The sequence below is a fragment of the Henckelia pumila genome, chromosome 3, assembly GCF_033568475.1.
Source record: "Henckelia pumila isolate YLH828 chromosome 3, ASM3356847v2, whole genome shotgun sequence".
NCBI classification, from domain to species: domain Eukaryota; kingdom Viridiplantae; phylum Streptophyta; class Magnoliopsida; order Lamiales; family Gesneriaceae; genus Henckelia; species Henckelia pumila.
Window position 1 is genome coordinate 44366214 of NC_133122.1, and position 66242 is coordinate 44432455.

General features: G+C 35.1%; 3 protein-coding genes across 7 annotated transcripts; all 3 read left to right on the forward strand.

Annotated features, from left to right (window-relative positions):
• The first annotated feature begins 5131 nt into the window (after positions 1 to 5131).
• On the forward strand, positions 5132 to 7140 carry LOC140888610 (uncharacterized). Its single transcript, XM_073296304.1, has 3 exons — positions 5132 to 5167; positions 5311 to 5501; positions 5769 to 7140. Exons 1-3 carry the CDS (start codon positions 5132 to 5134, stop codon positions 7138 to 7140), a joined length of 1599 nt encoding a protein of 532 aa, XP_073152405.1.
• Positions 7141 to 13703: 6563 nt separating this feature from the next.
• On the forward strand, positions 13704 to 16175 carry LOC140892011 (F-box protein At1g55000). The gene is made up of 2 exons (XM_073300734.1): positions 13704 to 14220; positions 15607 to 16175. Exons 1-2 carry the CDS (start codon positions 13798 to 13800, stop codon positions 15979 to 15981), a joined length of 798 nt encoding a protein of 265 aa, XP_073156835.1. The 5' UTR covers positions 13704 to 13797; the 3' UTR covers positions 15982 to 16175.
• Positions 16176 to 28310: 12135 nt separating this feature from the next.
• On the forward strand, positions 28311 to 41894 carry LOC140893332 (DNA polymerase zeta catalytic subunit). 5 transcript variants are annotated; one of them, XM_073302384.1, is made up of 16 exons: positions 28311 to 28625; positions 28758 to 28840; positions 29059 to 29116; positions 30623 to 30672; positions 30782 to 30894; positions 31460 to 31502; positions 31827 to 31895; positions 32770 to 32925; positions 33022 to 33193; positions 33279 to 33370; positions 33460 to 33550; positions 33638 to 33843; positions 34554 to 38062; positions 38501 to 38804; positions 40782 to 41396; positions 41580 to 41894. In XM_073302384.1, exons 1-16 carry the CDS (start codon positions 28526 to 28528, stop codon positions 41751 to 41753), a joined length of 5835 nt encoding a protein of 1944 aa, XP_073158485.1. In that variant the 5' UTR covers positions 28311 to 28525; the 3' UTR covers positions 41754 to 41894. The 5 variants fall into 5 exon arrangements, with proteins under 5 accessions (XP_073158485.1, XP_073158484.1, XP_073158487.1 ...); XM_073302383.1 differs by having other exon boundaries at positions 33460 to 33843; XM_073302386.1 differs by lacking the exon at positions 41580 to 41894 and having other exon boundaries at positions 33460 to 33843; positions 38501 to 38817; positions 40782 to 41060.
• Positions 41895 to 66242: the final 24348 nt, after the last annotated feature.

A 66242-nucleotide genomic window follows, 5' to 3' on the forward strand; every position in this document is an offset into this window, starting at 1 on the left:
TTTGTAAGTATGCTCAAGTATATCAGATGAGGACTTCTGATATTACTCAAGTGATTGAAATTTTTCTGAGTTGCTTGTCTCTCTTCGTTGTCTCGTATCACTTGTTGTACCCCCTTTTTTTTTGAGCAAACTTCCCTTTATATAGGTCAATCATCAACGTCTTTATTTTGAACGTTCTGATGCTGCATTGAATGCACATTTAATGCTCATAAATGCATTGATGATTCTGCATGAGGATCGTACACTGCAGACAACTTCCAGGGTCCAAAACTGGAATAAACGGTCGAATGCTTTATCTGCAGTCATTCTGTGTTTTTGCCATTTTGGTACAACCTGTTGTCTTGATTTGCAGGAGTCAACAAATCTTCTGAAACGCCGGCTCTGCTTTTAATAAAAGATCCTGCAAAGAACATCTTGTCACAGGTACTTGTCTCGAGATATCTAGATAGGCAGTTGGCATTCTACCGGTAGAGATATTTGTCCTCTGCTGGTTTGAATAACCAGTCGATAAGCTTGTGACTTCAACCGGTCGAGAGACAAAGGCGGTTGACAAGCTTCCGGTAGATAGATTTATCCTCTGCTGGTTTGAATAACCAGTCGATAAGCTTGTGACTTCAACCGGTCGAGAGACAAAGGCGGTTGACAAGCTTCCGGTAGAAGTTGTAGTAGATTCCTGAAATACAATGGTTGGCAGCACATTCCTATACAATGAGTTGTTGTTTGTTATCACCAAAATATCGGATTCAACAAGGGGCGAGTAAGGAAATGGGCTCATTGACCATTGTACATGTTTTTATTGGTCATGTTTACGATTACTTATTATGAACGAGTTGATTTTTTTCATTATGGTCTACGTATTTCGATCAATCATATTTTTTGCACACGTCAAATATGAAATTCAATTTTAAAAAATAGATGAAAAATTTAAAATTAGTTGTACAATTATGTTTTATTTTTACGAAAGTAAAATTTGAGTTACTATTTTTTTCTTAAAATTTAAATTTAATTTAATAAATATATATATATATATATATATATATATGTTCGTATATTTTTCGAGTTGTTACAATCATCTAGTTATACACACGAACTCCAAATCCATCGTTGTATCAGTATGAGTATTCCTGCGGGCTAGTTAAAAAAGTAGGAGTAAGTGATAATATATTTTAAAAAAAAGGACTTTGACTTTTTATTTTAAGAAAAAAGAAGTTGACTCTTCTTAAGTAAATTAATTAATTCTCACCTTCTACCTCTTTTCTGTCTCTGGGTCGACCAAATAGATTGTCAGATCCAAATTTTGGGTTGACCAAAAACTTGGTAGACCATGGATATGGGCAACCCATGGTCTACCTATGGTCTACCCAAAAATCTCTTGGTCAGAACTTGGTAGAAGATGGATATGAGCAGCTCATGGTCTACCTATGGTCTATCCAAAACTGGGTAAACCATAGGTAGACCACCCATAGACTACCAAAAATCTATTGGTCGACCATGAGATTTTTGGGTAGATCATATTTATGGTCTACCCAGGACTGGGTAGACCATACCATGGTTTACCTATGGTCTACCCAAAACTAGGTAGACCATGGGCTGCCCATTTCCATGCTCTACCCAGAAATCTCATGGTCTATCAAGAGATTTTTGGATAAAACATGCTCATTAGACCATAGGTAGACCATGGGCATGGTCTACCCAAAACTGAGATTTTTGGGTAGACCATACTCATGGTCTACCTGGAACGTAGATCATGGTCTATCAAAGATTGGGTCGACCATAAACCTTAAGTGCTTGGGTCGACCATAGCATATCTATATGTTTGGGTCGACCATAAACCTTGAGTGTTTGGGTCAACCCAAGCATATATCGATTTTTGGATAAAACATGCTCATTAGACCATAGGTAGACCATGGGCATGGTCTACCCAGAACTGAGATTTTTGGGTAGACCATACTCATGGTCTACATGGAACGTAGATCATGGTCTATCAAAAGATTGGGTCGACCATAAACCTTAAGTGCTTGGGTCGACCATAAACCTTGAGTGTTTGGGTCAACCCAAGCATATCCATATGCTTGGGTTGACCCAAACACTCAAGGTTTATGGTCGACCCAACTCAAGCATTTTGGGTTGACCCAAGAACATACTTGTTATATTAGCAAATTAATATATTAAAACATGTACGATTATATAACATATTTGTGAAATTAACGGATTCATATGTTAAAAGTACGATTATATAACATATTTGTGAAATTAACGGATTCATATGTTAAAATATATACGATTCTAGGTCAATATATGCTACAACTTAAATTGTAATTCACCCAAGTGTATGTTGTCTGCAAGTAATATACTCGTAAGTACGAGATCAATCCACGGAAAGGTTTATTTAAGATTGTTTAAGAAAATAAATAAAAAGAAACTAAAATAAGAATAAACTATAAGAATAAACATATTATAAAACATTTAAATATAAACACATAACACTTAAAACAATATAAATTTATAATTTAATAAAACTTAAATCTTAAAACACATTTTTTAACATATAAATAATTACTAATTTTAAGTTTCATCAACATACTTGTGGTATTAGTGGATTCATATATTAAAATATTTACGATTATAGAACATACTTGTTAAATTATTGGATTCATATATTAAAACTTGTATCATTGTAGAACATAGTCGTGAAATTAACAGATTCGTATCTTAAAGCATATATCATTATAGAATATATTTGTGACATTAGCAGATTCATATGCTAAAACATGCATCATTATATAACATACTTGTGACATTAACAGATTAATATGTTAAAACTTGTACGATTACATAACATATTTGTCAAATTAACGGATTCGTATGTTAAAATATATACGATTACAGGTCAACATATTTGTGACATTAGCGGATTCATAAGTTAAAAAATGTACGTTTTTAGAACATGCTTGTGAAAAAAGCGAATTCATGTATTAAAACATATACGATTATAGAACATACTCGTGAAATCAGTGGATAAATTGTTAAAACATGTACAATTATCAATGAACATTGAAAAAAATGGTGTTATAGTGGATAAATTGTTATAGTGGATAAAACAATGAACAATTATCAATTATCAATGAACATTGATCGATTAATATGTTACAATATTTATAATCATACAACATAATCTTGAAAAATAATTGATATATATATATATATATATATATATATTATACTAACTAATGTTATAGTTTGTGAAATAATTGGATTCATATATTAAAACATGTATGATTATATAATATATTTGTGACATTAGCGGATTCATATGTTAAAACATGTACGATGATACATATTTGTGAAATTAGTGAATTCATATGTTAAAACATGTACGATTATAGGTCAAAATATTTGTGAAATTATCGGATTCATGTGCTAAAACATGTACGATTATAGAACATACGTGTAAAATTAGTGGGTTCATATGTTAAAACATGTACGATTATAGGTCAAAATACTTGTGAAATTATCGGATTCATGTGCTAAAACATGTACGATTATAGAACATACATGTAAAATTAGTGGGTTCATATGTTAAAACATGTACGATTATCGGTCAACATTAGTGGATAAAAACATGCATGTCAAATTTGCGGTTTCATACGTTAATATGTACGAATATAAAACATACTCGTGAAATTAGTGGATAAATTGTTAAAAAATGTACAATTGTCAATAAACATTAAACACAATTGTGTAATTACATGTCAAAATTATGTAATTATCGGTCAAACTTGTGAAATTAATTAATTCATATGTTAAAATATGTACGATTATAGAACAAACTTGTGAAATTAGTGGATCAATATGTTGCAACATATACGATTATATGTCAAAATTATGTAAATTTTGATCAAAATTGTAAAATTACTAACGGAAAATTATTTAACTGCCTAATTTTTTTTACAAATAGAAATGTTAAAAATACAATAAATGTGTTACAAAAAAAATGTATTATGAAATTGATAATCAACATCGTCCATTATGTATGACATCCTAAATTTAATGAAATATGTTTTTTTCGCGGCACGCAATGTATGCGCGCTGCGGAAACATCTTTCTGCAGCACAAATTGGGTCGACCCAAGCATGAGCAATCTTGGGTCGACCCCAAGCAGGTCGACCTAAGATTGCTTTGGGTCGACCCAAAATCTTACTTAGGTCGACCCCAACATTAAAAAAATTTGATTTTTAAATTTATTAAATTTTTTTTTAATAAAATCTTTGGGTAGACCCAAAATCTTACTTAGGTCGACCCCAACATTAAAAAAATTTGATTTTTAAATTTATTAATTTTTTTTTAATGTTTTATTGATATAAACACAAAGACATACTAGTAAATTACATATCCAGTCCTTTTTTTTAAATTAGACAGATTTCACTCCCTTCTACCTAAATATCCAGTATCCGTGCCTAGTTTTTGGGCTGGTTAAAAAAGTATGATTACTTTGTGAAGTATTTAAAATAAAGGGATGTTGACTATTTATTTTAAAAAATAGGGAGTTGACTCATTTGAATTAAAATTAAACCTAATAAATAAATAAATTAAAATAATTAACAATGTCAGGAGGTTTATTATTTGTTTCTTACCCCCCCAATTTGCCAAATTCTTCGGAAAAAGAAACGGGAAACCTATAAAAACCTGCAATCTTCTTCATTTTTCTCTTCATCTTGATGCTAGTCCTTGAGCTGTGAAAAAAACCTAATCTATTTCAAACATCTTCTATTGCTCATTCATCTGTATTTGAAACAAAATTTTATCAAAGTACAAGCGCAAGTAAGGTTTATTCATTCTTGTTTTTTAAGAGAGTTTTGTCCATTATTGTTGAATGTAAGCATTTATCTGATTTAAGTCGTTATTCTTTTCATTTAGCAAGTGCAAATAAAAAAAATGATGTGTTGGAATCTGGGTCGATTCAAGGAACCCAAGGTTTGGGTAGCTTGGGTCGACCCAAAGCTTGGGTTGACCCAAGCTCTGGGTCGACCCATAGCTTGGGTCAACCCAAGCTACCCAAACCTTGGGGGTTCCTTGGGTCGACCCAGGGTGATCCAAGCCTTGGGTCAACCCAATGAGTTTTGGGTCGACCATGGTTGACCCAGAATTCATGGTCAAAACTCTTTTGGTTAACCATAGGTAGTTCTTGTTATTTTGTACCCAGAACTCTTTTGGTTGACCATGGGTAGATCATAGACAGAGCATGTAGTGTTCTTGTTATTTTTTGTGATTAAAATAGTTTTATTCTTATAATTTATGTGAATTTTGTAGGTTATGCCTACGGTAATCGTTGTTCATTTCGATGGTAGATGGGAAGCGAGTGAAGAAAACGTATATAAATGGAATCCCGGATCGAATTCAAAGTTTGCTGCTATTCCAGTATATGATGATTTTTTTCTTCTTGAAAATTTAAATCGTGAACTATATAGAGCTGGGAAAATAGAAGAGTCTGCCAACCTAAGGTTGAGTTACCTTCTAGAGTTGTCGTGCAACATTCAACCGATTTATATAGAGAATGATCAAGATTTGAAAGCATATCTGTATTTTGGTTGTCCGAAAACGAGGCCAGTGCTTAAAGTTGAAATTGAACATGTTGTTGGTTTTTTGGATGTTTTTGATAATGCGCATGAAGTTGGTATTGATGAAGGCAATAATAATTATAATGATCAAAACTCTTATGATGATTATTTTGATTTGAATATTGTTTCTTTGGATCGTAATAATATTAGTGAGGCTTTTGATGAGACAAATGTGGTTGCAAATAATGAGGCCGTTGTGGTTGCAACTGTGGATATTGATAGCGAGCCAATTGTGGTTGCAAGTAATGAGACAGTTGTGATTGCAAGAAATGAGTCAGATATGGTTGCAAATGTGGATATTGTTAATGACACATTTTCATTCACAGATGGTTCAAACTTGTTTGTTGGTCAAGAATTTCCAAACAGAGATGCGGTGAAAAATTTGTTAAAAAGAATCAGTTTGGAAGCATGTTTTGAATTTGAGAAAGTAAAAAGTAGTCAGGTGGTGTATGCTGTGAAATGTACCGTGGCTAATTGTAAGTGGAGAATCTGGACCTCAAAGATGAAAGATTCACATGTATTCTCCATTCGAACATATTGCAATACACATACTTGTGATTTGACGGGGAGGCGTAAGAGAATTCGTGGAGCTAGTTCGGTTGTTGTTCATGATATGTTGGTGAATAATTTTCAAGGTAATCCAGTACAAATAACACCGAAAGCGGTCATGGCGATGATGCACAATAATATGAATGCTGATATATCATATTACAAGGCTTGGAGAGGAAAAGAACTAGCAGACAATATTTTGAAAGGTGATCATACCAAGAGTTTTACTCTACTGTCTTGTTATTTGCACATGGTTGAGAAGATGAACCGAGGAAGCATAACAGACATATGTGTTGACGAGAAAAATCGATTCAAGTATATGTTTCTTGCTTTTGGTGCGTGTGTCAGAGGATATCGAAGCATGCGAAAATGTGTGTCAATTGATGGTACATGGTTGAAAGGCAAGTACAATGGTGTTTTACTTGTGGCATCCGCACAGGATGAAAATTATCATCAATATCCTTTGGCGTGGGGAATTGTCGATGGTGAGTCTACTTCTTCGTGGAGTTGGTTTTTGACGAAGTTGTTAGAAGTAGTACCAGACTCGACTGATCTGGTGATAATTTCAGATAGACATCAGGGAATAATTAATGTTGTTTCTAGTGTTTATAAAATTGCACATCATGGTCATTGTGTGTGGCATTTATCCCAGAATTTGAAAACCAGGTGCAAAAAAAAGGGCGCAACGGAAATGTTTTTGCAGATTGCAAAAATTTATAAGCAAAACGAGTTTGATGTTGCATACAGTGATTTTAGGAAGAGATATCCTGAGGCTGCACAGTTTTTGGATGAAAGAGATACACTTGATCGATGGACTCGAGCATATTGCCCAAATACTCGTTACAATATTTTGACGACAAACGGGGTTGAATCAATCAATGCTAGACTACTTGAAGAGAGAAAGCTTCCTATAATATCACTTTGTAGATTTTTTGCAGAGACTGACATCATCTTGGTTTGTCCGATATCGTAACGCATCAGTTGCAGCTAACAATAATCTGACCCCTACCATTGAGGGAATTCTTCGCATCCGGTTCACTGATGCCCAAGGAATGCAAGTTTTTGAATTGGGCCGTCTTGAGTTTGATGTTCGGAGTGGTCGACACTCGGCCATTGTGTACCTGGAATCTAAAAGATGCACTTGCCGAGTTTTTGATATTGATAGATTCCCATGTGCTCATGCCATTGCAGCCAGTTGGTTGGCGAATATTGACTTGTATCAATTGTGTTCAGAGTATTATTCTATGATGACATGGTGTATGGCTTACTCAGAGACTGTCTATCCAGTTCCGGAAGAAAGTGAATGGCCACCTAACATTAATTTTCCAGTTGTATTACCTCCTTGTCTACAAAAAAAAGTGGGTAGAAAAAAACAAAATAGAATTCCTTCGATTGGAGAATTTAGTAAAAGATAGAAGTAGCTTTTGTGTTTTGTAATAATTAGTTAAAAAAACATAGAAGCAACCTTTGTGTTTTGTAATAATAAGTCAAAAAAATATCTTGTCCAAAAAAAATTGGGTCGACCCAAGAAGTTTCTTGATCAACCCAAGAGTTTTTGGGTCAACCCAAGAGTTTTTGGGTCGACCCAAGAAGTTTCTTGTTCAACCCAAGAGTTTTTGGGTCGACCCAAGCCTTGGGTTGACCCAAGCTCTGTTACCCAGGGCTTGGGTCAACCCAAGCTACCCAAACCTTGGGGGTTCCTTGGGTCGACCCAGGGTGATCCAAGCCTTGGGTCAACCCAATGAGTTTTGGGTCGACCATGATTGTAAATCGTTAAACCAGTGGATTCAACTATTAAAACATGTATCATTATATAACATACTCGTAAAAATAACGGATACATATGTTATAACTTGAAAGATTATATATTAAAATCGTTAAACCAGTGGATTCAACTATTAAAATATGTATCATTATATAAAATACTCGTGAAAATAGGATATACATATGTTATAACTTGAAAGATTATATATTAAAATCGTTCAATCAGTGGATTCAACTATTAAAACATGTATCATTATATAACATACTCGTGAAAATAACGGATACATATGTTATAACTTGCAAGATTATATATCAAAATCGTTAAACTAGTAGCTTCAGCGGTTAAAACATGTATCATTATATAAAATACTCGTGAAAATATGATATACATATTTTATAACTCGAAAGATTATATATTAAAATCGTTAAACCAGTGGATTCAACTATTAAAACATGTATCATTATATAACATACTCGTAAAAATAACGGATATATATGTTATAACTTGAAAGATTATATATTAAAATCGTTAAACCAGTGGATTTAACTATTAAAACATGTATCATTATATAAAATACTCGTGAAAATAGGATATACATATGTTATAACTTGAAATATTATATATTAAAATCGTTCAATCAGTGGATTCAACTATTAAAACATGTATCATTATATAACATACTCGTGAAAACAACGGATACATATGTTATAACTTGCAAGATTATATATCAAAATCGTTAAACTAGTAGCTTCAGCGGTTAACACATGTATCATTATATAAAATACTCGTGAAAATAGGATATACATATGTTATAACTTGAAAGATTATATATTAAAATCGTTAAACCAGTGGATTCAACTATTAAAACATGTATCATTATATAACATACTCGTAAAAATAACGGATACATATGTTATAATTTGAAAGATTATATATTAAAATCATTAAACCAGTGGATTCAACTATTAAAACATGTATCATTATATAAAATACTCGTGAAAATAGGATATACATATGTTATAACTTGAAAGATTATATATTAAAATCGTTCAATCAGTGGATTCAACTATTAAAACATGTATCATTATATAACATACTCGTGAAAATAACGGATACATATGTTATAACTTGCAAGATTATATATCAAAATCGTTAAACTAGTAGCTTCAGCGGTTAAAACATGTATCATTATATAAAATACTTGTGAAAATAGGATATACATATGTTATAACTTGAAAGATTATATATTAAAATCGTTAAACCAGTGGATTCAACTATTAAAACATGTATCATTATATAACATACTCATAAAAATAACGGATACATATGTTATAACTTGAAAGATTATATATTAAAATCGTTAAACCAGTGGATTCAACTATTAAAACATGTATCATTATATAAAATACTCGTGAAAATAGGATATACATATGTTATAACTTGAAAGATTATATATTAAAATCGTTCAATCAGTGGATTCAACTATTAAAACATGTATCATTATATAACATACTCGTGAAAATAACGGATACATATGTTATAACTTGCAAGATTATATATCAAAATCGTTAAACTAGTAGCTTCAGCGGTTAAAACATGTATCATTATATAAAATACTCGTGAAAATAGGATATACATATGTTATAACTTGAAAGATTATATATTAAAATCGTTAAACCAGTGGATTCAACTATTAAAACATGTATCATTATATAACATACTCGTAAAAATAACGGATACATATGTTATAACTTGAAATATTATATATTAAAATCGTTAAACCAGTGGATTCAACTATTAAAACATGTATCATTATATAAAATACTCGTGAAAATAGGATATACATATGTTATAACTTGAAAGATCATATATTAAAATCGTTCAATCAGTGGATTCAACTATTAAAACATGTATCATTATATAACATACTCGTGAAAATAACGGTTACATATGTTATAACTTGCAAGATTATATATCAAAATCGTTAAACTAGTAGCTTCAGCGGTTAAAACATGTATCATTATATAAAATACTCGTGAAAATAGGATATACATATGTTATAACTTGAAAGATTATATATTAAAATCGTTAAACCAGTGGATTCTACTATTAAAACATGTATCATTATATAACATACTCGTGAAAATAACGGATACATATGTTATAACTTGAAAGATTATATATCAAAATCGTTAAACCAATGGATTCAACTACTAAAACATATATCATTATATAACATAATTGTGAAAATAAAACCTTAAATTCATCAATTCAAAAGAAATAAAGATCAATGAATAGTCCATTGATTATCAAACATATTATAGAGTAAAAAAAATCTAAACTCTGTTACAAGTTTGTCATCTAACTTTAATACTAGGTGATCACTTTTCTTGGATAAAGCATAGACCATGACCTCTCAGGGTGTGGGTTGTTCCCAACAAAAGATAGCAGACGAGAAACGTTGATAAGTATAGGCCCTATGTCCTCATCCAGATCTTTTCACTTAGGATCGTGCTTTTGCTGCAAATCATATATAGTGCACTTATTGACTCCTGCAACGAGTTTTAGTAAAAACCATCGTCCATCTCTGTGGACTGGGATAAGGATTATTCGCGCCTTTGCCCAGGAGACACAAGGCCATTTTGGATCCATCCCTTTAACCACCCCTACCACATTTGTTTTGAAAATTCGGTTTTCAACTTTATCCACCACGGACATCGACACATAGAAATGCCTATCCATCAGGGACACGTTTGGTGACATCACTTCAGGATGTTTTAGCTGAATCTCGAGTAATCCACGGAGAGCTTCACCCATGAGCTAAATTCGACAGAAGAATATTTTTCAAAGATAAAAAATAATTGATCTACAAATGTTCAAGAATTTTAAATGCTTACACAAATCGTGACGGGCGAATTTGCGATTCATGGGCTTGTAGAACGACTTGCCATAATTGTCATAAAATCCTTTTATTCTGCTAGGAGAAATTACGAGCATCGATGCTCTAACTCGAGCCAACGAGTTGTTTACGTTGAAAGTCAAGTACTCCACAAATGGCCTCACACCGTCACAACCTCTCGACGTGGTTGCCTCAGAACCTGACATAACCGCATTAGGAGTCATCTGAATATCTAAAAACATAAAGTTGATCATTTATTATGTTATGCTATACATAAATATATACGTAAAAAAATGCATTAACTCACCTTCAAAGGATTCCTCTGGTATAGTTGGCAGCTCAACTCGGCTATTTTTGGGAAACAATTCCCTGATCATATTATCATCAACACCTAACAGCATACATCAAACAACTTAAAATTAAAATGACAATTTTAATACATAATTCTCTTATGTGCACTTAATTAAAAATTACTCACCAACGTCTGCCTCAAGTACATATGATTTTCTCTTTTGCCTTCTGCTATAGACCATGCTATAATCTCTCTGAACATGTACCGCCGTCTGAGACCTGATCTCAGCCAAACCTGCTCTAATTTGTTCAATCAAACTCGATCTCAACTCATCAAAACCAGCTTTCATTTGCCTTATACACGCTCTGGTGTTGATAAATTGTGCTCTCATCTCAAGATGCAATGAGTTAACGGTATCATCCAATTCACTCAAATGCCGCCCAAAACGATGCTCAAGGGATGATGTGCGGTGGGTAGGATTGGCTCCAACGTAGACTCTAGGCCCCGTACGAATGGGACGAAGAGTGCTAGAGCTGGATCTAATGGCATCAGCAGAAGGGGTGCTGGAGCTGGATCTAGTGGCTTCAATAGAAGGGTTGCTAGAGCTAGATCTAGTGACATCATGCTCGAGAGGGTGCTGGCTGCATAGAACAGCCTTACCCTGACTCCACAACTCTAGTACCTGAGTGGTGACGACATCTGGTGCAGAATCAACAAAAACACTGGTGGTATAATACGATGACACGAGCTCCTCATAAGTAGGAGTCAAATATCCAACACAATCCTATATTTATTTAAAATCGTATCAGATAAATAAAAAAAATTATGTCCACAGCTACAATATCAAATTAATTAATATTACTTACATCTATATCACAGGCACCAAATGCTGCACTAACATCAACATCAGACGGGGCACGATTTGCAGGCCATATGTTCGTCACCCACTGAAACATCCTGGGCAAAATCAAACCGTCTACCATATCTTTTCTCTTGGCAAACTTTTGTGTCACACTAGGATAATATTCATAAGCCAAGATCTGCGAAAATTATTTCAAACAATGTTATTATTATAAATAAAAATAACAAAGTCACTTTTAATATTCAAAAAATGATATACCTGCAGAGGCAGCACAAAACCACATAGAAGAAAATTGCCATGAACTTCTTTACAACCATGTCCCTGGGAAGTATATTTCTTTAAAAGGTCCTTCTTCAAAGATTTGACGGCATCATGATAGGCTATTCTACCCCAGGGATACTTATTAAACCTATCCAAATCATCTATAAGCCTTAGACATGTACGGTCGACCTTCATATTTTTTTTCCTACTCCCCGCACAGAATACAACAGAATAAAAGTAAAGATTAGCCATCTTCAACTTCTCCACATCTATCCCCACAGTCTCATTTTGTCCTATGGCAGTAATCTTTGTCTCCAAATCACTAAGAAAAATTTGAGACTTACAAACAAAGTGTCTCGAGACAAAGATACTTTCTACATCTGGTAGATCTGTCGGCTCTATACTGCATCTGAAACCTGTTATTAAACAATACTCTAACATAGAAAATCTAACTGGCCTTTTACGCACGACCATCCAAAAATCATCACTACCGTTATCAACTATCTGGCTACTCATTAGATACCACATAATTTGACTTGAAACATTAAAATCTCGGTGATACCTAACGAGGTTACCAAATGGTGACTGATCAAAAAACGTTGCTATTTTCTCGTTGTTCAGATAGTTATGAATCTTCTGGGCAGTCTCTTTATATCTCGACTCAATTGTCAATTTCACACGAAAAATTGCATTTCTGCCCAGTTTTGTTGGCAAATATACCTATGAAAAAATAAAAATAAAACAAATACATTAGAACAATAAAAAACAAACACTGAATCATGGATCAAACAAATCTATGTATCTAGCCAAGCTCAAATGAAACCCAAGCGTGGGTCAATCCAAGGCTTGGGTTTACCCAAGGAAGGCTTGGGTTGACCCAAGCTCTGGGTTTAACCTTGGGTCGACCCAGAACCGAAGAGCTTGGCTCGACCCAAGCTTTGGGTCAACTCAGGGCTTGGGTCGACCCAAGCTACCCAAACCTTGGGTTCCTTGGGTCGACCCAAGCCCTTGGATAAACCTAGAGTTTGGGTTGACCCAGGGCTTGGGTCAACCCAAGCTACCCAAACCTTGGGTTCTTTGGGTCGACTAGGGTGACCCAAGCCTTGGGTCAACTCAAGACACTTAAAACCCAAGTTTTTAATTGTAGTAAATATAAATTTTTTAAATATTACCAGATCCTTGTTAGCCATTTGATTCATGGAATTTGATATGCGTTGGATGAGAATGGATTTAGTGAGAAAAAAAGTGACGTGCGAAATGGAGGAAGGGAGAATGGAGATGAGAGAAGAAAGATGGGTGGAAAACTGGAAATGTTGGGTTAAAAATTTTTTGAGAGAAACAAATAGATTTAAGTTTTTTAAAAAAATTAAATAAAAAGATATATTAGTAATTTAAACAATGAATCTTTTTAAATACATAGAATGCACTCCCTTTATCTAAATTTCCCCTAGTTTTTCCGGCTGATCATTATTTATTTATCTCCTGCCTGCTAAGGTAACACCAGTGGCGCAAGTTAGCCCACGCCTCACCCTGTCATCCGCTAGCAGAGAGATGGGTTGTTGCGGCGGCGAAGACGACGAGGAAGCGCCGCCGCCGTTGCCACAGGACCTCCTCGAACCCCTCAATTCCTCGTCCTCCCATCAACCAACTCTATTATCAGACTTCATAATCTCCCCGATCAATTCCAATTTCTATGCTCTCTCATGCAAGGACACCCTCCGCGCGATCCTAGAACGGCTACCTCTGGCAGACCTCTCACGCGCCGCCTGCGTTTGCCGCCTCTGGCGCTCGGTGGCTTCCGATAGGGACTTGCAGGTCTGCGTTTTCAAGTCTCCTTGGAATCTTCGAGATGTGATTGGAAACCCTAGCTCTGGGAGCTTCTGGAGGGACAATTCCCTCTCCAAATTCGCTGTGTCCCATCGCCTCTCTCGCAGCGACTCCATCGCCAGCCTCGCCGTCAAATACTCAGTTCAGGTATTTTCAAGGGTTTTTTTTCTTCCCATGTACTCGTTGAATACCTCTATGAAACTAATTTCGCGAACTTATTATGTGGCTCATTTGGGAGAAATGTTCAATGTTTAGATGGAAGGACAATGCAAACAACCCTCCATTTAACTATTTCTTCAACTGCACCTCTGGAATCTTCCTTGTTGCACCATTGAACTAGGAAATTACCTGAATCATTCATAGTGATCAAAATTTCGGTTGTTTTAGTAATTATGAAGATTGAACAATTGAGAAACATTCTAGCTATATCATTTAATTCTTCTGAAACCATTATTTAATTCACAGTGACCTGAATTATTGCTCATACATTATGCGCATAAGTCTTTACATCATTTTCATCCTTTTTTTAAGTTTCCTATTACCAACTTTAATGTTTCATTTGCCTGTTTCTTTATCCAGTTGCTTGTTTCTGTGTTTAGTTTCCTTTTCATGTGATTTGTTAATTTACAGACCTACATTACTTATTTTGTGTAACAATTACGATGATTAGATATTAACCCTCTGTGATTGAGAGTAAAAGGTTAATGAGAAAGACATTTACACATGTTACTAGGGATTTGCTGAATGAACAACTCATTCAATTGATAGGATGATCTGACCGTGGAAGTTGTGATGAATTAAAATTTATAAGATACTTGGTTTGGATAAATTAGAAATTGAATTAAGGTTGAGCGATATGTCAGAAGCGGAGTATGCAAACCATGCCCAATTTATCTGCACTGTTTATACTTCATAGTTTACAAGAAATCACTCTTGGACCTATTTCATGTTATTTTCGTACGAGCTGAAAGGATGGGCCTTGGATTTGGTTGAGGCGCGAGGATTGAGTTGACTCAGCCTCGAGCTTAAGCGCCATTCTGTTAATATTTATGGGTGGGAAAATTTTTCTATACATTTTGTTGCGAACTTTTTTGGGAATAAATTATCCGGTTGTCTATCGCTCCTATATTTTTCTTTATATATATATTTGCTATCAAAATCGAGTTCAAGTTACTCGTGTTAATCGGAAACAGGCGGAACTGCCTTCAGATACAATCTTTTCAGTTCTTGTTTTGATGCTAATTGCTACGTCTTGGCTTTGATTTGGTGGTATTGTATCTTTAGTGCTTTGAAATGGAAAGATATAGCTCAAATCAACCTGCTAGTGTAAACTTTTTATCCTATATAAAGTATTGGGAGCATATCACCATGTAAAGTAAGGACCTCGGTGGTCATTGTTCAACAGTAGGAAGTTATAAATAAACGATGTTCCGAGGAAGTAATTCTATTATTCCTTCCATATCCCCTTTTCAGTCATTTTTGTTTTAAAATGGTTACAAGCAATACATAATGGTGATTTATCATTTTCTTCAGGTTATGGACATAAAACGCTTGAACAATATGATGAGTGATCACGGGATATACTCAAGGGATAGGCTGCTAATCCCTGTGTGTAAACGTGAAATTCTCATAAATTCTACCTGCTATATAGAACTAGATATCCATGCAAAAAGGGAAGTTGCAGTATTGTATCTTGACGGTGGTCCGGACAAAAATTTGCACATTTTGTTCAATAGACCCACCACAGAAAGAGGGAAAAAAAGGGTGCTTGATTCGATAAAGAGGAGCATGCATGTTGATGATGACACTGCACAATACTACTTGTCCATCTCAAATGGAGACCCTCGAGCTGCACTAACACAATTCTCTGAAGATTTGACGTGGGAGAGGCAGGTTCGATCAACATGATATTCGATCTGTTTGTATAAAGCTCGAGAAACTCTTCAAAAACATAATTTGTATTGCTTCTGTTTGTGGTCTGCAAACAATCATCTTAAATCTGTACAGTGTAATGTCATGGATTTGCATTTTGCTCTTGTCTGTAATGTTTGAAAATGCATTTTGGAACTTAATATGTTGAAATATATTAAACCATTTGCATACTTAGTGCTGGTTTCTTTCTTTGCAGTTAAAGACCTGTACGCCATCAAATAATTATCTTCGTGCTTTATAATCTTATTTTTGGCGCTTTCATGTTAGTTTATCAATATATTGTATTTCATTTCATTTTCCTCTCATGCGTGTCTCCAACAATTAATGTGAATGTGAAAATATTATGAAGTCATTAAATCTTAGATTTGTTCTGAAAAAGTAAAAATTTATGGTAAAAAATAAAAACTCCAAAACTCAAAATATATCAAACTCTACACTTTACAAATTTTTCTCTCTCAATTAAATTGTATTTTTCATCACAAATGAAGACCTATTTATAGATCCACATTTGAGATTAGTCCAAAAATTAATACATCATCATCTACATCATCACACACTAATTTTTAACATTTTACAACTCAATATTCAACATTCAACTATAATAATAATAATAATATATTTTCAACACTCCCCCTTGTGATGATGACCGTGATATGATGTCTGTCTTTATTGCGTGTTTTATACTGGCTCGTTAAAAACCTTACCAGAAAAAATCTAGTGGGATAAAAACCATAGTAAGAAAAAAAGAGTGCAGCCACGTAAACTCCCCCTCATGTTAACATGAGTGATTCTTCACATATTCCGCAGATTGCGCATCCCAATGTTGTATATATGCTTTCTGAATATCATCGTGGGAAGTGCCTTTGTGAAGAGATCTGATCAGTTCTCACTTGATTGAATGTAACAGATATCAATATCTTTATTCTTCTCAAGCTCTTGAGTGTAGGCAAAGAACTTTGGGGGTATATGTTTTGTTCTGTCAGTTTTGATGTATCCTTCTTTCATTTGAGCAATATATGCAGCATTGTCTTCATACAACGTCACAAGCTTCTTGTCTCTTCTCAAGCTCTTGAGTGTAGGCAAAGAACTTTGGGGGTATATGTTTTGTTCTGTCAGTTTTGATGTATCCTTCTTTCATTTGAGCAATACATGCAGCATTGTCTTCATACAACGTCACAGGCTTCTTGTCTACTGATAATCCACAAGAAGTTTGGATATGTTGTGTCATTGATTTTAGCCAAACACATTCACGGCTTGCTTCATGTAGCGCAACAATCTCAGCGTGATTTGATGAAGTTGTTACGAGTGTTTCTTTCTGTGAACGCCAAGAAATTGCGGTGCCTCCACGAGTAAATACATATCCGATTTGGGAACGTGTCTTATGTGGATCAGATAAATATCCAGCATAACCAATAAATTTATGTTTTGATTGGTGTCTTTTGAGTACAAAAGTCCTAAATCTGTCGTTTCTCGTAGATAACGGAATATATGTTTAATTCCGTTCCAGTGCCTCTTTTTTGGATATGAACTGAATCTTGCCAATAAATTTACAGCAAAAGATATATCTGGTCTAGTGCAATTTTCAAGATACATAAGGGCATCAATGACACTTAGATATGGTACTTCTGGACCAAGAATAACTTCATAATCTTCACATGGACGGAATGGATCCTTTTCTATGTTTAATGATCTTACAACCATTGGTGTACTTAATGGATTTGATTTATCCATATTAAAACGTTTAAGAATCTTTTCTGTATAATTTGCCTGGTGAACAAAAAATCCACATTCTTTTTGTTCTATTTGCAAACCCAGACAATGCTTGGTTTTTTCAAGATCCTTCATTTCGAATTCTTCCTTCAAGTACATCATAAACTCTTGAATTTCTTTATTCGTTCCAATGATGTTTAAATCATCAACATATACAGCAATAATTACACATCCGGATGTTGTTTTCTTGATGAAAACACAAAGGCATATTGGATCATTTACATATCCCTTTTTTATCAAGTGCTCACTTAGCCGATTATACCACATTCGACCGGATTGCTTCAACCCATATAATGATCTTTGCAATTTTACAGAATAAAATTCTCTGGGTTTTGAACTTTGTGCCTCAGACATCTTAAATCCTTCAGGGATTTTCATGTATATATCACTATCAAATGATCCGTATAAGTAAGCCGTAACAACATCCATCAGACACATTTCCAAATTTTCAGACACTGTCAAATTAATCAAATATCGAAACGTAATTGCATCCATAACAGGAGAATACGTTTCTTCATAATCAATTCCACGCCTTTGAGAAAAACCTTGTGCAACAAGTCTAGCTTTATATCTGACTATTTCATTTTTCTCATTTCGCTTTCGAATAAAAACCCATTTGTATCCAACAGGTTTTGCACCTTCAGGTGTGAGGACTATAGGTCCAAAAACATTACGTTTATTCAGCGAATCCAATTCAACCTGGATGACATCTTTCCATTTTGCCCAATCATGACGAGTTTTACATTCACCAAAGGTTTTTGGTTCATGATCCTCGTTTTCATTTATGACACATGCCACATTATAACAAAATTTCTCATCAATATCTTCTATATCTTTTCGGTTCCATATTTTTCCAGTATTAATATAATTGATAGAGATTTCACGATTCTCGTCAGTTTGTGGTTCTGACAAAACATTTTCATCATCAGATGTTTCTTCTGGAACACCATTTTCTATTTTATGATCATCGTGTTTTTCTATGCCTCTTTTTTTCCGAGGATTTTTATCCTTGGAACCGACTGGCCTTCCACGCTTCAAGCGTTTTATGACATCATGAGTGTCTTCAATTTGTTTCTTTGGAATTTCAATTCGAGCAGGGGCATTTACAGCATGTAAATATGATTTTGTTACCCCTTTTGTGTCTACAAATGCATCTGGCATTTGATTTGCAATTCTTTGCAAGTGCACAATTTGCTGTACATCTTTCTCGCAATGTTTGGTCCTTGGATCCAAATGTAACAATGATGGTACATACCATGTGATTTTTTTTTCGATGTGTTTCTTTTCTCCCCCTAACATTGGGAAGATTTCTTCATAAAAATGACAATCAGCAAAACGTGCTGTAAACACATCGCCTGTCTGAGGCTCAAGATATCGAATGATTGATGGGCTATCATAACCGATATAAATATCGATTTTTCTTTGAGGACCCATTTTTTATCGTTGAGGTGGTGCAATAGGCACATACACCATACATCCAAAAATTCTCAGATGAGAAATATTTGGTTCTTTACCAAATGCAAGCTGCAATGGGGAGAATTTATGATATGCACTTGGTCTGATGCGAATTAATGCCGCAGCATGTAAAATTGCATGTCCCCATATAGAAATAGGGAGTTTTGTTCTCATAATCATTGGTCTAGCTGTGTCGACCCGAGTTCTAATCTCTCATGAATCAAATCATAATTAATAGACAAAGAATCAAAGTCTAAACAAAGTTAAAAAAAAAAAAAAAAAATTTTAGAAAGTGAGCACCTCGCTCGATCGGGAAAAACACCCGATCGAGCGAGCCCTCAGCTCAGCTTCTCGGGTTTGCAAAGTTTTGGCCTCGCTCGATCGGTCATATTTAACCGATCGAGCGAACCAAATGTGCTAAAGATTCTGCCTTCAAAATTAAGGCCTCGCTCGATCGGCAGGAATCGCCCGATCGAGCGAGCTCATTTTCCAGAAAATCCATCTGGTGCAATTTTGCTGTCAAAATGTGTTTCTTATTCCTTCATCAACTACTATCAACTCATACAAAGCCTAATCATCCAAATCCTAAGCTATCATGCATTCTAACATGATCAAGTTGATAGAAATAAATCATAACAAAACCTCAAAATCAATTCAAGATAGGCTAACATATCAAACAAGAATCATTGTATACAATAACAATTCAAGTCCTAAGAAGTAATATACATCATCTAAAGTCTTGAGCATATAAGTAATACATCAAACTCATAGCCAACAAGTCTTAGTACATGTAACTACAACAAGATCATGTTCTTGAACTCAACACTAACACTGACAGCTTACACAAACCATCTAAACTCGGATCATCACGTTATTCTCCTCATCCCTTGTTCTTCAAGTTCGCTTTTGCCCTGTTCCACTCCCGCCTATTGCCATGACACATACAACACAACAATAGCCGGATAACTACGGTGAGAAATATATTTCCCAGTAAAAGAAACTAAACATGCATATAAAACATATATCAAACTCATGATATACATAAAAACAATGCATGTTTTAAAACAAGGTTCACTAATCGAACTCTATCGTTTCATCGGTTGGGATCCCGAGAAGAAGATATCATAACTAACCACCGACTCTCCCGATCGAGGTAGGGCTACTTATCTTGCTTCTCTAGACTTTGAAGTCATTATATATGTAAATCAGATGCTAGGCTAAAACAACCACCCAGGCCATACATATACAATCCCTCAAATCGTCTAATCGAATGTTTCCGTTCATTTCAAAATCAAGGAATTGGTTTCTCAAGATGAATGCACATATAGAGTCAATATAGCATTCCTTAACACAATAGACTCATTCAATAAATCATAGAAAACATATAAAATCAAAGAAGTATGTGATTTAGGGAACTCGATACAAACCATCTCGAGTTATAATCCCAATCGAATCCTAGTTCACTTTTACCTTTTGATTGTGAGGTTTCAAGGTGTCTTCAAAGCTATCCAAATCTGAACAACAACATAACCAAATCTCTATCAAAATCTGCCCTCAAATTCAATCCAATTCTATTGTCAAATAAGCTTCAAACCTTGCTTCAATTCTCTATCGGTTCGAAGGCGATGTTCTCAAGCTCGATATCCCTTGATTACAAGCTGAAACCATAACATAATTACCAAAAAACATCAGCTTAAACTTATCTCAATAGCAGCTCTCACATAAGATAGTAAAACAGCCTCAAATCAAAAATTCGACGGCATAACGGTTAAAGTCGGCAATCCCGAAACTCAAGTATAACCCTTCTATAATGATGCCAGCTGAATTTCAATCAAAACCAGCAGAATATAGATTAGAAACGTTGCAATACTTGTTGAGAATTCATACGAAATGGATACAACAACCATCTTCAACCCAACTTCAACAAAACACAACATAGAAGTTCAATAACAACAATTCATACACAATTCTGATCTCTCTCATTTTCGAATTCCCAATTCATAATGAACTAAGAGAAAACTTACATCAAATCGAAGGTCTTCTTGCAAGGAGTCCAGAACCTTTTTCGGAATCGAATTCGGACACCCGAAACTCAAGATATAGCAATTTGAAGATGAAGAAATGAGCTTGAGGTTTCTTGCTCTTCTCTCTCGGTTTTGCCTTCAAAAGTTTCTTATGGAATTTGGTCATACACACGTGAATACATATACAAATCACAAGCGTCCAACAATTTTCAACTATTTGCACTTTGGCCCCTCAAGTCTTCAATAATTGCAATTCAGTTCTCAACTTCTCATTTCATTCAATTTCAATCCTAAATAATTTAAGAATATTAGAATTTAAATCAAAACTCCAAATATTCCCAAATTAAATATTCTCGTATTAAAATTAAATAATTCCAGGCGTTACACTAGCAATCAGTTGTAGACGTTTAATCAATGATTCAGCTAATCCATTCTGTGTATGAACATGAGCAATATGATGTTTAACAGTAATTCTCATTGACATACAATAGTCATTGAAAGTTTGGGAAGTAAATTCTCCAGCATTATCAAATCTTGTTTTCTTGATTGTATAATCGGGAAATTGATTCTGCAATTTTATTATTTGAGCCATTAGTTTTGCAAATGCCACATTTTGAGTTGACAATAAGCATACATGTGACCATCTGCTGAAGGCATCGATCAATACCATAAAATATCGAAATGGTCCACATGGTGGATGAATTGGCCCACAAATATCACCCTGAATACGTTCAAGAAATATGGGTGATTCTGTTTGGATTTTAGCTGGCGATGGTCTTATAATAAGTTTTTCAAGAGAACATGATTTACATTAAAACTTATTATTCTGAAAGATCTTCTGGTCTTTCAATGGATGACCATGCGTATTTTCAATAATTCTTCGCATCATTGTTGAACCAGGATGTCCCAATCGATCATGCCAATTGATTAATATTGAAAAACTATTAACCACCATATTTGATTCGATTGGCTTTATATGTGTATAATGCAATCCAGTAGGGAGCATTGATAATTTTTCAACAACATATTTCTTTCCTGATTTATATGTGGTAAGACACATATATTTCTGATTTTCATCAGTTATCGTCTCAGTATCATATCCATGAGAATATATGTCATTAAAACTCAACAAATTTCTTTTCGATTGTGGTGAATATAAAGCATCATTTATCAGAAATTTTGTACCATTTGGTAACAAAAATTGTGCTTTACCACAACCTTCAATCAAGTCTACAGGACCTGATATTGTATTCACCATTGTTTTTGTTGGTTTTATTTTCAAGAAATATCTTTCATCTCGCAGAATAGTGTGCGTTGTACCACTATTCGGTATGCAAATTTTCATAATATTATTTCCATGTTTGCTCATAGCATTTTCCATATCAAACTTCATAAAAATGAAATAAAGAAAAATTAAGTTCAATACAAATGCAAAATATAACATGCTTTATAATACAAGAATGCATGAAAAATACGAATTTGTTACAATCTAGTTCCACCAATCTTTAATCAATATCTTCGAAATCATTTAAAAAATCTGCAGCATTGAAACTAGTTGAACCAATTAAATGGTCACTATTTTCAACAAAATTGGTCTCTTTTTCTTTTCCTTTTGTTGATTCTTTATAGAGCTTACATAGGTGCTCAGGGGTTCGACAAATATGTGACCAATGTCCTGGAGTGCCACATCTATAACAAACACTCTCAGTTTTTTTTGAGTGATTTTTATTTTCACTCGTATTTTCATGCTGCCTTTTTGGTGGGTGGTTCGTGACGTTCTTTTGAGATGAGTTATTGAAGTAACTATCTCGATTATTTTTATATCCACGGCCGCGACCACGACCGCGATCATTTTTACGTCCAAGCCCATGTTCTCTGTAACACCTGGTATTTTTAAATACGTAAATCCGCATGCATAATTAGGATATTTAATTATTTAAATTTTAGATTTATGGGTTAAATAATTATGTGAATTATTTGTGCATGATTTAATTTATTTTTAAGCATTTAACCCATAATTAGTGATTTTTATGATTTTTAGTATTTTAATTAATTGTTTTGATCGCGTAGACGGGAACGTGAACGGACGAGATACCAAAATATTTTTAGCCAAAAATATTTTATGAGTTTTATGAGCCTCAAAATAATATTTTAAGGTGTTTTGTCAAGAAAATTATAGTATTTAATTATATAATTATTTAGGAGTTTATTTTTAGCCAAAATAAGTCATTTTAATGACTTTTATTAATGTTTAAAAATCCCTTAAATTTATATTTCGGGATTTATCTTTTATATCAGATTATTTTGTATTTTTAAAAGTTTAAAATCTTATATTTATGTTATATTATCTACCTAATTATTTTATGTTAGTTATTATCCTAGATTATTCCTAATTATCAAAATTTAAAACAAAAACCTATCCTACTCTAACTCCATCAGCCGACACCTTCTCCTTCCACCACATTCTCACGTTTTCAGCAGAAACCTTCAAGCCTCCATAGCCAACTTTCGAACGTTTTGTCAAGTTTTCGTCCAATCGTCGTCCCGGAAACGTCCTACGCACTTAGCTCTTTATTTGCATCGGTGAAAGGCATGTTTCCTTCCACTTTTTAAGACCATATCAGTGGGTATATGTGTGAGTGTGTATGCATCAGATTATGTACTGTCCTGTTCGATTTTTGTAAGAAACTTTGGATTTTGAATGAACTATTCACGTTTTTTTGCATGTGTTGGCTTGTTCATGATGCATACTCATGTTTTTAAGGAAGGGGCCGATCCAGGGCTGCTGGCCACATCTAGGGTGATGTCTTAGGGTCCCTAGGATTGAATGGCTTGCCTGGTTCGAGCCATGCATGGCCAGGAGAGGAGCTGGTTCAGAACAGGTCCTAGGGTGCGCAGGTTGAGCGATGTTGGGAGATTGGGTCGTTCTCGGTCCATAAGGCGTGTTTTAGACTGATTCCAGTTGGGTTAGAACCACAAGACATAGGGGAAGGTAATCCAAGTTGTGCTCCGGCCAGTGGTGGCCGGAGCTGGGCGGCCGAACGGTCGGAACTCTGCTGTCGCGCGCAGGAGGCGAGCAGAATAAGGGCTAGTTTGTTTTGGTTCGTTCTCCTTCGTTAGGGCTCGGATGGGGCTGGTTTTTAGCTTGTTGGAAACGTCTTGAAGAGGGCTAGGGGTAGGTGGTGGTGCTCTGGCCAGGGGATGGCCGGAGTATGGCGGCAGCAGCCCCGGAAAGCTGCTGCTCGCGGCCGAGGAGAAGGATAAGAGAGGGGTTCGGGTTCTAGGGTTTCTAGCTGGTCCGGGTCGGGCTGTGGGTTTCGGGTCGGGTCAGTGGGTCATGGGTTATGTTAGTTGGTTCCGGGTCCGGGTTAAGTGCGTCGGGCTCGGGTATTTTTATTTTTAAGTTTTAAGTTTAATTAAGTATTTAATGGGCCTAATTAAATCCCAAAATTTAATTGGGCTCCATTTAATTATTTTGAGTCAAATTTATTTATTTTGGGCTTAATTAATTGAGTCCATTAATTTTTATGGGCCTTGGAGGCCCATGGAAATTATTGGGCCAGTCTTTAGGCTTTTGGGCCCATTGGGCCAGAATAGAGTGTTAATGGGCTTAAATTAATTATTTGGGCTTAGAATTGTATTTTTGGGCTTAAGTATGTTATTGGGCCATTCTCAGTGTTAATGGGCCAGATTTAAGAAAAATGGGCTTGAGTGTTAGGGCCAGCAGTTCAGGACAACCCATGAGAAATTGCATGTGTCCTGAATATATATTTAATTATTATTATTTATTTTTTTTATGCATGAAAGTTATTTTTATATTTATATGATAGTATGAAATTTAAATTAAATATATATAAAGGACACACATTTTATTCAAGTACATGCATTCATGAAATAATATTTTATGCATGATTTAATGTTTAAGGTTGAGCAAGAAAATATTTTATGTTGGAAGTTGAAGTAGTGTGACAATTTAAGGGGGATTCGTCCCCATATGATTGAAGGGCAGTTTACTGCCAATTTAAGAGGTGATTCGTCACCGGCCACGTACGTTGGTTTCCACGCTGATCAGTATTTAATGTATGATTTAAGGTTACACTATGGATACAACCATGCTATGTTAGAAAATTAATTTGCTCAACAATGTTATGTATTATGTTATTTAAGTTTATTTAAGTTAAGTTATGTTATGTAATTTTTAAGCATGCTCATTCATGTATATGTATGTATTAGTATTTAATTGTTTTAAATTATTTTAAACCCTTGTTATGTTAGCATGTTGGGCCTCTAGGCTCACTACACTGGTATGGTGCAGGTGAGGACGTTGAGGATGATGTTGTCCCCACCGGAGGCGAGGATGTATGAGCAGACATGCAGTAACCCCGTGACCGTGATAGATGTCTGAGTCACCTTGCATGTTTTTGAATATTTTAGCATGATACATTTTTATTATTTTTCAGTGGTTGTGAGTTTAGAATATTTTATTAAATATTTTCAGTGCATGCAGAATTTACTCATTTTTATTTTGCAGTATTTTTAATTAAATGTTTGACTCAGATGTTTATTTTATTTTAAAGAATGCATTTTATTTAAGTATTTATTTGTTTATTTATTTATTTATTTATTTTAAATCTTTTTATTCTGTGCATATATGTATGGGCGTATATGTACATATTTTATTTAGTAAGTATAAAAAAAAAAAAAATTTCCGCTTATTTATTTATTAATTATAGAGTTAGGGTCGTTTCATCCTCGACCTCGTCCACGACCAAAATCTGGTCTATGCCTTTGATTTTGATTTTCATTTTTCATTACGACATTTGCTTCAGGAAATGCCGTTGATCCAGTGGGTCGGGATTGATGATTTCTTATTAACAATTCGTTGTTCTTTTTCGCCACAAGAAGACATGCAATGAGTTCAGAATATCTCGTAAAACCACGCACTCTATACTGTTGCTGTAGAGTTATATTTGATGCGTGAAAAGTGGAAAATGTTTTCTCAAGCATTTCCATCTCTGTGACTTCAAGTCCACATAATTTTAATTGCGAGACTATTCGATACATCGCAGAATTATAAACACTGACTTTTTTAAAGTCTTGGAATCTCAACGTATTCCATTCATCACGGGCGGTCGAGAGTATCACTTCCCTTATATGCTCAAATCTTTCTTTCAACCTTTTTCATAAAATCATTGGGTCTTTTTCTGTGAGATACTCACATTTCAACCCTTCATCAAGATGTCGGCGTAAGAAAATCATTGCCTTTGATTTATCTTGTGAGGTTGATATATTAATTTCTTTGATGGTATCACTTAGACCCAATAACTCAAGATGCATCTCAACATCAAGAGTCCATGACATATAATTTTTTCCAGTGATATCGAGTGCAACGAATTCAAGCTTTGCCAAGTTTGACATGGTGGTACTAGAAAAATAACAATGCATTTTATTAGTTAATTTCCATTAATATGACAATACAAAATAATGAAAAAATAAAAATTACAAGTGCGTATACAAATAGATAAAAAGTATGTGGTGGAAAATCGCTGGTGAGTACAAGACTCGTGAGCATGATGATCATAATCGTTATGAAAAATAGCCTTATAAATGCCATCATCTTCATCTTCGAAAAATCGAGTAAAAATATTTTGAGAAAAAGAGTGAATTTTGGTGTGATTGAAAATAAGTTTGAGTGAACATATTTATAGGCCAAAAACTAGCCGTGTTTGACCGTTGAGGGTAAAGAAAAAATCGAGTATATGTTGAATAAAAATTCGTGATAATGATGCAATGCATATAATGATAATCATAATTAAATAATTATGTATATCATATCACATTATTATAAGGTCGGTGTCGTAGACAACCTTTTATATAATATTATGAAATTATACTAATATAGTTAGTATAAAGTCAGATATATTATAAGATCGGTGTCATAGACAGCCTTTTATATAATAACATGAAATTATACAAATATGATTATAATGTTTAAAAACCTTAGAGGCTTTTATACTTGTCGTATCCCTTACCGAGAGTGTGGGATGTCGTCTTGACATCCTCCCAGGATTTATAACAAGTTTTTAAAAAACTAATTTTTTTTTTCATTTCTGATAATAACATGATATTATATATATTAATATATACACAATAAAAATATATAAACAGTAAAATAAAAATTCTTACTTGTTGAATATTTTTGACTTCTTCTTGTATTTTGGAGCGTCGGAAATTATAGAGAACCTTCGAGCGATCGTGCTGATAACGTGCTGTGAAAAAGTAAAAATTTATGGTAAAAAGTAAAAACTCCAAAACTCAAAATATATTAAACTCTACACTTCACAAATTTTTCTCTCTCAATTCAATTGTATTTTTTTTTATCACAAATGAAGACCTATTTATAGATCCACATTTGAGATTAGTCCAAAAATTAATATATCATCATCTACATCATCACACACTAATTTTCAACATTTTACAACACAATATTCAACATTCAACTATAATAATAATAATATATTTTCAACAAGATTGAATATATCCCGCTTAATTATTTAAGTTGTTGCCATTGCCAACCTTTCACAGTATTCTTTATAGTAAAATACATTTCCATCACCCTAAATTTATTTTTTATTTCATTTATTATGGTTTATCATGAAAATAACAAGATCGTTGAGAAGTGGGACCAGTGAAATAAAAGATAAGTTGCCCTTGAATGAAAAAATTTTAAATGTATTTTTTATTCACACTAGTAAGATTTCATAAGTTTCAAATATTTTATATTATATTTTATATTAATTATGATGAATTTCAAATGTGATGAATTTCAAGTTCAAGGTAACATTTGAAATTCATTTAAGTGAAAAATGTATAAATTTATGATTTGATCTATTGTTTATTTTATGATTTTAAAATCTTTATATCCAAGCACACCAAAGAATTAATCTATATTTTAAAATTAAAATTTGAATGAGTTAATTTAGGCCGGGGTTCAATCCGGGATTATAATAAATAAAATAAAACAAGGTCAATGACCATATGGGATGACGACTAAAATTGATCGAGGGAACAAACTGAAAAATAATCTTCATGTTAATGGTTCAAAGCTTCCAGTAGAAGCAGTTTCCCTCCGCTTTAAATACATAATATATATATGGCCTGGCCTATTCCCATCGTTCGGCGCCAATTAGAATCGTGAAATCCGTTCAGGCTTTCAGCGATCCTCCCAATTCACTGAATTCGCACGAAAAAGAATGAATTAATAGCCGAAAATGGAGGATTCAAAAGTTTTCAGTGTTCGAATAGTCTCGATAGACTATTACATGGCTGCGCCAATTCCAGGATTTGACATTTCTCAAAGCACTTTCCATGGTTAGCTCTTTACTCGGACTGCCGGTTCCACGTCTCCATCTTGGGTTTTGATTTTTCTTTCTGGTTGATTACTAGAAACTTGTGGGTTTTATTTGATTTTATAATTTTTTTTCCCAAAATGGGTATCCTCAGGTGGGAAGGTGAAGGAGGTCCCGGTGATAAGGATATTCGGTCCGACCCCAGCTGGTCAGAAGACTTGCTTACATATCCATCGTGTATGACGTTTTTCACTGCATAATTTCTCTCAATTCATGCATATGTAAGTTTTGTTTGTCCATGGATGTTCACCAGCTTCCCACAAGCCTGAAGTTCAAGCCTTTTTGGTTTTACACTGAGAAAAATCAAAACATGTTAGCTACATAGAGTTGATTGTTTCTACTGTAGAAAGTTTCCCCTGATTGATGTTTAGCTTAAACTATCTTGTTTTATGCAGGCTTTGCCTTATCTTTACATTCCATGGTCAGATCTTGGCCATATACCCGATGATGAAGGTACCTTATGGTCGGAATTGTCATTATATGCGTGAAATACCATTCTAGTGTTTCACATCATTAAGACGAATTTAAAATGAGTTACAGGGGATTGGAATTAGAAATGGTTTCTTTATCTGTTACCCTCTGCATCCTTCAGTTAGCCCAATAGAGCAGGCGTACTAGTTGAATGGATTTAACTTGTTAAATTGTGGGAGAGGTAATAACAAGGAAAGGCTTTTTTGCGTTTCTCAATGGTTGATACCTGCTTAAGATAGTAATTGTCGGAAAATATATCATTCTAGTTTGGAGGGTAGACTATATCAATCATGCTTAGTTAGAAATTTTCCAGTCATGTTGGAATTTGTATTCGATTTATTTCCAACCGTGTCAGTGCCACAGGTCCATTACCTTTGAGTCGTGTGTTGGCAGCCTCATAAAAACACATTAGACTTTCTCATTCAACCTAAAAAAAGAAAGGCTTTATGCTGAGAATAGAGAAGGAGAAATCAAGGCAGCCAATAATCAGCCATTAATAATGAACAAATAAAAATTGACCTAATTGAGAAGGAAGAGAAGTTATGAAGTCAATTAGAAATTCATGGAGAAGAAATGTGGGGAAGCCAAAGAAAGGGCATCAGGGAACAATTGAATTGACATGCATTGTTAAAATTTCGGTTTCATTCCTCCATGACCATATACCTCCACGTCACCCAATTTTTGCCCCTCCAATAGGTTTTACCATACGAGTTGAGTAGCATGAGGTTCTAATCATTTGTGGTAGAGTAAATTAAGAACTAAAAATCGAACATGTTTTGCAAACCACTAGTTGAGGTTGATGCCCTTGTGGAGTATAAACGTAGGATTTCATTTTTGACAATATTATCATTATTTAAGTTGTTTTTTTAATGAGAATGTGAATCATTCTTAGATGGAAGAGATGCTATTCTGATTTAGATATATGTAAATAGGAGTTTTTCAGAACAAAATCCATACTTCGATAGGCTATCACACTTTCCACCGTAACTTGTCAGCTATTAAAGCTATTTGCTGCTTTCTCTACTCTGGTGGAAAATTTGTAGAATGTTGTTTATTGAATGTGTGAGACACTTCATCTTAGCTAAGTAATATGAGGATGGTTAAATTTCCAAACTTGTTAACGATTTTGCTTTCGGTTAAAAACTATCTTCTCCTTGTGATCAGAAAGCTGTGCCTGTGTATCTGATGGACAAGAAGCTCATCTTTGACTATCCTTTTATGCATGACAGCTTTTAATATTTTGAATCGTTTTTGCATGTGAATGTATCAATATAAATAAGAGAAATATCAACCTCTAGATCGTAACCAAATTTATGACTCGAGTAATTGCTATGTATCTCTCAGTAGTTTATATTCTTGAGTACTTGTAATTAGGTCTTGCTACTGGTTCAAATTTTTCGCTATGCATGGCAAATTTATAAAAGGACTGGTTTTAGACTAAGATTTTGAACCTGATCTATTTTTCTTCCTTTATCGAAAATTGAACAGTTGATTCATGCATACATGCTCTGTCTCTGGGTCTTGATAAGGCTTTAAAGGTATCTCAGATTCAAATAGTTGTTACTTATATGCCGTTTTTCATTAGTAGTACTTTTCCATTTGATGGCAGAATTCCTTGAACATGCTTTGTACATTGACTTTTGTTAGCTCAAAGGTAATACTGGCTCAAAACGTCAGCATGTGCATGGTTGCAATCTTGTTCGAGCGAGGAAGTTTTATGGCTATCATCCTACCGAGGAGCTATTTGTAAAGATTTATCTGTATCCTAACATCATATTTGTGTTTTTAGGCTGGCTTAGATGCTGCATATCGCTATTATTTGACGAGTTTAGGAGGGGGGCTGGGTTTATAGCCCAATGGAGAGGGAGCAATCTACACTTCGTCTCCTCTCCCAATTCCAAATATGTCAATTTATCTTTCTTATGGAAATATTAATCTCTCTTAATTTTCGAAATAAATTTTCAATTTTTGAGAATTGTGTCGTAATATTATTATATCCTATGTCCCATTTCTTTTTTCATTATTATTATTATTATTATTATTATTATTATTATTATTTTTATTATTATTATTATTATTTTGTATTCACAGTCAAATGATCTTCTTTGCTACCGTATGGCTTCCACTACTACTCCCTGTATAATATATTTGTGTTCCATTAGTTCTTGTATTGACCAAATTTGTGCTGTTAATTGTCATTACAACATTTGCTAAGATATACGTGCAGCAGTTTTCACACTAGAGTTACTGTATTTTTGCTCTCTTTCTCTTTGTTTTTGGTTCACTTCCCATTTATTCTACTGAGAACCTTGACAAATATTTAAGCTACTATCCACAGGATGTTTCGCGGGCTGCAAAGCTTCTTTTGGTAATATCTTAAGCTTTAGAATGTGATGCTTCATATTGTTATATAATTTTATTGTTTCTGAGATTTTCTTTTCTTAGGCCATCCAATTTCACGTTGCGTAGAGCAGAAATCCTCAAATTTCTTCAATGGTTGTGTAATCTTGGATTTTGAATTGCCAGTTGCTATCCATTGTCTCCATGGATGGCTTTTAGCTTTTTACCGCGTAACAAGTTACCATGTTTTCTTAAAACCTATCAGTGGCTATCTGTGAATGGATTTGTTTCAGCTATTGTGGAGCCTCACAAATTCATAATCGGTAGGTGGATGCCGTTTTTTTATGTGTAGGCAGGTGGAGTAATGGAAAAGGTTTTACAACCTCATGAGTCACATATACCGTTTCTTCTCCAATTTTTGGTATGCATATGTTTATTTCTGTATATCCATCCCAGCATATTTATCAATATTTCTAATCATACTGTCAAAATTCTCATTTCTTTCTGTGATCCTCATTGCAATTTAGTCGAAACATTTCCCTTGTCTCTCTCAACTTGGATGTGGTGGTTACCACTTCCCTTTTGTATCCATATTCTGTTAGTCCATATGTACTCAAATGTACTTTGGGATGCTTATTCACTTGCAAAGTTTCAGAATTCAATAGAAAGATATGCTGAAATCCAAGTTTTTGGTGTTTCAGAGACATGCTAGTATATGTGAACCGTGTATAATTCACCTTTCTTGCTTATTGTGAAATCCAAGCACTCACAACTCAAGTTGCATCATGCATTTCATAGGGTAGGACACTATTCGAATTATAGTGGCTTTTCTTTGCAATTTTCCATACAATAAGATTTTCCGAAATTGATGAGAAAAATAAATTTATTTAATCTATACCATATGTTAGGTGAGAGCACCTAATATCACCTGTATTTGGTGAAGCCTTTTTGCGATTTTCCAAAATTGTCCTTAATTTGCTTCTTCATCTTCTTTTCACTTAATTTATTATTATTTGCTTCTTCATCTTCTTTTCACTTAATTTATTATTATTTGTTTTGCAAACCCTTTTCCAACTTTTGTTTTGCCATGATTTATTTAGCATTCAACTCGATAACAGTCAATCACCTTCTTCTCATACAAAATCATCCAAAACAGAAAAACCTACTCCCCAAAAACACAATCGATCATAAAATTTTATTGAATTTATTTTTATATTGTGGACACGCATCGTGTGTGTGTCACGGTTACTAGTGTAGTTTATGAAACTAGACTCATGATTTTCAGATTTTTTCAGATTGACAACAATTTGTACGGAATGGGTCATTTGCATGTTTCAAAGATCAAGTTTCGTCGTCCTGTGCCAGATGTTTTCTCGCAACCGAAATCTAATTGCAAGAGTGAGCTGAATTCATTGTCTGAGGACTCCACGTTTATGGCTGGGAATTCCCAGGTTGTACTTATGGTGTTATTTATTTTGGAATTTTTAGATGAATTTCGTATGCATAGGACTTATATGGTAGCAATTCTATTTAAATTTCTTATTTAGGCAGATATAGGTGATGGCATGTGTTCGAATTTTCCTTTGTGGACATCTTCTACAGTTCCAGATCGTCAGATCATGAAAAATGGCAGTCAGACTGATTCTTTAGCAAATGAAGATATTCCATTGTTCAGGCGGCAGAGTACCTCTGAGCTGGAAGGAGATGCTGTAATTGATGGTTTGTTGGGTTTTACAATTTCTGATGTTTGATGTTGTGATTCCTTGGTTTTGTCCACACAGTCTAACCATGCATTTTCTCCCAGAGATAGTAAATCAGCAGCTTTTGTCGTATGCACGTCTTTCTCAAACTCATTCTGATGTGAAAATGGTTCAGTCACTAATACCAATTTGGGAGGTTATCTTCTAATTCACCCGTTCTGCTAGCAATGCATATCTTAAATAATTGATCTTACTTATGACTAGCTATATCATTCATTGTTTTAGGAAGAATTTGAGAGGACTGGAGTACCTGAGGCCGTGCCTCCCAATTCTGAAAAACCACTTCCACGAGATGTATTGAAGACTCTGTCCTATGGTATTGATTCTGAAATGTTGATGGAAGTGAACGACGATGAAGGAAGCAAGCCACCTTTGACTCTAACATCAATAAATTGTTCAACAGATTGCAGAAATTTGGTTGATTATGGACTAGACCACTTTGAGGGTTGCATCAATCTATCTTCCAAGCATTTGAAACAAAGTGACAACATTGGATCTTCATCATTGTTAGAATCATTATCTGAAGCTGTTTATGAAGACAAAACTAGTGCATCCGAAGCAATTGATAAACTGCGGATGTCTTGCTCTGCGGGGCAATTGAGTGAAAAGGTAATGCTCTAATTCTTACGGTTTCACTTTCATTATCCAAATCTACCCCTGCCAAATCCCAACAGAGATAAAGGAACGTAGGTGGAGTCTTTGTTGTATGTGAATGTGAGTGAGAGATGGAGGAAGGAGATTATTAGGTATAATGTGCAACTTTTTTGTTTGTTTTGGGGAAATACGTTGGGGCCTGGGGGGTATGATTTTGAGGAAATAAGATGTATGTTTGGTATTATGGTAAAGAAAAAGAACTGTTAGCTTAAATCTCAAATTATGTCAGAAATTCTGTGAATGGTATCACATTATTGTTTGTGTTAGAATATCATAATGTATTTGAGTTTTTCTGGAAAGTGATGAAAAATCGGATTGACACAATTTGGCAGTACTAATTTTAATAGAGATAAAAATGATCTAGGGGAGTTGTAAAAATGAGGAACAAAATATTTTGAGAAAGAGAATGTAAATGAGATTTCAACTCTTGGTTTTATTTTTGGTGATGGGAAAATGAAATCAGACAAAGGGATCATATTTCCATGTGGTTTTACCAAATTAAACCAGTTGTCACGTCACGTGGTTCTATCTCATTACTTTTGCCCATGCTTATGAGATGCAGTTGCACAAAATCTTATTGTTACTATATGGTTTTTATTTTTATTTTATCATACTTCATTGGGCTTCTGTAGTTTAAATTGTAATATTTGTGAACATCGCATCAGACCTCAGATGAAGATGCCTTGAGGCTTTTAAAGTGGTTTGCATCTTCTCAAGCTGCTGAAGATATAAACTCTGATGACGAACTTGCTCGTGAGACAATATTGAGTCCCTTGATACCCGTGAAAACCATTGACGAGGTGTTAGAGAAAGCCAATGTGGAGTACGAGAATGAATCCCAGCAAGAGTGTCAGGACATTCTTGATTCTGTTGAAATGCTTAATTTTGAAGAATCGAACGGCAGAGCTTCTGAGCTTATCAACAATAATCATTCTAGCCAATCATTGTCAAATAAAACTATACCTCAAGTCGATGGATCTAGTGATGATCTACAGTCAAGTCCACAGTTCAATGAATCGCACAATTTAGACACTAATGAACAAAATCCATCACAGAAAGCGAAACCATGGGCTGAGAGAGTTTCAAGAAGCTGCGAGCACCATAAGAAAAGGCCTCGTTGGGGCTCTTTGCCCGTTTCTAGTCAGAATGCAAGTAATGTTTCATTTCCTAAAACATTCAACACATTGAGTGGATGTGATGACGAGAATGTAGAAGGTTTTGGTACTGCCGGGTGTGGTATTGAACCAGAGAGATCTCCTTTTGTAGTAAAGGTTGATGAGATGAAGGATGTTGGCTACACGGGGCAAGCTAGCTGGATAACTCCATGCTCTACACGTGAGTTGATGAGGAAAAAGCGTTCACGTCGAACTGAAGGATCCGATTCCAGAAGTCCTATTCAAGATCAAAACAATTTTTTTCGGCCGGTGCATAGATCCCCAGTTGCCATTGAAGGTTCAACATTCCATGGTATGATCTTACCATCTACTGATAAGGTTTCTAGTGAAATAAAACCCATTAAACGTTCAACTTTTGGGAATTTGCCTCTTTTCTGTGGCACTAGCATAGAGCCAGGAAATACACCAATCATTTGGGATCAAAAGTCTGTTATTCAACTTGAAACTGGCAATAACATTTGTTGTGAACATATGAAAAGCTCTCAGAATTGTGTTGGGAGCGTTCATATTAGTTCTTGTATGCTTGAGCAACCTCGGTTTAAAAACAGTAATATCGATGGCCAAGATTCTAGTGGTCTGGATTTGCTTCAAACAGATACTATTTGTTCAGGTGCAGTGGCTGGTTCAGCTGCAAGTGACTCTATATCCAAAGATGACTGCCCAATTGAAAGTGATTACCTGATTGCTAAGCATAAGGTACCTGAGAGTCCAGTTGAGGATTTGGAAGACATGACAAATAAAACAACAATTACGCATTGTAAAAATTATCTGTGTCAAGAAATTAAACCTGGTTTCTCTATGCCTTACTATTCGATATCAGATGATTTAAATAAGGAAATGGAATCTGTAAAACTCGTTAGCATGGTTTTCTCCAAGAAACCTCCAAAAATGGAGTGTACGGAAGGGCCAGGTGGAGAATCCCCAGGGCCTAGGGATGGGCACTGTAATGAAGTATCCACTGTTTTAGGTAGATCTATAGAGGATTGTCTTCCTTTTTTTGTAAGGAATTTCCCAGAAGAAAAAGAACTACCCCCAAGAAATCATGATTATGTTAATCCCCATGAATCAGTAATTGGTGTTCCCATTCTTTATCAAAATGATGGATCACATTTGTTCATTCTTACCTCTGCCATCTCACCCCCATCTACAGAATCCGTCGATAAATGGTTATCATCATGTGGCTCTGATGCTATGGGACAAAAGTCAGATGCACCATCACTATTTCCCCTATTTTCTGATGGATCATCTGGTGATGTGATTGGCTCACTTGGTTCTCAGGCTGATATTAGTAATTCACCTACACGGCCGGAAAAGCCTAATTTGGATCGACTACATGAGCATAATCAAGAATCCTGCAGCACGGAAGTTAAAGAGTTTCAGAAAACGCCATTACCTGGCTCCAAGCAAGATCCCTCTCAGATATCAGGCCCTGATAGAAAAACGAAGCTAACCCCACTTAGTCAAATTGGTTTTCGTGATCCAGCAAGTGTTGGTGGAGGGCAGCAGCTAACGTTGCTGAGTGTAGAAATCCAGGCTGAATCTAGAGGGGATTTAAGACCTGATCCTCGTTTTGATGCTATAAATATCATTGCTCTTGTCTTTCAAGAGGACGATGAGTCCACTCTTGATGTTCACGTGCTTCTGCGTTGTAATCATGCATCTGTTGTAAAAGACCTGAATGCAATTCTTGGGTGCAAGGTACTTGTGTTTTCTGAAGAATTACAGTTATTCAGCCATTTTACAAAGTTAATTCATTCTGCCGATCCCGATGTAATAATGGGCTGGGATGTTCAAAGTGGTTCCCTGGGATTTTTGGCTGAAAGGGCTGGATATCTTGGCCTTGGTTTATTGAATAACATATCTCGGGCTCGATCTGAAACAAATGAAGCTTTGATAGAGTTCGAAATTTCTGAAAAAAATATGGTGAAGGAGATGTTATCTGAATCTGAAGCTGGGGAGGCTGCCCATCTTAGGAATATTTTGATTGAGGACGAGTGGGGCAGAACACATGCCAGTGGTGTTCATGTAGGTGGCAGGATTGTTCTGAATATCTGGAGACTGATGCGGAATGAAATTAAACTTAACATTTACACAGTTGAAGCCGTAGCTGAAACAGTATTGAGGCGAAGAGTCCCATCTATTCATTGGAAGGTACTTAACAAATGGTTTTCAAGTGGTCCTGGACGTGCTAGATATCAATCTGTCGATTATATCTTAGAGAGAGCAAAGTTGAATTTGCAGATTATGAATCAGCTTGATGTGATAAACCGAACATCAGAACTAGCTCGAGTATTTGGCATTGACTTCTTCTCAGTTCTGTCGAGAGGTTCACAGTATCGTGTTGAATCTATGTTTCTGCGACTGGCACATACACAGAACTATCTTGCAATTTCACCAGGAAATCAGCAGGTTGCCAATCAACCTGCAATGGAATGCTTACCCCTTGTTATGGAACCAGAATCTAGTTTCTATGCAGATCCAGTTATCGTTTTGGATTTTCAGTCCCTTTATCCATCCATGGTTATTGCTTATAACCTTTGCTTCTGTACTTGTCTTGGAAAAATTTCACCTTCAAAGGAAAATTGTCTAGGAGTCAGTTCATATTCAGCAGATAAACATACTTTGCACAATTTGAGACGGGAGTTGCTAGTTACTCCCAACGGAGTTCTCTATGTGTCTTCCAAAGTTCGGAAAGGAATTCTACCTCGCCTATTGGAAGAGATATTATCAACTAGAATTATGGTGAAACAAGCGATGAAAAAATTGGCTCCATCACAGAAAGTTCTTGGCCGGATATTTAATGCCCGACAGCTTGCTTTGAAGTTGATAGCAAATGTTACTTACGGTTATACTGCTGCTGGATTTAGTGGGCGCATGCCATGCTCTGAGCTTGCTGACAGTATTGTGCAGTGTGGCCGGAGAACGCTAGAGACTGCAATTTCATTTGTGAATTCAAATGAAAAATGGAAAGCCAGAGTTGTTTATGGTGACACAGATAGGTAATTCTTGTTTCAAACAACTTTTGAAAAACTTTTCAAAGTTATAGTTTGCAAAAACACAATTGCTTGGAAAGCATGATGGCTACTTCATAGTACATGTTATGAAATAATCTAGGCTGTGTACCGTACAATACTTATGGTGGAACCATCATTTTCACAGGCATCCTAATGTACATCTAGTTGGGAGTTTTTTTTCTTTTTTTCCTTCTCTTTTACCATGCTTTGTATCTCATCAACCAGTAAAATGGTGGCAGGATAGATGGGAAATGTTTTTGTTAAGTAGATTGGCTTGTTTTTCATGTTTATAATTGGAGTGTTTATTTTGTTGCATGTTTATAATCCATTTTTTTGGTTCAAGTGGCAATTAATTTGTTCTATACTTTCCTTCATTTTTTTGGGCTTAAGAAGCCATTTAATTCCTATACTTTTGTGCTGCAGCATGTTTGTACTCCTTAAAGGTCGATCTCTCAAAGAAGCTTTTACTGTTGGACGAGAAATTGCATCTGCAATAACTGAAATGAATCCAAATCCCGTCGCTTTAAAAATGGAAAAGGTTTACTACCCATGTTTCCTCCTTACAAAGAAGCGATATGTTGGGTATAGTTACGAGAGTCCTGATCAGAGCAATCCGATTTTTGATGCTAAGGGTATTGAGACTGTGAGGAGAGATACATGTGCTGCTGTTTCTAAAACTATGGAGCAGTCATTAAGGATATATTTTGAATATCAGAATATAGACGAGGTAGGCATCAGAAGTATGTTCTCTCATCTTCCTCTAATTACTCGTTTGAATTTCATAAAATGAAAATGTGCTTCATTTAGATAATAGGACTGATACAAGAGGTTGATGTACACGTGCGACCAAATATTTCATACGAACTATTGACTAGAGGAGTGGGAAGGCAACTATTCCATTTTAGTAAAGCCATTTTAATCCTTATCTATGATCTAAGACTACGTTTGGTTCGAAGGATGTGATTATTGAATGATTAGTACATAAATGATAAAAAAAATGATTGATGTAGAAATATAATGTATTGTGTTAAATAGTATTTTGTTTGGTATGATTTTCGTGGATGTGATAAATTAAGAATTTTTGTACATTTGAACTAAATATTACCCTTCAAATATAATGAAAGTACTGCCCTAATTTATTTATCTCAACTACTGCTTGGATTTTGTAAGGCCGTCTTCACCATTCTTCTTTCGAATACTTCTACATATTTCTTAAATTATTCATATCGAACCATTCTTCTGTGATATTTTTTGAAATATTGTGGGTAGGTAGACAATCTGTTACTTCTCATCCATCATTTTTCTGTGTTTTCGAAATATTCCAGAAAGAAATATTCATAATTTTTGTGTGTTGTTTTCTGCTGTGTTGTTTTCATGGGGAATTACCGAGAAATTAAGACGTTGCATGATTTTACTTCTGTATGAGGACGAGTTCGATTTCTGATGTTTTCGCACCTGTGAGAGGAAACCTAACACGCACAGCTTTTTTCTTCCATCGTTTACATGGAGATGGGATAAGCAAGATGGTGGGCCCTTCTTTTTCTTGGGTGTAGTAGCAGGGGTAGAATTGGAAATAGGGATCTGATTACAAAAAGGATTGTTAATATATGGGAGGTAGATGGGTTTACTATCCTTCAAATAATATCAGTTTGTCCTTTGGACATTGGATTCACTTGATTTATTAAAAATTGTACCAAACACCATATTAACCAATGAAACCAACCACAATCCTAGGCAATCATTTATACCAAACGGTTAGAATATAAATTTTGTAAAAGAGATAGAACAGTTTTGACTATTTAGGAACTCCGCCGTATGTTTTGCCTGATTTTTTTTACTTAGGAATACCGCCATATAATTTTACTGATTTTTTTTTATAAATAATTAGTTTCCTCAAAATGGCACTTACAAATAGTTATCTTGCCATAAATCCACGTTCAAAATCCTGTACCATCGTGATCGTGGGATAAGTGGTCATTCATTTCCTCTGGAGAGGGCTTGTCTTCTGTTTTGTACCAGCAGTGATCCATTTTCTCAAAGTGGCACTTGCAATTATGTCATGCGTTCAAACTGGTGTAAATTTTTTTAAAGTTCCTATCAAGCAGGTGGAAGGTTTTGCATGAAACTCCACTGCTGCTGCAGTGTTATCCATGTCCTCTAGAGAGGGGCTGGTCTTCTATCTTGGTTTAGAACAGGCTATGGATTCTTGGGGGTTCAGCCTCATGCATGTGCATGGGAAACAAAAGCTTTCCCTCGATGGAAGCTTAGAACAGAAATTAGGATGCGAGGCTTCCTCAAAGCCGGTCTCATCCTTAATGGGCTACTTGTTGCTCGTGCTTAATTGTTGTGTTTATCTTCTTCCAATTGAGATTGGGTGATTGTTTGTGCTCATTTTTTTATTGTTGATTTAATGAATTTACCATGCTCTCACCATTTAGAATATTTTTTCTGTCATTGATACCCTACCATACAGAAAACCCATCTACATCTTAATTATATTCTAAAACTGTCTGATCAAAGAACACGTTTTGCCATATAATAGCTCTTTGAAACTTTCTGTCCGATCAAAGAACGTGTTTGATCATATAGCTCAAGTTCTAAGTCAATATAGAACACATTGGTGTGATAGACCTGTGTGGTACTAAATGTATGAACTTTGATTGATTTCCTTGTATTTTCTCTGTTTTGTCTTATCCTTTAACAGGTCCATTCATATCTACGGCGTCAGTGGACAAGGATGCTATCTGGCCGAGTTTCTCTTCAGGATTTTGTGTTTGCAAAGGAAGTTCGTCTGGGTACTTACAGCACACGTACTTCTTCACTTCCTCCAGCTGCAATCGTAGCCACTAAAGCAATGAAAATTGACCCCCGGGCAGAGCCTCGATATGCTGAGAGAATACCTTATGTAGTTGTTCATGGTGAACCCGGGGCTCGTTTGGTGGACATGGTAGTGGATCCTCTTGAAGTTCTGGCTATGGACTCCCCTTACAGATTAAATGACATTTACTACATCAGGAAACAGATAATCCCAGCATTACAGCGAGTTTTTGGGCTGCTCGGCGCTGATCTCAACCAGTGGTTTCTAGACATGCCTCGATCATCACGTGAAGCTGTTGGAAAACGCTGTTCTCTTGGTCTGAATCCACAGAGAAAAAGAATCGATTACTACTACACATCAAGGCATTGTGTTGTCTGTGGTGACCTAGTTCAGGCGTCGTCCCATCTGTGTCCGAAATGTATTAAGAATGAAACCACTGTTGCCATAGCTTTGATTGGAAGAACTTCAAAATTGGAAAAAGATATCCAACACCTCACAGCTGTAAGTGCTACATACGTTAAAATCTGCTCATGTTCAGGTTTTCTGGGGAGACACCCATATCTATCAGGGTGGAACTGAAAAGGGAACTATTCATCTGCTCGCAGATTGAAAGCCATCCTGTTTTTTGTAAGTAAGTTGCTTTTACATCGTGTGTTTTATTTGCATTTTTCCGTTGAAATGCAGATATGTCGTCATTGTGGTGGCGGGGATTGGCGTGTGGAAAGTGGAGTCAAATGTATTTCACTCGCCTGTTCGGTTTTCTACGAGCGGAGAAAAGTTCAGAAAGAATTACAGTCACTATCTGAAGTTGCAACAAGAGCTGGTTTCTATCCTAAGTGTATGGTCGAATGGTTCTAACTTCTAAGTGGTAAGCCATTGTAAATATAGTCATGTACCAGTACGATGTATTTTATTCAGACTCACATGCTTTAGTTAGATTTATACGTAAGGAATATGTAGGAAGGTCATGCTTTCGAGTAATAGGTTACTTGTTAAAAACATCTAGTATTATAGATCGACGGAGAAATAGATCACTGGTGTTGAAAAATATATTATTATTATTATGTTGAATATTGAATATTGAATGTTAAATATTAACTTGTAAAATGTGAAAAATTAGTGTGATGATGTAGATGATGATGTATTAATTTTTGGACTAATCTCAAATGTGGATCTATAAATAGGTCTTCATTTGTGATGAAAAATACAATTGAGTTGGAAGAAAAATATTATAAAGTGTAGAGTTTGATATATTTTGAGTTTTGGAGTATTTACTTTTTACCGTACATTTTTATTTTTTCATAACACGTTATCAGCACGAAGCTCTAAAAGTCCTCCATATTTTTCCAAGCTCCAAAACACAAGAAAAAGGTAACAAAAGTAAGAATATTTATTTTATTGTTTATTTATTTGTTGTGTATATATTTAATATATAATATCATGTTATTATCAGAAATGATAAAAAAAAATTAGCTTTTAAAAACTTGTTATAAATCCTGGGAGGATGTTAAGACGACATCCCACACTCTCAGTAAGGGATACGACAAGTATAAAAGCCTCTAAGGTTTTTAAACAATAACGTGATATGATATATATTTATTATGTATATATACTAACTATATCAATATATAATTTCATGTTATTATATAAAAGGTTGTCTAGGACACTGACCTTATAATAACGTGATATGATATATATTTTATTGCGTATATTTAATTATGATTATCATTATATGCATCACATGATTATCACGAATTTTTATTCAACACATACTCGATTTTTTTCCTTACTCCCAACGGTCACAAATGGTAACAAAACGGCTAGTTTTTGCCCTATAAATATGTTCACTGAAACTCATTTTTAATCACACCAAAATTCACTCTTTCTCTCAAAATATTTTCTCCTCGGTTTTTTTGAAGATGAAGATGATGACATTTCTAAGACTATTTTTCATAACGATTATGACCATCATGCTCACGAGTCTTGTACTCACCGGCGATTATCCACCGCACACTTTTCATCTATTTTTAAACATACTTGTACTCGTCATTTATCCATTATTTTGTATTGTCATATTAATGGAAATTAACTTATAAAATGCATTGTTATTTTTCTAGTACCACCATGTCAAATTTGGCAAAGCATAAATTCGTTGCTCTCGATATCACTAGAAAAGAACAGAGAATTGTTAATGAGAAATCATAAATCCCGACCCAATGTATCTACGGCATTTCCAGAAGCAAATGTCGTAAGTAAAAATGAAAACCAAAATCAAAGGCATAAATTAGATTTTGGTTGAGGTCGAGGATGTGGTCATGAACGTGGATGTAGAAATGATCGCGGTCGTGGTCACGACCGTGAAAATGAAAATAATCGAGATAGTTACTTCAATAACTAATCTCAAAAGAACATCACGAACCACCCAAAAAGACAACATGAAAATATGAGTGAAAATAAAAATCACTCAAAAAGATATGAGAGTGTTTGTTATAAATGTGACACTCCAAGACATTAGTCACATACCCCTGATCACTTATGTAAGCTCTTTAAAGTATCGATAAAGGGGAAAGAAAAGAGACCAATTTTGTTGAAAACAGTAACCATTTAAGTGGTTCAACTTATTTCAATGCTGTCGATTTTTCAAATGATTTCGAGAACATTGATTAATATATTGGTGGGACTGAAATGTAACATGCTATATTTTTCATGCATTCTTATGAAACATGCTATATTTTGCATATATATATTATCCTTGATTTTCTTTATTGCATAATTTCTTTTGAAGTTCAAAATGGAAAACGGTATGAGTAAAACTAAACAAGTTGAAATAATCCCATGGAAGTTTGCATACCCGATAGTGGTACAACGCACACTATTCTCCGAGATAAAAGATATTTCTTGGAATTAAAACCAACAAAAACAATGGTGAATACAATATCAAGTCCTGTAGACTTGATTGAAGGTTGTGGAAAAGCACATTTTTTGTTACCTAATGGTACAAATTTTTTGATAAATGATGCTTTATATTCACCCGGATCAAAAAGAAGTTTGTTGAGTTTTAATGACATATATTCTCATGGGTATGATACTGAGATGATAACTGATGGAAATCAGAAATATATGTGTCTTACCACATATAAATCAGGAAAGAAATATGTGGTTGAAAAATTATCAATGTTCCCTACTGGATTGCATTATACACATATAAGGCCAATCGAATCAAATATGGTGGTTAATAGTTCTTCAATATTAACCAATTGGCATGATCGATTGGGACATCTTGGTTCAATAATGATGCGAAGAATTATTGAAAATACACATGGTCATCCATTGAAAGACCAGAAGATCTTTCAGAATAATAAGTTTCAATGTAAAGCATGTTTTCTTCGAAAACTTATTATAAGACCATCGCCAGCTAAAATCCAAACAGAATCACCCATATTTCTTGAACGTATTCAGGGTGATATTTGTGGGCCAATTCATCTACCATGTGGACCATTTCGATACTTTATAGTATTGATCGATGCTTCTAGCAGATGGTCACATGTATGCTTATTGTCAACTCGAAATGTGGCATTTGCAAGATTAATGGCTCAAATAATAAAATTGCGGAATCAATTTTCCGATTATACAATCAAGAAAATAAGACTTGATAATGCTGAAGAATTTACTTCCCAAACTTTCAATGACTATTGTATGTCAATGGAAATTACTGTTGAACATCTTGTTGCTTATGTTCATACACAAAATGGATAAGCTGAATCATTGATTAAACGTCTATAACTAATTGCTAGACCAATGATTATGAGAACAAAACTCCCTATTTCTATATGGGGACATGCAATTTTACATGATGCGACATTAATTCGCATCAGACCAAGTGCATATCATAAATTTTCTTCATTGCAGCTTGCATTTGGTAAAGAACCAAATATTTCTCATCTGAAATTTTTTGGATGTATGGTGTATGTGCCTATTGCACCACCTCAACGATCAAAAATGGGTCCTCAAAAAAAAAAATCGGTATTTATATCGGTTATGATAGCCCATCAATCATTCGATATCTTGAGCCTCAGATAGACGATGTGTTTACAGCACGCTTTGCTGATTGTCATTTTAATGAAAAAATCTTCCCAATGTTAGGGGGAGAAAAGAAACACATCGAAAAAAAAATCACATGGTATGTACCATCATTGTTACATTTGGATCCAAGGACCAAACATTGTGAGAAAGATGTACAGTAAATTGTGCATTTGCAAAGAATTGCAAATCAAATGCTCGATGCATTTGCAGACACAAAAGGGGTAACAAAATCATATATACATGTTGTAAATGCCCCTGCTCGAATTGAAATTCCAAATAAAAAAATTGAAGACACTCATGATGTCATAAAACGCTTGAAGCGTGGAAGACCAGTCGGTTCCAAGGATAAAAATCCTCGAAAAAAAAAAGGCATAGAGAAGCACGATGATCATAAAATAGAAAATGGTGTTCCAGAAGAAACACCTGATGATGAAAATGTTTTGTCAGAACCACAAACTGACGAGAATCGTGAAATCTCTATCAATTATATTAATACTGGAAAAATATGGAACCGAAAAGACATAGAAGATATTGATGAGATATTTTCTTATAATGTGACTTGTGACATCATAAATGAAAATGAGGATCATGAACCAAAATCTTTTGGTGAATGTAAAAATCGTCATGATTGGGCCAAATGGAAAGATGTCATCCAGGTTGAATTGGATTCGCTGAATAAACGTAATATTTTTGGACCTATAGTCCTCACACCTGAAGGTGTAAAAACTTTTGGATACAAATGGGTTTTTATTCGAAAGCGAAATGAGGAAAATGAAATAGTCAGATATAAAGCTAGACTTGTTGCACAAGGTTTTTCTCAAAGGCCTGGAATTGATTATGAAGAAACGTATTCTCCTGTTATGGATGCAATTACAGTGTCTGAAAATTTGGAAATGTGTCTTATGGATGTTGTTACAGCTTACTTATATGTATCACTTGATAGTGATATATAAATGAAAATCCCTGAAGGATTTAAGATGCCTGAAGCACAAAGTTCAAAACCCAGAGAATTTTATTCTGTAAAATTGCAAAGATCATTATATGGGTTAAAGCAATCCGGCCGAATGTGGTATAATCGGCTAAGTGAGCACTTGATGAAAAAGGGATATGTAAATGATCTAATATGCCCTTGTGTTTTCATCAAGAAAATAACATCCGAATGTGTAATTATTGTTGTATATGTTGATGATTTAAACATCATTGGAACGAATAAAGAAATTCAAGAAGTTATGATGTACTTGAAGGAAGAATTCGAAATGAAGGATCTTGGAAAAACCAAGTATTGTCTGGGTTTGCAAATCGAACAAAAAGAATGTGAAATTTTTGTTCACCTGACAAATTATACAGAAAAGATCCTTAAACGTTTTAATATGGATAAATCAAATCCATTAAGTACTCCAATAGTTGTAAGAATATTAAACATAGAAAAGGATCCATTCCGTCCATGTGAAGATGATGAAGTTATTCTTTGTAAGGCCCGAAAATATTAAATTATTAATTATGAGATTTGAGAATTAAATTTCATATTATGGGCTAATATTGATTTAAGAAGATATGGAAATGATAGATTTAATTTCCGAGCCGAAAATATTTAATTTGAAAATTTATGGATTTTGAGAATTAAATTCCGAGAATTCTTAAATTAAAAGAATAAATATTCGATTTGAATATTTATGGGATTTAAGATTAAATTCCATGTTTTGGGAATTAAAGAAGATTAATTTTGGAGATGAAACCCGACCAGGGGTTGATTTGAAAATATCAAAGATTCGAGGGCTAAAGTGCAAAAGGCCGGGATTATTGATTTAATCCGAATTTATTTAATTTTAATCCGAGTATATTTAATTTGGGAATATTTAGGGTTTCGATTTAAATTCTAATATTCTTAAATTATTTTGGATTGAAATTGTATTAAAAAGAAGGTCGAGGACTGAATTGCAATTACTGAAGACTTGAGGGACTAAATTGAAAATTATGCAATACATATCAGATTATTAATCAGATTATCAGCATGCTACGTGTATATGTTATGTGTATTCAGAATTATTCAAAAAATTCAAACAGAGGAAGCCGAACCCCTCTTATTCTTTTTTCATTTTGAGTTTCAAATCGCCGTAACTTTTGATCCGCTCGTCCGATTTCAATTCCGAAAGATGTTCTGGAATCCTTGTGACGAGGGCTTTGATTTGATGTAAGTATTTTGTTATCTCGGCATGTTTTGAAGAACGAAATTTGGCAGAGATCAGATTATGACTTGATGTTTGTGTTCTTGAATTCGTATGCCGTTATATATCGAAGCTGGATTGAAAATGAACTAAGGAATGAACTTGTTATGATGTCCAGCTTATATTTGATATATTTAGTTGCTGATATGATGAATTGAATGATGAATTCAGCTGATATAAGTGATACGAATGACTGAATTGATTAGAAAGGAATTCGATACTGAGTCGGTTCTCGATTTTCAATCGCTACAACACCGGTTGATGTTTTGACATCGTTTTGATAGCCTATAACTGAGTTGAGATAGTTGTTTAGATGTTATGAATGTTATGGCATTTTTATTTCTTGATTTCAGTTGAGTTTCAAAGGCTAACGATTCACGACTCCGAGTTATACCGAATAAGAAGAAGTTGAAGTTTGAAATGATGTTGATTGAATCTATATGGATGATTTTGATTCAATTCTGAAATGATTGAATAGATTGAGGTTTGATATGCATGTTTTGATGATATGTTTCAGAGTTTAATAGGAGACTATTGACTCAAGAACCTCAACTTGAAACCGAAGAAGAAATGATGATAGTTGAAGTTGTTCTACCTTGAAGATCGAATGTTATTTGAATGAGCAGATTTGCTATGAGTTGTGGTACTTCCTATTCCGATGGGGAACATGAAAAACTCGAGAATAAAAGGTATAAGATGATATCGAGATTCAGGAATATGATACTCAAGATTGATGAATCTTGAGTAGTCCACCAAATGACATACTAGTTATGTTTATTTTGATTATGAACTTGTTATTGTTCTTGTCGATCCATCACAGGTAGTGGATCTTTATTGCTTTTGATATGATATGATGATATTGAATTGATTCTAATGCCAAGGTCAGATGGACCTTATTTTCGAGTCTGATGAGACGACGATAGATGGATATCCATGTCAAGATCGGTTACGAATCTTGATGGCAACGAAGTGATAAGAATCAATTCTTGAGTTAGCGCGCTATATAAATCGAAGTTTTGATTTGAAGTTTGAGTCGAATTATGCGTTATATTTACTCTATTCTTGATTTGATATGTTTAGAGTTGATATGAATTTATTTAACGCATTTATATGTCGATTATACTGAGAATGATTTCTCACCGTAGTTTATCTGGCTGTTGCTTTGTTTTGTATGTGTGCATTGCAACAGATGGGGCAGGAGCTGGTCTGAGAGGACATTGATAGCTCGGGAGCAAGACTTAGCAAGTGTGGACTCGAGTTTTAAGAAAAAGAATGGTAGTTTGATAGAATCGATTTTGATATGAAACTTGAGATTTAGAAGCTCACTTTTGAAGATTTAGTGTAGCTTATTGTTTCATGCCTCTATGCTATCTATTTGATGTAATAATCATAAGATTTGATGCTTGAGCTTGGCTATATGTATATATGCATGTTCTTAGAAATTATAACATGCTTATGATCGATTTGTATTGAAGATTCATGACTTGATCCAGGGTCTTGACAGCAAAGTGATTTCTGCAAGTTTTCTGGAAATGTGATGCGCTCGATCGGGTGATTGTGTGCGATCGAGCGCGGCCTGTCCATTTGCAAAACCAAGAGCATGTTTATGTTGCCCGCTCAATCGGATGAAAATTCCCGATCGAGCGCGGCCTTGAAAAACTGGAACCCGAGAGTTTGATTTTCTTGCTCGCTCGATCGGGTGATTTTGTCCGATCGAGCGAGGCTCGGGTCTTTTAAAAAAAAAAATAATTCTGCTCTTGATTTATTATTCTTTAATTGTTTGATTAATTGTTTAATTAATCATTAGCTGCCCTAAAACGAGATTAGCAACCCGAGGTCCCCACAACAGGTGGTATCAGAGCGTAGGTTCTGGACTGAGATAGAAGCTGAGCAGGGTAGAGTGAGTCACATGCATATATAGTATTGCATGATTATGCAGTATTTGATTCGATGATTTAATAAATTGCATGTGTTCTTGATCTACTTTTGAAATTGAATTGAGTAATTTTCTGATTTGTAAATTTTTGAATTCTTATCGATGTTATTATAAGAATTTTCCCGGGTGATGTAAGAACCCAGAATCGAAGAGAACAGTGTTCTTTGGGTGATGTAAACACCCCAGACTGACAAAGTTGTATGGCCAGACTGAACAGAATGGTATGGTCAGATTGAACAGAACTGTATTATTGCTCAGCTAGTCAGCTGAATGAAATATCTCTGATTGAACAGAACAGAATATCAGCGAATGAATAAATGTATTGCAGGTAGAAGTTGTTCTGAAGAACTGATTAATCGTTCAGATAACTGAAAGAGACAGATGAGTGACGTATCAGATTGACTGTCTACCAACTTCAAGACTAGAAATCAGCTGATAGATTTTGACGAAGAAATTCTGAAAAAATAGAGGTATATTTTGAAAGAGTGGGTGCCCGGTGAGCCAACTTGTGGCTAAGGGCTTTGATGACTATTTGTATAAATAATATTTTGTTTAATATAATTTACACTTTTATTAATGGCAATGACTTTATCTTTCTTCATATTGTTATATTGTGATATACTATTGTTGTTTTGATAAAGACCTTGAATATACAATAGTGTATGTAAGATGTGGTAGAACATGGGGATGTCTATCATGAAACACATCTTATAGTCACTGTATATTCTAAATCGTTCCTAGTCGATTGAGCCGTCCGTGAATAAGGATAAGGATCGCTCGAGATTGAGACTAGCATTTGCGATGTCGAGTACCATATTTCATTGGTATGGAACATAGAGATGTTCGAAGCATGCAAATGGATATTCATACGATGAATGATCGAACTACCCTATCCGGACTTTCCAAGTGGTTATCATTTATCGAGTGGATAAAGTCCGTGGTTTTGGTTGTACACCATTAGTCCTTACTACTTGAAACATCATTGAGACTCTATATGCTAGTACTGTACTTTGACTCGTTTACCGACTCTATTGGGGTCATCAGGTGTCGGGATTGGGTACAGTTACGACACATATAAGAGTCGATGCTTTGTTGTCAAGGATTCACCACATACTTGCGAGTGTGGATATCCTATGCAATCTGAGGAGATATTAGTGTGACGAATCTCTGACCAGAGTACATGATGTGTTTTAAGAAATGGTTTCTTAGTAGCACATGCGATGTCACTATTTGATCTTCAAGATGTATTGCATAGTTATCGAATCTCGAACGACTCTCGATTTACCAATGGTTGTTGATTCGATCGGGATATATGGATGAAGGGACCGTACTGTACGCTAACCAAAATCTATTGGTTCTTGCAGGCACTATCAGTGATACCTAGGGAATCATGGGGCGATGTTGCTAGACGCTCTTACCATGATTCGATGGGCAAGTCGGAAATGGTTGTTCCAAGTCACAAGGAGTTGTGAGCCCACGGCTAGCTGTATCCCTGAACCATTGAGGGTCACACAGAGTAATGGATTTATAATCCCCGTTGAGATAGTTAAATTTAAAGAGTTAAATTTAATGAACAAAGAAGTGAGACTTCTTATTTAAGAGTATAGGAGTAAGATTTCCTAAAATGACATAGAGATGGGCATTTTTGGAAACCACTGAATTCGGATTCAGAAAATTTATCTTGACTCTAAAAGATGCAGAAATGGTTTCTGTGAACATTGGTGAAATTGGTTTATCAATCTGAGTCATGATGAATTTTATATTAATTTCTGAACATGCGGGCTTTGCTTGTCAGGCTTGAACTTATGACTAATGGGTCCTAAGCTGTTAGCAGCCCACATTATAAATAAGTTATTGCAGTACAGGAATTACACAACAGAGGTCACAAAATATTTTTCGAAAATCCTAGCTTTGTTTTCTCTGAAGTGGCCGCACCCCTCCCCTCTGCTCGGGAAAAATCCAGCCTGTGAATTTTGAATTTGCAGTCTGGTTTAACGGATCAAATTCGTTAATTCTCTTCGTAGAAACTTCTGATAGATTTTCTAGTGCAATCTATCAGAGGGATTAAATCTCTGTTCGTGGACCTGATTGAAAAACAGTTCGTCCATCAGTTCCTGGGATATACAACAAGAGCAGAGTAATCTGTTGGTGTCCATAATCTCGATTCGAGATTGGAGGTAAAAATTTATAATTGTTATTTAATTTTTACACACACAATTTAATCGTAAAGTTTTGATACCCATTATGGAATCGTTCCATATAAAATTTTTAAACTTCCGCTGCACCGGGTATCAATTCTGATTGATCTGATCGCCGTTCTCCAATAGTGGTATCAGAGCCAGGTTGCTCAGATCAAGCGATTAAATTAATCGATTGTACAAAAAAATTTTAGCCTCGGTTTTTTGAAACAAAATAAATTTTTTTTTTAAATTAAAAATTTTTTCGGGCAAAAACACGGGCAGCGAGAGTCGCTGCCCTAGGGGCAGCCGGGCTGCCCGGCCCGAGCCCTTTTGGGGCGCGGGCAGCCCGGGAGCGTCCCGGGCGGCCCGCGAAAAATTAATTTTTAATTTTAAAATTAAAATTTTAATATGTTAAAATTCTATTTTTGGTCCGATCGAAAATTGTTTTTGATTGGTCCACGAGGCGTCGGATCGAATTGTTCGAGTCCGAAAATTTTAAAATTGATTTTTGGATAAATTTGAATTTTTGGAAAATTTATAGATTTTATCCATTAAATCAGATTTTATGAAATTAATTATTTTTGGTACAATTGATGATAAGATATGATCTTATGAAAATATTGAGTAAAATATGATTTTATGTATAAAATTGGATTTTATATGTAAAATATGATTTTATTTGATAAAAAGATAAAATATGATTTTGTATGTAAAATAAGATTTTATATATGGAATATGATTTTATCCTTTTAATTTAAATTGCCATTGCATGTTATCCAATAAATTAATTTTGAATTAAATATTATTGGATAAGGATGATCGATTGCCATGACCAATTTTGTAGATGTATGTTAGGAATTTACATTTGTTTTTATTGTTGTTGAATTTATTAATGGGCCTGGTTTATGGCCCAATATGAATTGTCATATGTAATAAAAGTGGGCCTGGTTTATGGCCCGTTCCCACCCCTTGAAATGTATCCCCTACTTGTCATGGTTATTTATTGTAAATACATTAGACTTAGTGGGAGATGAAGATTTGAAGACGGAGGTGGGCCTAGCAGACAATAAAGACTGAAGAAATGTAAATTGGAAGCTCAATGTAATAGGATTGCATTGCATACCTGCATATTACCTAGGATTGGACTTAGACTCGTGATTGGCAACCACGGGTCGATTAGAAATGGAATCGATCATCCTATATAATATATGATATTATAGTTGTATGCATATTTTAGACAAAATTGTATGAATCCCGCAAGCATACAAATTTTTAAAAATTGATGAGACAAATTTTCAAAATTAAAATCCCTCATTTTAAATATGATTTAAAATTGATATCAAGATAAATAAAGGAAATTTAAAATTGTTTAAATGTTCCTACCTTCCATCAACGATCAATGTATGAGATGCTACCCGCGGATACGGTCCGGCTCATATTATTGGGGGAGTCCGTTCGTCGGAAAGCTGTACATTGGATCGACACATGTTGTAAGTTGGGTGGAACTCCCATGGGATCGGCTCATATTATTGGGGGATCCACATGGCGACCGTCCATCACAACTTAATATTGATGGGTCATCTTGACATGTCACAATAAACGGCGTCATATTATTGGGCCCTTATTGGACATGAGGTAAAAACGTGGAGGTTGCTTTGGAAGCAATTGGGCTCTACCTTTTGAAAATTATGGTTGGCTGATATTATTCGGGACCATAGTTTGTCAATTGGACTCCATGTTCTCACTAAGGAAAACAGTTTCCCGTTTTCACTAGAGGGTAGTGAAATCGTTAAAATAGTGGGAGTGAGATTCATAAAATAAATTTCGCCTATTTTATGTCTTAGTAAATTAATTAAACAATCACTGATTATTGTCTGTTTCTTTTCAGTATTTCATAAAGATGAATTCGCGTAATCCACTATTCTCTATCCTCGAACAAAATAAACTGACTGGCGCAAACTATACGGAATGGTTCCGTAAGTTGAAGATTGTCTTAACCTCGGAGAAGATGCTCTACGTGTTAGAAAAATCTCCTCCGAAGGAAGCACCAGCTGATGTAAGTCCGGAAGAGTTGGCCAAACTTGATACATGGTGGGACCATGATATCAAGGCCAAATGCTATATGCAAGCCTCGATGTCTGATGAACTCCAGAGGCGATTTGAGGATACCGTGAATGCTGCTGACATTCACGTACAACTCAAGGAACTTTTTGGGGCTTAATCGAGAGCTGAAAGGTTCGTTACTGTAAAAGAGCTAATGACGTGTCGCATGCGTGAAGGGACTTCGGTCCGTGATCATGGGGTACGAGTGATTTGGCTCATAAAGAAGTTGGTAACGCTTGATTTGGTGTTGGAGCATGAACTCAACGTGGACTTATTACTTCTATCTCTTCCTTCTTCGTTTGACGGATTTGTGGTGAATTTCAATATGAACAAGATAGAGGCCTCCCTTGAAGAGTTGGTCAATATGCTTGTAACATATGAATCCACTTTAAAGAAGGATAAACCGGCTTTCTTGGTGGGCTCCTCTTCTTCTGCTAAGAAGGGGCCAAGTAAAAAGGGTAAGAAACGTTCTGCCCCACCTAAGAAAACCGAACCCGAGAAGAAGTACAAGACAAAGGCTTCAAACATGGAAAAGTCCAAGGATGTTTGCCATTACTGCAAGAAGCCCGGTCATTGGAAACGTAACTGCAAGGAATATCTAGAGCAGTTGCGAACTGCGAAGGGTATGTTCTATATTGAAATAAATGTTTCACTTAACACTACTTCTTGGGTATTGGATACCGGATGTGGATCTCACATTTGCAATGATTTGCAGGTGATGACAAGAAGTCGCAAGCTTAGAATGGGTGAGACCCAGCTGAGGCTCGGAAATGGTTCCAGAGTTGAAGCTAAAGCTGTGGGAGATGTTTATTTAATTTTGTAGAACGATTTTAAGTTACTTTTGAGAGATGTTTTATTTGTTCTAGATTTGATTAAAAACATTATTTCTGTTTCTATGCTTGATAGAGATGGTTATTCTTGCAATTTTGTGAATGAGATTTGCAATATTTACAAGAATGAATGTTTGATTGGAAATGGACAACTTGAAAACGATCTATATAACTTAAAATTAAAAGACGTTCCAATAAATTATGTTGATAAACCGGTAACAACAAACAAAAGAAAAATCGATAGTCAAAACCCGGCAAACCTTTGGCATGCTAGGCTAGGTCATATTTCCTCAAGGAGGATGAACAAGCTAGTGGGAGAGGGCATGTTTGATATGTTTGATATTAACTCTCTATCTACTTGTGAGTCCTGCCTGAAAGGAAAAATGACTAAATCTCCTTTTAAGGGGAAACCTGAGCGTAGTCAAAATCTGTTGGATTTGATCCATACAGACGTTTGTGGTCCATTTAGAATTGGTACTCAATATGGCCACACCTACTTCATTACCTTTACTGATGATTATTCAAGGTATGGGTATTTATATTTAATGAAATATAAGTCTGAAGCATTTGAAAAGTTCAAAGAATTCAAGGCTGAAGTAGAAAACAAGCTAGGTAAAAGTATTAAAGCACTTCGATCGGATCGAGGTGGAGAATACTTGAGTACCGAGTTTTTGGACTATCTAAAAGAGAATGAGATTCTCTCTCAGTGGACTCCTCCTATGACACCTCAGTTGAATGGTGTATCGGAGCGTCGTAATCGAACTTTGTTGGACATGATTCGATCCATGATGAGCTTCACTGAGCTTCCACCTTCGTTTTGGGGCTATGCGCTAGAAACGGCGGTATTGTTGTTGAACAACGTCCACACTAAAGCAGTGGATAAAACACCATACGAGTTATGGAATGGCAAAGCTCCTAAGTATTCGTACTTGAGGATTTGGGGATGTCCTGCTTACGTGAAGCAGACAGTGGGAGATAAGTTGGATAGTCGATCCACCTTATGTTATTTTGTAGGGTATCTGAAGAATTCAATCGGATATTATTTCTATCATCCTGCTGAAACAAAGGTGTTTGTTTCAAGGAATGCCACCTTCTTGGAGAAGGAGTTCTTATTGGATAAGAAAGGCGAGATGATGGAACTCGAAAAAATTCGAGAAGAACCCGAAATACAAAATAACGATCCTACACCTCAGGAACCATTGATAGACACACCTATACCTAGAAGATCCGAGAGGACTTCTAGACCTCCTATTCGATATGGTCTTCTTCTTGAAGGGGATCAAGATGAACCCGATGTTGGATGTGATCCAAGAAACTTCAAAGAAGCAATTTCTGATGCGGATTCAAATTTATGGCTTGAACCTATGCAGTCGGAAATAGATTCGATGCATACAAACCAAGTTTGGTCTTTAGTAGATCCTCCCGATGGAATTGTTCCAATAGGGTGTAAATGGATCTACAAGAGAAAGCTTGGGCTTGATGGTAAGGTATTGACCTACAAGGCGCGATTGGTGGCGAAAGGTTATACTCAAAGACAAGGAGTTGACTATGATGAAACCTTTTCACCAGTTGCAATGTTCAAGTCCATAAGAATCCTTATTGCCATAGCTGCTCGGTATGACTATGAGATATGACAAATGGATGTGAAGACTGCATTTCTTAATGGAAACATTAAGGAAGAGATCTATATGACGCAGCCTGAGGGATACACATCCATGGGAAGCGAGCATAAGGTATGCAAGCTTCAGAGATCAATCTATGGTCTAAAACAAGCATCAAGAAGTTGGAACCAGAAATTTGATGAAACAATAAAGGATTTTGGTTTCATCAAGAACCCGGAGGAACCATGCGTGTACAAGAAAGTAGTTAAGGATGCTGTGACATTCTTAGTACTTTATGTTGATGACATCCTACTCATTGGGAATGATGTAGGGATGTTGCAGTCAACAAAGATATGGTTATCAGGTAGATTCTCGATGAAGGATTTGGGTGAGACATCCTATATTCTAGGGATACAGATCTATAGAGATAGATCTAAGAGAATGATAGGACTCACTCAAACAACCTACATCGACACCATATTGAAACGGTTTTCAATGGATGGGTCCAAGAGAGGACATCTACCTATGTGTCATGGAGTTTCTCTATCCAGGTCTATGTGTCCCAAGACTGATGAAGAAATAGAGAAAATGACACATGTACCATATGCGTTAGCCATAGGTAGTATCATGTATGGGATGATATCTACCAGACCGGATGTAGCATTTGCTCTGAGTGTCACGAGCAGATATCAAGCTAATCCCGGTCAAATGCATTGGAAAGCCGTGAAGGACATTCTTAAGTACTTACAAAGGACTAAGAATATGTTCATGGTATATGGAGGAAGAGAACTAAAATTGGAAGGCTATACCGACTCTAGCTTCCAAAGTGACGTGGATGACTCGAAGTCAACCTCTGGATTTGTGTTCATGCTCAATGGCGGTGCTTTCTCTTGGAATAGTTCCAAGCAGGACACCACAACGGATTCCACCACTGAGGCAGAATACATTGCATCATCAGCTGCTGCTAAAGAGGCCGTTTGGATGAGGAATTTCGTCCAAGAGTTGGGTGTTATTTCGGAAGTTGTTGGTCCAGTCCCGGTGTACTGTGACAACACGGGTGCCGTTGCTCAGGCAAAGGAACCAAGGTCTCATTAAAGATCCAAACACGTACTGAGAAAATACCACATCATCCGGGAGATCGTGGAAAGAGGAGACATCACTGTCGAAAGAGTGGCATCTGCAGACAATATCGCTGATCCACTTACTAAGCCCTTGCCAGGACCATTATTTGACAAACATCGCGAAGCAATGGGTCTACATAGTATGACTAGTTGGCTTTAGGGCAAGTGGGAGATTGAAAGAGTGGGTGCCCGGTGAGCCAACTTGTGGCTAAGGGCTTTGATGACTCTTTGTATAAACAATCTTTTGTTTAATATAATTTACACTTTTATTAATGACAATGACTTTATCTTTCTTTATATTGTTATATTGTGATATACTATTGTTGTTTTGATAAAGACCTTGAATATACTATAGTGTATGTAAGATGTGGTAGAACATGGGGATGTCTATCATGAAACACATCTTATAGTCACTGTATATTCTAAATCGTTCCTAGTCGATTGAGCCGTCCGTGAATAAGGATAAGGATCGCTCGAGATTGAGACTAGCATTTGCGATGCCGAGTACCACGTTTCATTGGTATGGAACATAGAGATGTTCGAAGCATGCAAATGGATATTCATACGATGAATGATCGAACTACCCAATCCGGACTTTCCAAGTGGTTATCATTTATCGAGTGGATAAAGTCCGTGGTTTTGGTTGTACACCATTAGTCCTTACTACTTGAAACATCATTGAGACTCTATATGCTAGTACTGTACTTTGACTCGTTTACCGACTCTATTGGGGTCATCAGGTGTCGGGATTGGGTACAGTTACGACACATATAGGAGTCGATGCTTTGTTGTCAAGGATTCACCACATACTTGCGAGTGTGGATATCCTATGCAATCTGAGGAGATATTAGTGTGACGAATCTCTGGCCAGAGTACATGATGTGTTTTAAGAAATGATTTCTTAGTAGCACATGCGATGTCACTATTTGATCTTCAAGATGTATTGCATAGTTATCGAATCTCGAACGACTCTCGATTTACCAATGGTTGTTGATTCGATCGGGATATATGGATGAAGGGACCGTACTGTACGCTAACCAAAATCTATTGGTTCTTGCAGGCACTATCAGTGATACCTAGGGAATCATGGGGCGATGTTGCTAGGCGCTCTTACCATGATTCGATGGGCAAGTCGGAAATGGTTGTTCCGAGTCACAAGGAGTTGTGAGCCCACGGCTAGCTGTATCCCTGAACCATTGAGGGTCACACAGAGTAATGGATTTTTAATCCCCGTTGAGATAGTTAAATTTAAAGAGTTAAATTTAATGAACAAAGAAGTGGGACTTCTTATTTAAGAGTAGAGGAGTAAGATTTCCTAAAATGACATAGGGATGGGCATTTTTGGAAACCACTGAATTCGGATTCAGAAAATTTATCTTGACTCTAAAAGATGCAGAAATGGTTTCTGTGAACATTGGTGAAATTGGTTTATCAATCTGAGTCATGATGAATTTTATATTAATTTCTGAACATGCGGGCTTTGCTTGTCAGACTTGAACTTATGACTAATGGGCCCTAAGCTGTTAGCAGTCCACATTATAAATAAGTTATTGCAGTACAGAAATTACACAACAGAGGTCACAAAATATTTTTCGAAAACCCTAGCTTTGTTTTCTCTGAAGTGGCCGCACCCCTCCCCTTTGCTCGGGAAAAATCCAGCCTGTGAATTTTGAATTTGCAGTCTGGTTTAACGGATCAAATTCGTTAATTCTCTTCGTAGAAACTTCTGATAGATTTTCTAGTGCAATCTATCAGAGGGATTAAATCTCTGTTCGTGGACCTGATTGAAGAACAGTTCGTCCATCAGTTCCTGGGATATACAACAAGAGCAGAGTAATCTGTTGGTGTCCATAATCTCGATTCGAGATTGGAGGTAAAAATTTATAATTGTTATTTAATTTTTACACACACAATTTAATCGTAAAGTTTTGATACCCATTATGGAATCGTTCCATATAAAATTTTTAAACTTCCGCTGCATCGGGTATCAATTCTGATTGATTTGATCGCCGTTCTCCAACATATTTATTTGTTGGTAAGTGCTTAGAACAGAGTTTTATTAATGTTTCTTTGCTACAACAGATAGAAATGATGAGAAGGAAAAAAAAACATATACCTTTTAGAAGCTGAATATTTTGAGTATTGAAGAATGTCTTGTTAGATTTCAAGCCTATTACGATTCTTTGAATTGTAAATGATAAGAAGCTCATGATTGAGTGAATTATTTAATGGCTTGAATTAGACGATTATGTCTGAATAAATTTTGATGACTGAAGTATGTTATGAAAGACATAGTCTTGTTTAAGAGAACTGAATTTGAATGATGAGGCAGAAAGAATGAACTTGTAGACATGCCATAGTGTGTGAGAGAAACACATATTTAGCTACAATTTCTATTCCAGAAGTATACAGAGGATCAGAATGAAATTGCACCTGAGAATGAAATTGCAGGTAACAGATTTATTTTGTTTTAACCTCTTTATGTTATTGGTGCAATAGATTCATGATAGCTGAACGATTATTATATGATCACCTATGTATCAGAAAAGAGACAGTGTGAATTGAACGGAAGAATGGAGCTATTGCTTCGATGAACTGAAACTGAAGATGATTTTTGTTCGTATTGAAATATCTGTTTATGTTGCATGATAGATGATGATGCAATATTCGAATACAGATTAATAGAAGAATTGATGATAAGAAGCGATAAAATTAGATCAGCAAGAACATAACGTGCATATGAATAAGTTGATATGATATAGAATCTCGAATTAAGATTCTATGATTTCGGTTTGATATATGATGTTTGATTACAGAAATATTCCGAAATCAGTATATTCGATGTAATAGATATGTTCAAGATCTAAACCAGCAGTGATAGGTATGCCAATGAATAGAGATTACAGAGATGTTCCGGTAATAATTTTGACTTTAGATTCAGTTGCGAACTGGAATTCAATAGCGAATTGATGAATTGATAAATTACCGACTTGATGAGATTATGAACTGAATTTTGATTTTGAGGTTTGGAAGATAGACGATGATATGAAAATCAGTTACAAATGAGTCTTTTCTTTGATTTGCTGAATCGATTACATCCACTGGAGATATAATTCTTGAATGATTAAATATTGATTGGCTCTCATGGCACATTGCTTTCGTTTAGAGCCTGTGTTGATTCACTCATTCTGAGTTATGCGATGCAAATGAGTTGTTTTCACTTTGCAGAGTTTGTTATCCAGACGATTTGATTTTTGGATGACCTTGATTGAGAGATTTTCTCAATCTTGATTTATTTCTTTTGATTTTGAGAATTATTGATCATTTGATGATATTTCAGCGTATTGTAAGATTGTTGGCCCGTAACTGATAAAAGAATTTGAATTTGATTCCTGAATTTTTGGGATTAGATGATATGAATTGTTTGTATTTAGAGATAGAAATGAGGAATGGAATGGACATCCGATGAATTGATTTTAGATTTTTGTGTATTCTGGTTTGACTATTTAGATGATTATGTGACCAATCAGAATGATTTTTGATTGGAAGCGATCCAGAACTGTTTATATGATGAAAGAAACACAGAAAATAAACTGAAGCGATGAGAATTCAGTAAAGAATGCCAGATGAAGATATGAATTGAAGCCTCAGATCAGAATGAATGAATTCTATTCTGATTGCTTATCTGATTGTGCTTGATATGTCCGAAAAGAAATATCAGATTTTGAAGAAAATGCACAACAATGAATTTGGGATTCATCTAATATATGTTTTATCAGAAGATACAGCAACTAGATGTAACTGAATTAGTATGTTTTCGAAGTTAAACATACAAAAAGTTCTGATGAAGTTGCAAATCGTTGACCAGATTAGTTCAGTGATAGTTTAGAAACTCCAAAAATTGAAATGAGATCATGATTTGAAAGAGTAATGTGTGAAACTACCAAGATGAAACCGTTTATAGATGAGGTAAACAGGTGGTAGTTATGAACAGATTGATTAAAATTACTATATACGATGATCTGTCTCTATGATCAAATCACTGAAGTGTGACTAGATTCGTTGCAAAATGAATAGTAAGCCAAGAAATAATGTTTCAGATTGAAACATTGGGTTTACTATTACATTGTAATACAGATGATTCGAAGATTTTGAGTACTATTTGAGATAAAGGTACAAAATATTATTGTTGAATTGGAAAAATAGTCAGAGAAGATGAATTGAATTTCGAGAATGAATTTTATCTGACATGATATCGATTATCAACAGCTCTGAATACACTGTATGAGATGTGAATAACAACTATCTATTCAGATCTATGAAGAAGATAGAGATATGATGAAATTACAGGAATGATAAAAATCTATTTTCAGGATTAAGACTTTAGATTTATTCGACATATGTGGCATCGATTGATTGATTGATGTTCTGAGAGTTGGTTATATGTGATTGCATTATACCATTTTTTTTCGATTGATGGATTATCTGAGTTGATTTTCCAGATGTTGAGAACATTCTCAGAACTTTAATACCTGATTCGGTATTACTTGATTTGATGTGTTGCCACTTGATGATTATAATTCCTGTAATAGCTAATGAATCGATTTTGAGATAATGTTATGATGATATGATGAAAAGAAATCCGATTTTTTTTTTGTGTTGGAATGATACTACTGAAGTATATGATATCAGATCAGACATGATTAGTTGTCAGCAGATCAGATGTGATTTGAGGAACACAAGGATGATGAATATGAATCTGTATGGAATGAAAACAGAGAAGAAGAAACAAAATTAGTATTGAATGATAAATATAACTTTTGAAGCTGAAACTGAATAGTTAAGCAGAAAAGTATTCTTGAAACATCATTCAATTCAGAAGTGAAACAGAGCAGAATTGTTTTACAGATTCAGAATATGAATGAGAATACTGATTTTGAAGCGATGAACTGAATGACAGTGTAGACTTGATTTATGTTCTATACTCTGTATAGAATGATATAGAGAAAGAATCAAGTCGTCACCAAAGCTGAATTGCACTGAATGACATGTCAGACGGAATTGACGATTGTATTGACCGAATGTATTCTTTTCAGCTGAATAAGTTCAGTATCTAAGTGAGAGTGAAAGAAGTATCAGTAGATTCTTCGTATGTACTTTATTCAGATGAGATAGATATTGACGAGATTCTGAGTTAAGTCGATTATTCGACAAATCCTTGATTGAAGAAAGAAACAGCTTAGAACAAAGTCGATTCAATGACTTAAAGTACAACTGAATAAATACTGATTAAAAGAGAATAGAAGCAGATTCGAAGTAATAATCTGACAAGAGATTGAAAGATGAAGTGAGATACGAAATACAAAGTGGATGATTGAAGTGAGAATCACTTCAGATACTCATTCAGTCTATTAGATTTGATATTCTGGATGAATACGATTTCGAGGACGAAATCATTTCTTAGAGGGGAGGAATTGTAAGGCCCGAAAATATTAAATTATTAATTATGGGATTTGAGAATTAAATTCCATATTATGGGCTAATATTGATTTGAGAAGATATGGAAATGATAGATTTAATTTTCGAGCCAAAAATATTTAATTTGAGAATTTATGGATTTTGAGAATTAAATTCCGAGAATTCTTAAATTAAAAGAATAAATATTCGATTTGAATATTTATGGGATTTAAGATTAAATTCCATGTTTTGGAAATTAAAGAAGATTAATTTTGGAGATGAAACCCGACCAGGGGTTGATTTGAAAATATCGAAGATTCGAGGGCTAAAGTGCAAAAGGCCGGGATTATTGATTTAATCCGAATTTATTTAATTTTAATCTGAGTATATTTAATTTGGAAATATTTAGGGTTTCGATTTAAATTCTAATATTCTTAAATTATTTTGGATTGAAATTGAATTAAAAAGAAGGCCGAAGACTGAATTGCAATTACTGAAGACTTGAGGGATTAAATTACAAATTATGCAATACATATCAGATTATTAATCAGATTATCAGCATGCTACGTGTATATGTTATGTGTATTCAGAATTATTCAGAAAATTCGAACAGAGGAAGCCGAACCCCTCTTATTCTTTTTTCGTTTTGAGTTTCAAATCGCCGTAACTTTTGATCCGCTCGTCCGATTTCAATTCCAAAAGATGTTCTGGAATCCTTGCGATGAGGGCTTTGATTTGATGTAAGTATTTTGTTATCTCGGCATGTTTTGAAGAACGAAATTTGGCAGAGATCAGATTATGACTTGATGTTTGTGTTCTTGAATTCGTATGCCGTTATATATCGAAGCTGGATTGAAAATGAACTAAGGAATGAACTTGTTATGATGTCCAGCTTATATTTGATATATTTAGCTGCTGATATGATGAATTGAATGATGAATTCAGCTGATATAAGTGATACGAATGACTGAATTGATTAGAAAGGAATTCGATACCGAGTCGGTTCCCAATTTTCAATCGCTACAACACCGGTTGATGTTTTGACATCGTTTTGATAGCCTATAACTGAGTTGAGATAGTTGTTTAGATGTTATGAATGTTATGGCATTTTTATTTCTTGATTTCAGTTGAGTTTCAAAGGCTAACGATTCACGACTCCGAGTTATACCGAATAAGAAGAAGTTGAAGTTTGAAATGATGTTGATTGAATCTATATGGATGATTTTGATTCAATTCTGAAATGATTGAATAGATTGAGGTTTGATATGCATATTTTGATGATATGTTTCAGAGTTTAATAGGAGACTATTGACTCAAGAACCTCAACTTGAAACCGAAGAAGAAATGATGATAGTTGAAGTTGTTCTACCTTGAAGATCGAATGTTATTTGAATGAGAAGATTTGCTATGAGTTGTGGTACTTCCTATTCCGATGGGGAACATGACAAACTCGAGAATGAAAGGTATAAGACGATATCGAGATTCAGGACTATGATACTCAAGATTGATGAATCTTGAGTAGTCCGCCAAATCACATACTAGTTATGTTTATTTTGATTATGAACTTGTTATTGTTCTTGTCGATCCATCACAGGTAGTGGATCTTTATTGCTTTTGATATGATATGATGATATTGAATTGATTCTAATGCCAAGGTCAGATGGACCTTATTTTCGAGTCTGATGAGACGACGATAGATGGATATCCATGTCAAGATCGGTTACGAATCTTGATGGCAACGAAGTGATAAGAATCAATTCTTGAGTTAGCGCGCTATATAAATCGAAGTTTTGATTTGAAGTTTGAGTCGAATTATGCGTTATATTTACTCTATTCTTGATTTGATATGTTTAGAGTTGATATGAATTTATTTAACGCATTTATATGTCGATTATACTGAGAATGATTTCTCACCGTAGTTTATCCGACTGTTGCTTTGTTTTGTATGTGTGCATTGCAACAGATGGGGCAGGAGCTGGTCTGAGAGGACATTGATAGCTCGGGAGCGAGACTTAGCAAGTGTGGACTCGGGTTTTAAGAGAAATAATGGTAGTTTGATAGAATCGATTTTGATATGAAACTTGAGATTTAGAAGCTCACTTTTGAAGATTTAGTGTAGCTTATTGTTTCATGCCTCTATGCTATCTATTTGATGTAATAATCATAAGATTTGATGCTTGAGCTTGGCTATATGTATATATGCATGTTCTTAGAAATTATAACATGCTTATGATTGATTTGTATTGAAGATTCATGACTTGATCCAGGGTCTTGACAGCAAAGTGATTTCTGCAAGTTTTCTGGAATGTGATGCGCTCGATCGGGTGATTGTGTGCGATCGAGCGCGGCCTGTCCATTTGCAAAACCGAGAGCATGTTTATGTTGCCCGCTCGATCGGATGAAAATTCCCGATCGAGCGCGGCCTTGAAAAACTGGAACCCGAGAGTTTGATTTTCTTGCTCGCTCGATCGGGTGATTTTGTCCGATCGAGCGAGGCTCGGGTCTTTAAAAAAAAAAAAAAATTCTGCTCTTGATTTATTATTCTTTAATTATTTGATTAATTGTTTAATTAATCATTAGCTGCCCTAAAACGAGATTAGCAACCCAAGGTCCCCACATTCTTGGTCCAGAAGTACCATATCTAAGTGTCATTGGTGCCCTTATGTATCTTGCAAATTGCACTAGACCTGATATATCTTTTGCTGTAAATTTATTGGCAAGATTCAGTTCATATCCAACAAAGAGGCACTAAAAAGGAATTAAACATATATTCCGTTATCTACGAGGAACGAAGATTTGAGACTTTTGTACTCAAAAGACACCAATCAAAGTATCATTGGTTATGCTGATGCTGGATATTTATCTGATCCACATAAGACATGTTCCCAAATCGGATATGTATTTACTCGTGGAGGCACCGCAATTTCTTGGCGTTCACAGAAACAAACACTCGTAAAAACTTCATCAAATCACGCTGAGATTATTGCGCTACATGAAGCAAGCCGTTAATGTGTTTGGCTAAAATCAATGACACAACATATCCAAATTTCTTGAGGATTATCAGTAGACAAGAAGCATGTGACGCTGTATGAAGATAATGCTGCATGTATTGCTCAAATGAAAGAAAGATACATCAAAAATGACAGAACCAAACATATCCCCCCAAAATTCTTTGCCTACGCTCAAGAGCTTGAGAAGAATAAAGATATTGATATCTGTTATATTCAATCAAGTGAGAACTCATCAGATCTCTTCACAAAGGCACTTCTTACGTCAATATTCAGAAAGCATATATATAATATTGGGATGCGCAATCTATGGAATATGTGAAGAATCACTCATGTTAACATGAGGGAGAGTTTACGTGGCTGCACTCTTTTTTCATTACTATGGCTTTTATCTCACTGAGTTTTTCCTAGTAAGGTTTTTAATGAGGCAGTATAAAACACGTAATGAAGACAATCATCATATCACGATCATCATCACAAGGGAGAGTGTTGAAAAATATATTATTATTATTATGTTGAATATTGAATGTTGAATGTTGAATATTGAGTTGTAAAATGTGGAAAATTAGTGTGTGATGATATAGATGATGATGTATTAATTTTTGGACTAATCTCAAATGTGGATCTATAAATAAGTCTTCATTTGTGATGAAAAATACAATTGAGTTGAGAGAAAAATATTATAAAGTGTAGAGTTTGATATATTTTGAGTTTTGGAGTATTTACTTTTTACCGTAAATTTTTACTTTTTCATAACAACTGGGATTTTATTTTTTATTATTTAATTTTTTTTGGATGTTTTT

Bases quoted from the DNA above. Each gene is read 5' to 3' on its own strand.
- LOC140893332 (XM_073302383.1), top strand. From the start codon at position 28,526: ATGGAGGATTCAAAAGTTTTCAGTGTTCGAATAGTCTCGATAGACTAT. The intron at 31,896-32,769 runs GTATGCATATGT...AGATTTTTTCAG, and splicing joins CGTTTCTTCTCCAATTTTTG to ATTGACAACAATTTGTACGG. The intron at 33,844-34,553 runs GTAATGCTCTAA...ACATCGCATCAG, and splicing joins CGGGGCAATTGAGTGAAAAG to ACCTCAGATGAAGATGCCTT.
- LOC140888610 (XM_073296304.1), top strand. From the start codon at position 5,132: ATGGTTGACCCAGAATTCATGGTCAAAACTCTTTTG. The intron at 5,168-5,310 runs GTTAACCATAGG...TGAATTTTGTAG, and splicing joins TCATGGTCAAAACTCTTTTG to GTTATGCCTACGGTAATCGT. The intron at 5,502-5,768 runs GTTGAGTTACCT...TAATAATATTAG, and splicing joins GAAGAGTCTGCCAACCTAAG to TGAGGCTTTTGATGAGACAA.
- LOC140892011 (XM_073300734.1), top strand. From the start codon at position 13,798: ATGGGTTGTTGCGGCGGCGAAGACGACGAGGAAGCGCCGCCGCCGTTG. The intron at 14,221-15,606 runs GTATTTTCAAGG...CATTTTCTTCAG, and splicing joins CCGTCAAATACTCAGTTCAG to GTTATGGACATAAAACGCTT.